The 59,703-nt window shown below is 38.5% G+C and overlaps 1 protein-coding gene across 1 annotated transcript; it reads left to right on the top strand.

The window, feature by feature from the left end:
• The first annotated feature begins 2,695 nt into the window (after nt 1-2,695).
• On the top strand, nt 2,696-56,449 carry Ccdc15 (coiled-coil domain containing 15). The gene is made up of 14 exons (XM_051196906.1): nt 2,696-2,805; nt 3,048-3,234; nt 7,129-7,278; nt 8,503-8,700; nt 17,847-17,960; nt 22,013-22,132; nt 22,565-23,284; nt 24,724-24,846; nt 26,329-26,451; nt 30,999-31,094; nt 32,873-32,976; nt 54,115-54,291; nt 54,769-54,917; nt 56,192-56,449. Exons 2-14 carry the CDS (start codon nt 3,055-3,057, stop codon nt 56,317-56,319), a joined length of 2,382 nt encoding a protein of 793 aa, XP_051052863.1. The 5' UTR covers nt 2,696-2,805; nt 3,048-3,054; the 3' UTR covers nt 56,320-56,449.
• The last annotated feature ends 3,254 nt before the right edge of the window (nt 56,450-59,703 follow it).

Below are 59,703 nucleotides of genomic sequence, written 5' to 3'. Positions count from 1 at the left end.
TCCTTGATTAGCCAATTAAAAATGAAAAGCAGAAAATGGCTGGATGGAAGTGGTATATGTCTTTAACCACAGCATTCAGGAGGGAGAGGCTCTGTGAGTTTGAGACCAGCCTGGTCCTGTTCCAGGACAGCCAAGGCTACACAGAGAAACCCTGTCTTGAAAAACCAAAACCCAACAAACAAATAGACAACAAACAAGTGAAAGAAAAGCAGAAAAAATGCTTTATTCAATGTGATCATATTGAAAAGAGACAAAGAGATCCAGCTATCAGGGGTCCAAACATGAGGATAAGGTTTTAAACAGAAGGCATAATTAAGCAATCCTGGTCAAGGTGTGGTTATTGACCCATCGTTATTTCAGGTCCTGTCTCCTGCAAGGTAGTCTGACAGGTTATTGGCACTCTGTGAAAGCTCTTCCTGAATTCTGGGAATCTAGTTCCCTGATGGCTGGCACCAGCCTTCAGCTTTTCTCTTCTCCAATCATGAGATTCTTGGGGGAAAGTCCAATTTCTTGGGGCTACTTTGTTTCAACAGTCCAGATAGCCATAGTTAGGGACACAAGTGTCTCTTTAGAATGTACTCACCCTGCCCAGGCATCTGTCTATAGGAATTGACTAGGGAGTCATTGATTGGAATCTACAGGCTAATAATTCTCATATTTACCGTTAGATCAGAACTTCCCTCCAGGCACATTTGTCCTATTATGTTCTTGGATGTTGATTACTTAAGTGGAACTCCTGATCTTCTCCCATCGCAACCCTACTCCTTCACTATCTTCACCACCTCAGTAAAAAGCAGTCCCATCCTGTACACTCAAGAGAAAACCCTAGTTTTCCTTGACTGCTCACTCTGTCACACCCACAACACAAAATTTATAGCTAAATATTCAACATGTCCTGAAAATCTTGCTTCCCAAATATGTTCAAAATCCCATTACTTTTCTGGACATTTCTACACTGTACCTGTGGGCAAAGACATCATAAATACCCAAGGAAGCTATTGCAATAGCCTCTTAATTAGCCTTTCCTCCCTCCCTCATTTTCACTCCTAATTCTCAAAACAGCATACAGAATGTGTTTTTTTAAATCAGGACAAATTGGCACTTAACAGCTCACAGTCCTGTAATGGTGTCCTATCTCAGCACATCAGGGTGCTTAACATGTTCTGTATGATTTGTCATGCACATCTCAGGTCTTCTCCTTTCAACCTGCTCTAGTCATACCAGCTGCCTTTGTTTTTCTCAACCAGTCAGTGCTCTCACATTAATGCTCACTCTCCACCTGAAATGTACACGTGTGAGCGAGTGTGTGTGTGTGCGCACGCGTGCGCACGTGCATGGGCCTAAGAAGGACAGAAAAGGACATTGGATCCTTGGAGCTGGAGTTATAGGAGATTGGGAGCACATCGGTGCCAGGATCTGAACTTTGGTCCTCTTGAAGAGCAGGAAGCACTCTCTTAACCACTGAGCCATCCATCTTGCTAGCTCCTACCTGGAATGTTCTTATACCTGGGTTCAATGATGTTGCATGCCTGTTATTCTAGCCCTTGGGATGCTGGGGCAAGAGGAGCCTCAAATTCCTAGGTGATCTCATTAAAATGTATTAAACAATCAATTAAATACCTAAAACTTTCCCTTGAAGATTATTATGGCTTGTTCTATAATCTTATATAGCCTTTGCTTGAAAGTGCTTAGTTTTTACAAATCTTCAGGGGCTATAGTTCTTGACTAGCTTGTATGGGGCTGTGGGTTTAATTTCCAGTACCAAGTAAAACAAAATAAAAGCAAAACACAAAGAATAACTCCAAGTGCTTTAGTGTTTCCTTTTCTGCTATGTCCTGTCTATGTCCCTTCACTGTTGAAGGACACATGTTGAGGTGGAGCCTGGTGACACACGCCTGTAAACATCAGCCACTGGGACAGCTAAGGCAAGATTGCAAGTTCGAGACCTGAGCTACACAGTGAGTTTGAGCCCAGCAATCCTTCTCCAGTAAACCTTATGAACTGCATAAAGGAGCAGTATGGTTTTTTGTTGGCTTAATCTATATTTTGAGAATGCCCTGGCAGGCTGTTCTAGCCCAGTGGTTTTCAACCTTCGTAATACTGCAATCTTTTAATAGTTTCTCATGTTCTGGGAACCCCAACCGTAAAGTTATTTCATTGCCACTTCATAACTGTAATTTTGCTACTGTTATGAATTGTACTGTTAGTATCTGATTTGTGACCCAATGGGGTCATGGGCCACAGGTTGAGAACCACTGTTGGCTTTTCAGGTGCTTTCTTCAACTGAGAACCCTTGCCCACCCATACATCATGCCAGTCACCCCTCTTGGAGGTTGGAGATGACAAAACCAGGCGATGATGGTGCACACCTTTAATCCCAGCACTCGGGAGGCTGAAGCAAGTGTTTCTCTGGGTTCAAGGCCAGCCTGATCTATATATAGAGTGCCAGGACAGCCAGGGCTACACAGGAAAACCTATCTCCAAAGTGTGTGTGTGTGGGGGGGGGGTTAAAAACTGAGATGATTACAGCGCCAGGGCCCACGGAGTGGAAAACCTAAACTGTGGGTCAGTTTCGCCAACCTACTCTAACCCTCCCATCCAAAGGGCAGGAAACGGAAGTGACGGAAGCCCAGCGCCTGGATCCCCGCCCCTCTCACCCTCCCAGCCAGAGGGAAGACACGAACCCGGAAGTGGCAGGGCGGGCGTCGGACGCGGAGAGGCGGTTTGCTGTCCCGGCTTTCCGTAGCAACCCGCGGAGTTTGAGTGTGAGGAGGTCCAGGTCGCGGCAGGCTCCAGGCTTCACAGGTTCCCTCTCCAACTGCCCGAGCCTCACAGCGTCCCCCACCCTCCTGCACCGGCTCTCGCCGCGGCTGGTCATCCTCTCAGACCCACCCTCCATCTGTGCTCACCTCTGGGCAGTTTTCCGTCTCTCAAAACAATCCTCGCTCATCCTCCCCGCCATCCCCCATTCCTTCCAGAACGTAATTTTCAAACCATTTCACGCCCGTCTTTATTTCTTGCCTCTCTCTTTCCTTTCTCCTAACCAGAACTCACATGCCAGGAGGTATGGCGCCCCTCAAGAAGCCTCGGAATCCCACAAAATTGCCCCTGGCTTTAAACCCCACGAAGAGCAAGGACGTTTTGGCAGTGCTGGCTGAGAGGAACCAGGCCATAGTACCAGTTGGGGCATGGGTGGAACCTGCCTCACGAAATTGCTCGGAAATCCCAGCACATGTGAGTGTCAGTTAGTCCAGATACAGTGATCCATGCCCGCCTTTTTAAAATTAGCTTTCTCAGTTTGTGGTGCTTAGAGATGAACAGCTGAAGGATGCTGTTTCTATTCTGTTACGGATTATATTCTTGCATAGGAATTATACAATCATGATGTATTTCCCAAAACTTGCCTCATCTTTTGTTGGCACAATCAAATATCACTTAATACTTATTACTCACTTACTATACAGGACATAATTCGTGGACCAAAAAATAGGCAAGTTCATTTCACGAACTTGATTGTTTGCTGTGTAAGACATAGGTGCTGTGTACATCTTCCAGACATTTTAGCATAATATGAATGGCAGTTGATCACACTTTAAATGTTTTAGTTACTCAAAGTTTTTAAGTTTTAAATGAGGATGAAGGCAAAATGAAATAAGAAAAGAGAAGGGAAAGATTTTAACCCTGACAGAAACGCTGAGAAAGTTGTAGATTGCACAAGGACAGGGAAAGTTCTTGTTCATCCCTCTTCTGGTGTAAAGTAGGCCTTTTGGGGATTATTTGTTGACTGAATGAGGAAAATGGTCCTTGTTGTCCCTGAAAGAACAGAAGCACAGTAACTGCAGACAGGAAGAAGCATTTAGATGAAGGGACACCCTTTCAAAAGTTTACACTTACAGATGTTTGCACGAGTCTCATGCTAACACATGAGGGCGGTTTTGCAAGGTTTTTGTTTAGTGTTTCAACAAACTGTTCCTTAGTCTTTGTTCAGCTTTTATTGTGCATAGGGAACAAATACTAAGCAAATATTGTCTAATATATACAGATACCCAGAAAGTATGGAATGCAGGAAGTCTGCAGTGTTTGTATAGAGAAGGTACTGAACATGGGGAAAAATATGTTCTTAGTGCTCTTGATTTTAGAGGAGCAACAAGACACATTTAAACATTATATAAGGGCTCTGGAGGATGCTTAGCAGGTAGAAGTACTTGTTCGAGCCTGATGAACTGAGGTTCTTGAATCCAGGTTCAAGCTGGTTGGGGTGGTGTACATTTGTAATCCCCACACTACTGTATTGAGGTGGGAGGCAGAGACAGGAGAATCTGCCAGAAGCTTGTGGGCCAGCTAGCCTGGAGGGAAGTAGCAGAGACAAGAGAAAAAAACCCTGCCTCAAAACCAGGTGGAGGGAGAGAGCCAACTTCTTGTAAGTTCTCTGATCTCCACACATAAGATCATATCATGGCATGCACATGTGTGTACATACAGAAACAACCACACAAAATACATTTTAAAAATTATAAATGTGGGGCTGGAGAGAGCTCAGCAGTTAAGAGCACTGCACTGGCTGCTCTTCCAGTCTTCCCAGCACCCACAAGGCAGCTAGCAATTGCTTTTAGCTCCAGTTGCAGAGAATCTAAACTTCTGCAAGCATGTGGTGCTCAGAAACACCCATACATATAAAAGATAAATATTAACGTTAAAAAATTATAAATGGCTAGGTGTGGTGGCACACACCTTTTATCCCAGCACTTGGGAGGCAGTGAATTTGAGGCCAGCTTGGGAGTTCCAGGTCAGGTATAGTAACGCACTGTCTCAAAAAAATAAAACAAACCCAAAACATATCCCTTGCCACACACGCCAGTTTTCAGGGTTAGGGAGAGATTAGATTTAGAGGAACAATCCAAACAAATTAAAACAATCTAGGCATGAAACATATCATCAAAATTTCTTTAGTAACAGAGAATGAAGGAGGGGAAAATCATGACAAAGGTGAGTGAAATGGGAATCAATAAATACAAATTAGTACTTTACAACACTTTAATTCCATGTATTTATTTGTGTGTGTATGTAGTGTAGAGCTCAGAAGACTTGTGGACATTGGTGTTCACTTCCAGCCATGTGGGTGTTGGTGATGGAAGTCTGCTTATCAGAGCCTTTACCTGCTGAGCTATCTCACTGGCTCAATACATTACTAAGATACCTTTATAATGTCAGTAGCAACAAACTGCTCAAAATTTGTTATCATAACACCTTTTCTGTTGTTTAAAATAGTTTAACTTCTCAAATTCAGAATATTAAAGACTTGAAACATGGACAGATCATCTTCTTCCCTCCTTTTAAATAATTCTGTAATCATTTCCGGTCAAAGGGGGTTTGATCAAGCATCTGGTAGAACTCTTTATTACATCAGCATATTTAATATGGGAACCCATCCTTATTAACAGGCACAGCACTGTTAATTCAAAGATATGGTGAGTGACTACTTGGCTAATCTAAAGACATACCTGTTATAAAGAAGAACTTAAAAGTCCAAGGGGTCTTCATGGCTCATAAAAGCCTCATAGCTTCAGAACTTCATTTCTCTTTGGTAACTAAAATATTGGAAAAGTTACTATGGTTTTATATATGATCTTTCTTGCATATCACCCCCTCCATTATGTCATTATATACAAACCATATCAGAACATAGTGGCATAAAACAGATATTGTGTCAGGATTTTACATAGAGTAAAGTGGCATGTCTTTTATCTGCTTCAGTATCCTGGGCCTCAGCTGAGTGACTTAAGTAACTAGATATATTTGGGACAGCTTATGAGTTCTTGGTTCTTTGTAGGCTGTCATTTCCACTAAGGCTTTTTTCATGTGTGGTGTTTGGGCTAGGATGACTAGAATTCCTGGGGGCTGACTGGATATCTTTCCATGCCATATGACTAGTTTGACTAGCTATGCTTCCCTCTAATAAAGAAGTGTCAGAGTAGTCAGAATTCTTTTTTGGTACTGGGTTTCCTCATGGTGAACATTCTAGAGCTTCAGTAGAAGTTGCTTAATAATGACCTTGTTGGGGGAAGTCATAGACCTTCTGTTGTTTACACATAGATAGTTAAATTTCAGTGTGGGAAAAGACTTATCAATTAGCATCAGTGTCACTCTTGACACTGACTTGATTTATTTCAGTTACAATATATCTTTTTTTTAGATTTAATTTATTATGTATGCAGAGTTCTGATTGCATGTATGCCTGAATGCCAGAAGAGGGCACTGTGAGCCACCATGTGGTTGCTGGCAGTTGAACTCAGGACCTCTGGAAGAACAGTCACTGCTCATAACCTCTGAGCCATTTCTCCAGCCCAAGATATATCATTTTTTGAAGACTAATTTCTGTTTAAGCATTATCCAAAGAAAGGAGTGTTAAAAATGTCCTGCACTCAGAAATTCATAACCTAGCAGGAGAGTTAGTAACTTATCCATATTAAAATGAAATGTGCATAAGAGCTCAGAGGAAATAGCATAAGAGTTCAGAGGAAAGTGTGGATGGTCTTGAAGACTAAGAAGGCCTTTATTAGATGGGTGAAAGAGAAGCTACACATGAAAAATGGAGGGAAAGGCACTTGCTGGACAGATGGGGTTGAGGTCATCATCAACTATGTAGTGGGCTGCACACTAGCTGGGGCTATAATAGTGACATACTTACCTCCACCCAAAGAAAGGGGTGGCTAATTCTGAGTATGAAGGTACTGTACATTGGGAACATGTGTGGTGAATGGTGAGCAATACAATATATCTACTGATTACTAATATTAGAAGCATAACACAAATGAGTCAAGATGAGTTCATTCAGAATTAATGGAGACATCTTTGGTTTTAGTTGAATAAAGCATTAAGATTTGATATGAGCATTCACAAATTCCATTTCTTTTTTTTAAGCTCCTGACTTGCTTTGAGTTCTTGGGACTAAGCTACACTTAGATTAGTGGTTTTGAATTATGATTTTCTCGCTCCTCTGGAGACTGGATTATAGAACCAAACTTTTGTCCTTCACAATTATATACTAACTTTTCTGCATTCATGACATCCCTCGTGGGCAAAGGCAATGACTTTTAAGTTCATTTTTTCTGTCTTTTCTCTTTAAAGACTTCAGCATACATGATTGAAGAGGAAATAAAGGAGCAGCAACGAAGAAAGCAAGAGTCTTTGAAACATTTTCAGAGACAAGTCAAGCACCGGGTAAATCAGCAAGTTAAGCTGAGGAAAAAGCAACAGCTTCAGAAGTCTTGCAAAGCAGTAAGTTCCTAAGTTGAGGTGGTTGGAATGGAAAGCTTGTGTGCTGTGAGATAAGCTATGAGGCGGTATCAAGATCATTTCTCTCTTGATTCCGTGTTGTTAGAATCCAGTTTTCTACTGAGCACAGTCAGTTTTCATGTTGAGAAACTTTTTATTCCTGTGTGGTTCTGACTTGCCTTTTTCCTTTCATTAAATAGCTGAAAAAGAATGTCAGGATTTTGGGTGCAGATTTAAATTTGAATTCCTTCTTTGTCACCTTCTAGCTATGTGACCTTGGGTTAATTACTTAACTTTTCTGATTGTGTAATAGTTTCTTTATCTATAAAATAAGACAGATGTTGAGTATTGTGGCTTATACCTAGTACTTGGGAGGCTGAGGCAGGAGGATTGCCATGAGTTCCAGACCTGAACTATATAATGAGACCCTGTCTCAAAAAATAAATCAATATATACATATATGTATGATTTATGTAAATCTATATGGTATGTGTTATGTAAATATGTGTGTATTAGGGCTCTATAAAGGAATGGAATATAAAGGAGACTTATTGAAGTAACTCACCGGCTATGGTCTGAGTAGTTCAACAGTGGCTCTCTCTGATGGAAAGCAGGAATCCTGTAGTCATTTTATCCATGAAACTGGATGTCTCAGCAGTCCCAATCTGGTGCTGGAATCCCAGAAGATTCTTAGAGAGCTGCTACTCTTTGGTCTATTTTGAACTCCCAAAGAAGTAGCTTCTAATACTAGTTAGGGAAGGAGTGCCTCAGCAACACGATGAACTTGCCAATGAGAATGAGAGGAAGCAGACAAAAAACCCAAAAGCTTCCTTCTTCCATGTCTTTTTACTTAGGCTGCTGCCAGAAGGTGACCTAGGTTTAGGATGGGTCTTTCTACCTCAAATCATCCAGTCAAGGAAGATCCTCACAGGTGTGCCCAGCTGCTTGGGTTTTCCTTGATTCCAAGGTAGTCAAGTTGACAGCCACAATTAACCATCACAATATGATATGATACCTACTCTTGCAGGATTGTAGAAGAGCTAGGTGGGATAGTCTAGTTAAATTATAAACACATGGTAGGTACCTGGTAAATGTTAGTTCCTCTGTCAGCTAAGGCCTCCTGCCCCCCACTCCATTGTTCTGGTTGAAAATCTTACGGCTGCTAGAAGGAATTATTTGTGCTAGATGGGAATACAGTCTCATTTTCCCTCCTTTTTCCTTGTGTAGGCAGAAAAGGAAGGCGCTATAGCCATGCAGTGTTCAAATTCAGCACATTTAACGCCTAAAAGGACAAGTGTTTCCCCCAGCAATTCGAACACTGCTATGGGAAGTTGTATGTTGCCCTCTTCGCAGGTGCTTGGGGTTGCAACAGAAGAAGACGGAGAAGAGAATCAGAATCGGTTGTTTGAACAACAAGCTCAAGCTGTAAGTACAGGTACATTTCATTTTATATTTGTAAAGTTTCCCTCAGGAGTTAACATACTTAATTTCACTTGTGTGTATGTGTGGTGTATATGTATGTATGGGTGTGTGTGTACATGCATGGACTTGAGGTTAGCATCAATTGTCTTTCCATCTTGTTTATTGAGGCGGGGTCTCTCACTGAGCCTGGTGCCCCATTCCCTATCTCTGCCTCTCATATGCTGGGATTTATACATAAACCACCAGCTTACCTGGCTGTTTAGTGGGTTCTGGGGATCTGAACTCCAGTCTTCGCAGTTGCACAGCAAGCTCTTTACCTGTGGAGCTATCTTCCCAGTCCCAACTTCACTTTTTTATTGCCATTCCCCCCCCCCCAGGGACTAGTATGATAGTGTTTACTTTCTTTTTCAAAAATTGTTTATTTATGAATTGGTTGGCTGATAATTAATGCCTTGCTGTGGAGCCCAGACTATCTTCCTTCTATCTCCCAAGTGCTGGGGTTATATACATGAACCACCATACCTTTCTTATTTATAAATATCTTCTTTACATTAATTTGTTTTTGATAAGACATTGTAGAACTATCTAAACAAAGCTATTAACGGTCTAGAATCCAAAATTTATTAGAAAGAGTCTTAAGTAAAAATACATAGAATTCCCAATTATATTAAATTATGTCCTTTTTATGCTATTGCCAGTTAGTAGCTATGGACAGAAATGATCTTAACCTTTGATGCTAAGGGATTCAAAGCAGCTAAAGAATATTTCATTTATTGTTTTAGTTTACCTTTTTCTTTTAAACTATCACAATAAAATTATCCACTATATGTCAGGCAATAATATAGTAAATTATTTACCTTATCAGAATACTTGGAAAAAAATTGTAGTGACTTTTTAAATGTATCTAATGCTTAAAATTGAAAGCATTGTGAGTAATAGCATATACCCCATCCAGTCAGTTTCTTTCTTGGTTATCCGAGCTTTTGTTGATGTGTCGTTTACCTCTACTTATTCTTTAGCCTATTTGAAAACACACATTTAGAGATAGTGAGAAGAAAAGAAAAAAAAATATATGTGGTAAATGATGACCACATGAAAATAAAAGGCATTTTACCCCGAGTTAATGTACTTTTCCGAGTCCTTACATAGCTTCAGGGATTGACATAACTGGGGCAGCAAGACAAATGCGTAGGGACTCATTTGTACAGAAGAGCTAGGATCAAATGGATTGGGTGCTCTGATGGAGAAGCTGCAGCATCCCGGAAGCTCAGCATATTTATTGTGAAGTTGAGCAGTGAGGCAGATTATAGCATACAGCTGAGTCAAGGAAGCAGGGCATATGGTATGGGGCTGGATCAAGGAGGCATATGTAGTCAATATCAGGAGCCATCTCTGTAAGGGAATAGTCTTTGGGCCAGGAGGAGAAAGCCATGTTGAACATTATCAACATTTGCATATGGAGCAGCGAGAGACTTGCCGTCCCCCTGAACCTCACCCAGGGAAGACTTTGCCACTTCCAAGGCATTGGGGTCCTTGACAAGGCTGTGTTCATATCAACAACACACATTCACTCAGGATTTTACTCACATATACAGTACTTGGTCATAATCAAATTGGGCTATATGTATAAGTAGAGAGAGCTTTACAAGGCACATTCTATCATCTTCAGACTTTGTTTTGAGATTTCTTTTGCCTCAAACTTTTTTCTTTATTTGGGGCATTGTGTGATTTGTAGTAATCATTTTTATAATTATTTAATTTTCTTTTTAAGGTTTATAAATAGGAGTCAGATAGAGTGATGCATACTTACAATGTTGGCCTTCAGGAGGCTGGGAAAATAGAAAGTTGGATGCTACATAGACTCTGTCTTAATAAAAAAGAAAAAATGAAGACTTTATTAAACTAGACACTGGTTACATTATAAGAGATAGAAGAGTGAAGGACAGATCCAGTCTTTGCCATCATGATTATAAGTATAGCTCTCATTGTAATAAGGATTTTTTTTCTGTAGAACACAGTGCATGGCTAGAACACATCAGTCAGCATGCAAGCAAACACATTATATTTGTTGTGTTGTGTGTCATGAGGGGGGTGTTTTAATCTGTGAAATAGGACCCTCTATGGGTTTACATTTCTAGGTAGATAATACTATATATTCACTTATACCCCAAATCTGCTAATAAACATAGACATATTTGATGCACTTGACCAAAAAGTTGTGCTGTGGGAATTCCAAATTTTAAAATTCTAAGGAAATAGTAGAGAGAGAATTCATGCAAGAGATGGAATTGAACTGATTCTTTGGAATTGATATGCTAATTGAATTGATAAATTCAAGAGACTTTTTGAGATAGGAACAGTGAAAGGTGCTTGGTTTGTTTTAGAATAAGTAAGAGAGGCTTTCTAGTTGATAGTTAATAAAGGAAAATAACAGAAATGAGGTGAGGCAAGAAATCAGGTTATAAATAGCCTTTGTATTATGAAAGATTAAAAGTTTGTATATCTTTTCATTCTTTTTCCTTGAAAAAAGCTGACTTAGTAAAGGACATTTGGTGACTTATTGATTTGGTCCCGTGAACTTTGCCCACACAGCCCTCTGATTTCAGTTGTCTTTATTCTTACTGTTTCTGTTGCACTTTCAATCCACTAGATGTCATTATGAAACTAGACAATGAAATTGTTGAAGCATTAACTTTACCTAGAACTGATTAGATACTGGCATCATAATTTGGTTTCTGAATGTTAGTGAACTTTTCAGTTTATTTAAACTGGACAAAAATAGAATGCTGGGGTTGGGATTTTCAGTTGTTTTTTCCTAACTTTTTATTTTATTATTTTATGTGATTGGGTATTTTGCCTGTATGCATGTCTGTGCACCATGTGTAATGTCTGCAGAGGCCAGAAGAGGGCATTGGAACCCCTGGAACTGGGGTTACAGAGGGTTGTGAGCTGGGTGCTCAGCCTTGAACTAGTGTCCTCTGGAAAGGCAGTCAGTGCTCTTAACTGCCTAGCTGTCTCACCAACCCCTGACACTGGTTGATTTTCATTTTGTTCTATTTTGTTTTTTTCTCCAGACAAGGCTTCTCTGTGAAACTGCCCTGGCTGTTACAGAGAGCCACTTGCCTCTGCCTCCCGAGTCCTGGGAGGCAGTCGTGGCTGGCAATGGGTTTTTTAAAATTCATTGATGTTGAGATATTTAAGATGAAATAATTTGACATCTGGAATATACTTAATCACTTTGCCCTGCCATGATAAAATACCTTGACAAAAGCAACTTAAGGGAGAAAGGGCTTATTTTAGCTTAGAGTTCCAGGGGCATGTAGTCCATTGTGGCTAGGAAGACATGGCAGCTGACAGGGGAGGTGGGGTGGAGGGAGTAGGAGGCTGGCTGGACATACTGTGTCCGCACTCAAGAAACAGAGTCTGGAGGAAGTGCAGCTGTGCTACAGAACCTCAAAGCTCACCCCAGTGACCTGCTTTCTCCATCGCAGCTCCATCTCCTAAAGTTTCCACAACTTTCTCAAACAGCATCTCCAGGTCAGGATCAGGTGTTCAAACATGTGAGCTGGTATGGGGCATTTGACATTCAAACCACAGGATGTAGAGAGTTACAGGTAAGACAAGTTTGGCCAGGAGTTAATGCTAAGTCTGGGTTATATGGTTGAATTTTAGGGTCTTAATTACACTTCCCTTAAAAAAAAATTAGGAGTAGGCTGGAGAGATGGTTCATGGATTAAGAGCACTGGTAAGGACCCACATTCAATTCCCAGAGTCCACATGACAGCTCACAACTGCCTGTGACTCCAGTTCCAGAAAGTTTGATGCCTTCTTCTGCCCTCTGAAGGGAACGCACTCACATTAAGATGAATAAATCTAAAACACAAAAACCCACAAACACATTAAATAAATAATTCTAAAAAAAATTTTTTTTTGTCAAGATGTAGTAAATTAACATTTTGAGGGCCAAGTGGTTCAGTGAGGGAAGACACTTGCTGCCAAGCCTAATGATCTGAGTTCGATCTCAAGGATCCACATAGGGAAATGAGGAAACCAACTGTGCAGATTGTCTTCTGCCTCTGTATTTCAGCTATGACTTGGGACACTGCTGTGTGTTTAAACACGTGAAGGTGCTTGCCACCAAGCCTAAAGACCTGAGCTTGATACTGGGACCCACATGATGGAAGGAGAGAACCAACTCCTACAAGCTGTCCCTAGTCCTCCATGCATTCACACACACACACACACACACACACACACACACACACACACACTCACACACACACACACAGAGAGAGAGAGAGAGAGAGAGAGAGAGAGAGAGAGAGAGAGAGAGAGAGAGAGAGAGAGAACACTAACTGTAGTTAGATAAAAATGATTGGGCTAGTTTTTCTCTTTGTGCTTCTACCCAGCCTCTTACCTAGTAACACTACCTGCTGAAAGGCCAGATACGATGACGAACCTAAACAAAGGAGCTAGAGCCACTGAGCAGGAAGAAGTTTTAGGCTGCCACAGCCCTTTTGTTAGTGCTGATACTCATTGGTAAAGACTTGTTTTCTGTGGTGCCTCTTGGTATTTCATTAGATTCCATGTTAAAAACATCTTAACGTATTTTCATTCTCACCGTATAACACATTTGTCTTTAGACCATGCAGTTTACCACTGTTTCTTGTACTAGCATGGTTTATTTTAGCTTTCTGTTTCTCACTGAATATTTCGCTATCTTAGTTTTAAAAAATAACTTTTTAGTTAGCATACAAAATAACTAATTTCGTTATGAGACTTTTATGTATATCATTATACCTTGCTCTTGATTGCCCTCTCCCACTACTGTCTCCTGTTTCTTACCCTTCCCCCTTTTGCTAGCCCCCCTTCCTCTTTTTTTCTCGCCCCATTTTTGCTCTTTAAAACCTAGATTCTTTTTGTTGTTGTTATGTTTTTGTTTTTCAAGGCAGGGTTTCTCTATGTAGCCCTGGCTGTTTCAGAGCTCACTGGAGTGGCCTTGAACTCACAGAGATATGCCTGCCTCTGCCTTCCAAGTGCTAGGATAAAGGTGTGCGCCACCACTGTCCTGCCCCTAGATTCTTTATAAGAGAAAGTATGGTGTTTTGTTCCTTTCCTCATTACTACTTGTTCTTCTCTCTCCTTTAGACCTTTTCTTTCTTATATACAGCACACACGTGCTATATATAAGATAAAACTGTATATAAGAGAAAACATGGTAATACTTTTATTTGAGTCTGGTTTATTTCATCTAACATGACCTCCAGTTCCAACTAATGAGCAAATGACATTATTTTATTTGTCTTTATGGATTAATACAATTCCATTTGTGTATATCTATCACATGTATTCTTCATTCATTGATAAGCATTTATGCAGGTCTCCTTTCTTGGCTATTGTAAATAGTGTGCAGCAATAAAATGAGTATGCAACTGTCTTTGTGATATGCTGACTTAGATTCTACAGCTGGGGGCCCTGGAGCACAGTGTACAGCCTGCAGGCAGCTCCATGGGCTGGAGTGTCCTTCCCTGGTATCTCACTTGGTCTAAACCTCCCCCAGGCAGCTGGTCTGGTCTGAGTCTGCTTTGCAAGTTTTCTCTTGAGAGTCTTCACTGAAGCTTAGCTTCTGTGCTCAGCCTCTTACTCTGGCGGGGAGGGGGCCTAGTGAATCTGCTCAGTTTCAGGGACTTCCTAAGGCTCTTTTGGGTTGTCTTCCTGTTTAAAGAGTTCCCTGGTGGGTAGGTGGGTAGTGGGTGGAGGGCGGAATGTCTCAATCTCCGAAGAAACTGTTACACAATATAAGCATGTGGCAGAGGTTCTTAACTGATGTTCCATTAGGGAAGGTGAGGATTTGGCTCACTTTTCTTTCTGTCTTGCCATTACACACATACTTTTCCATCCTTACCGTCTCTTTATATAATTACTATTGATTGAGACTCAGCATTGGTATTAATGAGTCATAAATATTAATCACAGCTGAGCCAGGTGGTTACTGCAATTTTTTATAAATCTGGAGTTACATTGATTCTTTTTCTAATTTGATGGGTTTTCTGTACAGTTGTGAAGTTTTCATCTCCACTATGGAATTGTTTTTTAAATTATTACTTTTATTTGTACTGATATTTGTGTTGCAGGATAGGGCTCATGGAAGCCAGAAGAGGGCATCAAATCCTTTGGAGCTAAAGTTAAGGCAGTTGTTAAGTCGTCCTACATGGGGACTGAACTCAGGTCCTTTGGAAGAACGATATATGGTCCTAGTTGCTAAGCTGTTTCATACATAGCCCATTTGTATGTTTTGAGGCAGTCTTACTCTTTAACTGAAGCTGTCCTGGAACTTACTACTTAGCTGAGTCTGGCCTTGAAATTGCAATAATCCTCCTGCCTGACACTCTCAATTGTTGGGATTGCAGGCATGAGCCACTACAACCAACTCCATCAAAAAAGCTTAAGTTGGCTAATCATTCAGTGCTAGTCTGTTAATAATAATAGCTGTAAAAGGTTGAATTGTGTGTCTGGTTTTGTTTAAGAAAGACACTATTAAATTTTGTATTCTGAGTATACTTCCAAACATACACATATAAGAACACATATACACAGTGGTCACCATTATCTTACATACAACTGCTTTTTATACTAGTTTCTTTTAATTATCAAATAATTTTATACCAGTAATAGCTATTTTCTGTGTTTTTGTGTTATGAATATTAACTTTGGTCCTTTTATGAGTTACATTTTTTTATGGCTGCTCTAACATATTACCTCAACTTTTTTTTTTTTTTGTTTTGTCTCACTCAGTAGCCCAGAACAGTTTTAAACTCACTGTGTAGGCTGGCCTTGTGCTCATGTTCCTGCCTCAGCATCCCAAGTTCTATGATTATAATAGGTATATGCCAGTACATCCAGATTACCCAACTTAAATGGCTAAAGTATTAAAGATGTATTTGCTGAGGGTTTTAGAGGCTAGACATCTAAACTGATTTTCATGGCACCTAACCAAGGTATGAGCAGGGCCACCTTCCTGTAGATTTTAGAAGAACATGTTCCTTGACCTTTCTAGCTTTTGATGTTTATCTGTTGTCATTCCTTTCCTTGTAGCTACATCCTGTGAACCTTGGTCCTGCATCTCCACATTATCTTCTCTTCTCTACTGAACATCCCTCTACTGTTCTCTTACAAGAACACTTGTGGGGGCAGTTAGTGCCCATTTGGATAATCTGAGATTGTTTCCATATATTAGTACTCATAAGCACATCAGCAAGGGTTCCTTTGGCTTATAAAGTGTTCATTTAGAGTTCCAGGGCTTAGGATCTAGTATTTTTGGTTGGCCAGTATTCAGACCGCTATAGTTCTTGTCATTGAAAAGGCTTTCACAGGGTTGAGGTTTGGCAAAGAGTTAGGGTAATGAAAGAGAAACAGAACACAGTGCTTTTTTTCTGGCTGCTGGACCAGTTGAAAACCTGCTTATGACTTGGATTCTAATAGAAATTAATAACTGATGGGAAATGAAGATTCTGACACCTGTTTTTAAATGCGTTACAGTAGACTACAACAGACCTTTGAATCTTTAGCCTTATGGTATAGGTAATTGAAACCTATTCTACTTGACAATGGGTACAGCAGCATATGGCTCGCTATACATTGTTTAACTCCAGCTGCAAAGAATGTCTTTTTGTAGTATGAGTAACCGTCTTGATTTCTGTAGCCACTCTGCAGCGGATCCAGAAGTCTTCCTTTTGGTAGAACAATGAGTAATGTTTCAAACTATTTTACCTTGGTAGAAGTATAGAGCTCTAGAAGCAAGGACTAAGGAGAGAACATTTGTGTGTGTGTGTGTGTGTGTGTGTGTGTGTGTGTGTGTTTTAAGTCATTACCTCATTAGTGAAAATTACATAATATCAATTATTATATTGCTAAGTCATACTTTTCTTCAAGGAAGATCTGACACTGTTAGCATTTTAATGGTGAGTTAGAAGTATTCCTAGCATTCCTATATTTTCTTTAATTAGTGTGGAGATGTTTGTCCTTTACTTGATGCTTATCCTATAATAAAAAGGTAAATAGGGTTTTTTTTTTCTTTTTTCTAAGTGGACATTCTTTGAAGATTTGAAAGATATAAAATGGGTTGTGCTACTGGAAAAGGAAAATCGTTATGTATTAAAATCATTAGGGTAAGGGGTGAATATAAAGTCATTTGATAGTCACATATCAGTTGTTTCTTAGAATAATTGAAAATTATTAGAAACTTAGAAAATTGCTTTTCTTATACAGTGTTTGCATTCTACATTAACTTATTGTCAGCTTGACATAATCCAGAGTCACCTGGGTAGAGAGTCTCAATGAAGTATTGTTTGCTTCAGGTTGGCCGGAGGTATGTGTGTGGAGGGTTGTTTCGATTAAGTTCATGATTGGGAAGGCCCAGCCCACTGTGGGCAGTACCATTCTCTAGTTATTGGGTCCTGAACTGTAACACGGATGGAGAAATCAGGCTACTACATGCAAGGAACCAAGAGAGCAAGTGTGCATTCACTTCTTTCTGTTGCTGACTGGGCCTTGACTTCCCTACAATGATAGACTGCAACCTGGAATAAATCACTTTGCCCCTAACCCCTGAACTGCCTTTTTCAGGGTGTTTTTATCACAGCAACAGAAATGAAACTAGGATACTTAGGAAGACTTTCTGGGGGAAAAGGAAAAAAGGCTAGTGTTAGTTTTCAAATAGGGTAGGTTAAGGTTCATGTAAATAAGAAAATAAAAGTTTTAGGGGAACTAGGTGTGGAATCAAATAGCAAGGAGTAATGAACACTTATGTGCAAGATGAGTAGAGGAAATGTATTTACTCAATAATTTGTAAGTATATTTAGGTTTTTATTTTCTAATATTTTATGTATAAAAGGTATATATCATTTTCAGTAGATTTGCTTAATAGAACTTAAATCAAGTCACGAAGTTACCCCGTTTTATCTCAGAACAATGACAGCAATAGTATAAAGCACTGCCAGTAGACCAAAGTCTCCCTTGCAAGTAATCCTCTTGTCCCGAGTCTGGCATATTTTAAAAATAGAGATCTGTCTTCCTGTTGGGACGCTCAGTGCCTTTGGTATTAAGACTTTAACCTGTTTTTGTTTTCTTTTCTCTACCTTTCCTGGCAGCTTAGTCAAACTATGAAACAGGCACGTCACCAGCTGGCATCCTTTAAAACTGTGAGTGGAAAAAAGACATCAGAGTTTCTGAATGGTAGAAGCAAAAGCTCTCCTACCCAAGAGGTAAAATAATTTCCAATATGTTGTTTTCAAAAGTATGTGAAAATATAGCTAAGAATTTATTTTTTATATTAACATAATTTAGAAATGCAAAATAATTGAAATAATCTTCACTATCCCTTTAATGAGTAAATTAAGATATATCTAAACACAGCCATTCCTTTAAAAAATCATATCTTCAAATAATATCTGAAGACCAGAGAAAACTTTTAACTGAAAAAAAGTAGGATATAAAATTACATATGGTATAATCTTAATTTTAAAAATATATGTATTTATTTAACATGCCTTTAATTCCAGCACCTGGGAGGCAGAGTCAGCTACATCTGAGTTCGAGGCCAGCGTGGTCTACAGAGTGAATTCCAGGACAGCCAGGGCTACACAGAGAAACCCTGTCTTGAAAAACAAAACAATAGTATTCACTGTTTTCTTATTAGAAAGTAAAACATATATTACAAAAATTTTAAGAAGAAGGAAAAGAAATTAAAGTTATCTATAATATTATACAAAACTGTGAGGCCCTGGATTTGATTCCCAGCAATACTGGAAAGGAAAACCAGTATTAACAGCCATCCAAATGTTTGTCTGTCTCATTTTTCTTTATCACATTTCTCATTTCAGAGCCTCACTATTTACTTGTTTATTATATACTTCCCTACTATCACAAAAGCTCCCTGAGGGATCTCTGTCATTATTTTTATCAAAATGTTAACATTTGGATTTTTTGTTTCTTTGGTTTTTGTGCAACAGCATTTCTCTGTACAGCCCTGGCTGTCCTGGAACTCGCTCTGTAGACCAGGCTGGTCTTGTACACACAGAGGTCTGCCTGCCCCTGCCTCCTAAAGTCTGGAATTAAAGGTGTTTGCCACCATTGCTTGACGTAAGTACTATGTTTAAGAAAGGAATTAATTTAATTCTAAACTTAAGTTTAGAAAAAAGAATTAGAAACTAAGTGTTGACCAAGGCTTAAAAGTGTTTAAGCCTATAAAATGACATTGTTTAGATGTCCTATTTCTCTCCCATTTTACTTGTTTGGATGCTGAATTCTTGTGTTTTCATGTGTTTGCTCAATTTTGGCATTAACTTCCGAGTTTTGGTGACAGTGTCTAGTAAAATAGACCTTTACCTAGGCTTTTTGGTGTGTTTCTTCCATTAACTATCTCTCAATTCTTTGCCCGTTTCAGTACCTGCTTGGCATATGGCGTGGAACATACACATTGTGTGTTGCTTAACTATAGCAGGACATTCAGGGAAGTGTGTTGTGTTGCTATTTGATCATAGTGCAGACTTATACAAAGGCTACAGCATCATTTATTAGGTGACAGTCTTATGGGACTGCCACCCATAGGTGGGTTGTTTTCCCTAAGTGTCTCAACACAGCCATCAAAGGCATCTGTCTCTGTGTTGGTATTGGCTGGATACTAAACTATGACTATCTCTCTCTTCAGTACTAATTAAAAATTTATAAATTAAGTTTAAAAAGCAAGTGAGCATCAGTCTTAGATATAATCATATGGTTGTCTTTTCCTAGTATCCTGTTGTGGCTTTTGAAATACCTATTCTCAAACCTGCCATGGATTTGGACTATTAGAGTCCCTGGCAGGAACTATTAGAAAAAGGACTGGATACTTAATAAGCCAGGAAAAAGTTAGTTCTTAGAGACTAATGTTTTACATTGTTTGGAATACACTCAGGCCTTTCAATTGTTGTTTTTCCAGAGAAAACATTGTTCACTGATCTAACTAAGATAATTAATCCTGTAGAAGAGAGAATTAATCCTGAGATAACATCCTTGTACAACCAGTTTTATACGTCAGAGGTGCCATATGAGTGTAATTTTATTATTATAACGATAATGAGTTCAAACTTGCTGCTTATTTCCAGAGAATGCCATGACCTTTTTCCAGAAAAAAGAATAGAAATAGATCCACTCCACATAACTGTGAATACTCTATGAAATTAGTGAAACTTTTTTTTCTTTATTTTTCTTTTCTTGCTTTTTTTTTTTTTTTTTTTTTTCCCTGTTTTTTTTGAGACAGGGTTTCTCTGTGTAGCTGGGTAGACAGACCAGGCTGGCCTTGAACTCACATAGATCCGCCTATCCCTGCCTCCCAAGTGTTGGGATTAAATGTGTGTGCCACCATCACCCAGCGTGAAACTTTTCTTACACTTTTACTTATATCTGATCTGTGTTCTACTTTTACTTATGTGTGAAACAGAAACTACCAATCAGAAGGAACTACATTGTAACTGGGTTAAATTCTGCCTTCATTTTCTTATTAGACTGTAGTGGTATTACACCCAATCTAATTGTTACTGTCATTCAAAATTTGAGATACAAATACATGTTCTTGTTTGACCCTTGTCAGGTTGCGAAGACTGAAATTATGTCTTCTGTAATCATTAGTAGCTAGAATAACTGCAAGTTGTCATTTCTAAAGTTTATAATTTTTCCTGTGTATTTTATTCCACATGTTGACATGTGACCTATTTGTATGGTCAAAGTAAAAATAATAATTGTTTTCCTTTATTCTAAGCTACTAAGATTGTTCTAGATGATTAATAAAGATTGAGTATCATGAGGATATCACTTTCCCTAGACTACTGATATATGGGTTGGCTTGTTTTACTTCCCCAGAAAGCACTTTTTAGGAAACCTGCATGCATCAATATAAATAAAGAAACAAGAGAAGAACCCTCCAGTAAGATCCATGAAGGCCCTTTAACTACAGAACATTACCAGAACTTTATGGAAAATCGGGTAGAGATATGTAGCTACAGATGTTTATTGCCCATTTGTATCTCTTGTGAAGAAAATGTCTATTGAAAATTTTTAATTAAATCATCTTTTTATTATAAGGGTTTAAGTGTTCCTTTTATGTTGAGAATATATTCCTCTTATTAGACGACAGACAAATGTGAACTTCTCTCATTCTGTAGACTATCATTTCACTTTATTAATAACATCATTTGTAGTCCCTAAATTTTAGTTTTGGAATGGTTTAATTTATTGTTGTCTTTTGTTGTTTGCACTTTTAGTGTTGTATCTATTAGCCGTTGATTACATGGGGTCATGAACTTTTATTCCTAGGTCTTCTAAGTATATTGTGATTTTAGCTCTTACTTGGAGGTCTATATGCATCTTTAGTTGATTGTCATGAGTGAATTGAAGAAGAGGTCCACTTCATTCTTGTTTCTGTTGATACCCAGTTATCTTAATATAATTTTTTTTTTTTTTTTTAAAGACAGGGTTTCTCTGGGTAGCTTTGGAGGCTGTCCTGGAACAAGCTCTGTAGATCAGGCTGGCCTTGAACTCACAGAGATCCACCTGCCTCTGCCTCCCAAGTGCTGGGATTAAAGGTATGCATGCACCACCACTGCCTGACCCTTAATATCATATATTAAAAAGTTATTCCTTGTCCTTGTCAGATGTCAGTTCATTATAAATGTGAGGGTTTGTTTCTTATCCTTCATCTTTCTAGCATTCTGTGTGTCTGTATAATTTGCTTGTTAATTCAGGTTTTTTGGGTTTTGGGAGGTTTTTTTTTTTTTTTTTGGTGTTGTTTGTTTGTGGTTCACTTTTAAACCAGCTGGCATTCAATCAAAATTCTTGAGTCTGTGGATCCACTTGTGAGCTACAGTGTTGAAAATGTGACCAGTATGTATTTTAAGTGTGTGTGTATGTATTCATAAGGTTTTAGCCCAGACTGGTCTCAACTAATGGACTTTTGTTTCTACCTTCAAAGCTCTGGAACTACAGATTGCCCACCAAATCCAGCAATTGTCAAAGAACAATATTGCTTCCCAATTTGAATATGGGATATCTTTTCATGTATTTAGATTTTTAATTTCTTTTAATAGTGTTTTATAGTTTTAAGTGGACAGCCTTGTACTGTATAAATATTCAATTACATTTTAATCTGCTAGACTTTTTTGTGGTATCTGAAGTTTTATTATTCTGAAGTTTTCTTGTAAACATATGGTTTCTACTTGTAATACCTACATTTAGTGGGCTTTTTGTTGTTGTTGTTTTTAATGTTTGCTTTTTTCTTTAGGACCTTGACTGTGGGGAAATTACATCTATTGTGACAGGTGAGAAGGAGAGGGATTTGTTGGTGGGTTACCAGCAAGATCTCCTTTCTGAAGGCAAAGAAAAGGCTCTCAGCAAAGTTCAGGTAAAGCCATAAAAGTAAAGTTATGGTCTGGGGTGATAGATCTGTAATCTTAGCATCTTGGATACAGCATGAGTTCAAGAGCAGTCTGAACAATTTTGTGAGAACTTATCCCAAAATAAAAAGAGAATTGAGTATGTACCCCAGTGGTAGAGTGTTTGTCTACATGCATGAAGCCTTGGTTTAGTTACCAGTAATGCAAAAAAAAAAAGTGTTTTTTTTTTTTTTTTTTTTTAAGTGACTTTAATTAGGGATTTATAGTGGATTTAGGATTGTTTACTTAGTTTATTTTAAAATTGAACAAATATTAAGGTTTCACTCTTCTAGTTTTGTTTAATTTTGATATCATTTAAGACTATCTTAGGATTCTTATGGAAAAATCTAGATTTTGTTACCACCTAACAGTCTGTGTTTGTTATTTATATTTCCTTTTAGAAAGTAAAATTCAAAAATCCATTATTTGTTGTGATAAAAGAAGATGAAGAAAAACAATTAAATCTTCATAGCCTTCAGGCTATTCTTCCAGAATCCCAGGATTATTTTGTAGAAGTTCAAGGCAACTGTCCAGAATCCCAGAGTGATGTAATCGATGGCCTTAATGTTGAACCCAAAGCTTTGAATATTGAACCTAAAGCTCTAGATGTTGAACCAATCACCCAGACCACTGGAACTGAGTTTGAGACCGCAGAACCAGAAGGCCAGGCTCTTAGGACAGAAATTCAGGACATTCTTAAAGCCCAGTCTGTTGAGCTAGATGGGAATATTGAGTTGGAAGCCCAGGATTTTCTACCCCCAAATCAGGCCTTTCTATCCAGAGACCAGGATTTTCTGCCCAAATGTCAAGAGCAGGACTCTCTACTCGAAGACTACCATGTTCTCAATAAATACTGGAATGTTCTACCGAAATGTCAGGAGCAGCATTTTCTGCCAGAAGAACAGGAATTTCCACCTGGAAACCAGCTTGCTTTACCCGAAGAACAGAGTCATCCACTCAAATGTCAGAACCAGGAGCTCTCACCTAAAGAACAGTATCTCCTGCCCAGACACCAGTATATTTTACCTATATATCAGGACCAAAAAGATCTGCATGTTCTTCCTAAAGACCAGAATAATCTACACAAATGTCAGGAGCAGGATCTACCACTCCAAAATCAGGTAAATAGTGCAGGAAGGGGGATATAACAAGACATAAGTGACTTTTTGTTTGCAATAGAAACTGCAAAGATTCTTCTTCTGTTGATTTGGGGATTCCTAGCTAGAAACAACAGTTTCCTGATTGATTTTCAAAACTCTTCCAGGTTCCTACAAAATGTTAAAGCAATGTCAGCAGTATATTTCCTGTATCTGGGAGATTTATGTATAAAAAATAATTCTTATTAGGATAAATATTTCTGGCAGCCCTCATCTGTTTTAGCAGTTGGAAGGTGGAAAGAGTCATGGTCCACAAGTACCCAACTGTATCTTTCAACATAGATTCCAGGCCAGTTCTCTGCTAGGGACCATTTAAAGCCAGAGGAAGAAGGGGCTGTGCAGAGAGAACAGTTTTAGGGTTATAGCTGGCCAAATTCTCGACCAAGCTGACAGTGTAAGCCAGCCAGTTATTCTTAACTAAGCAACCAATCCATTGTGCTTGTTCTTTTTAAAGCAAATGTGGTGAAGCCAGAATCAACTCTGAGGAGTAGACAGAGATAGAAGCACTTCCTCTGATGTCTGTCAAGATCTCTGTGGGCACTATCAGGTCTCCATCAGGAGCAAGGTTGAGCAGAGGAAGGACAGAGATTGGCAGAAATTGAACTGTTTGGGCTTTAGTTTGGGTCTTGCAAAGACTCAGCTGAACTTGAGAACTGAGAAAGCATGGCCTCCTGCCATTATATTTCATATTACTCTGAATTTAAAAATTACCCTGAGGTTCTCACCAAAGACTTAACTATTATTTCTATCATACCATTCCTGGTGAATAATTCTTTTCTTTTAGGAACTAAACTTCTAAGGATTCATTCTCTGATAAGACAGATGGGAAAGGAGAGAAATCCTTTCTCTGGCAAGTTATCAGTGGTACCAGATCACAAGTCCAAGATTTTATCAGAGACCAGGTAGGGCAGAGTGGTATTAGTGGGGCCTACTCTGAGTCCTATTAGCATGGCATGAACACAGAGTGTAAACCCTTAACAATTCAATTCTTCCTCTTTCCTTTTTTTGTTCTAATGGTACAAATGACCCTGTTTTAGTAAACTGTAAGTCATATAAATTCTCCCATTCAAAAGTAAGTCTGTTTTAATTGACCAGGATTATTCTCTAGTGCTGAATCTCACCATATTATCACCAACATGAAGAGTGTAAGAAATGGTAGTACATCTTAAGCCATTTTAAGGTTTGGTTAGTTTGTTAGACTCTTGTGTGCGATTTAGGATTAAGAGTTGAAGTCTGTAGAGTTGGATTAAAGGTGTAGCATTGTTACTGGCTCCAGAGCATCAAGATTTCCGTGGAGTTCTCCCTGAAGCCTGCAGGATTGACTAGCTTGTTAACCCTGGCTGCTTGACGATTATTATATGATTATATTATTGCCGTTATTACTGTTTTCTGTTGTCTTTTAGGACATGTTTCTCAAGCAGCCCTCACCTTTCATGAAAGGCAAGAGAGAGGATGAGGAGTTACCTCTGGAGTGTCATCAGCATGCTCCTTCTCAGGTCCAGGACCAGGTCTCCTGTAGAGAACAGGTAGAGGGTGCTTATAGATTGAGACCATTGCTTCAATCAGGATTTATTAAGCTAGCTTGTATATGAAATACATAAACTTATGACTAAGAGGAAAATGTCTAGGTGTTTTGAAATGTGCTAAAATAACCTGTGATTAACTTTAAAATATTCCTGTAAAAAATTGGAGAAGGTACTAGAAAGATGGCTGATTGGTTAAGAGCACTGGCTCTCTTCCAGAGGAATCAGGTTCAATTTCCAGCACCCACACTGTGGTTCACAACCTTCTTTAGCTCCAGTTCCAAGATATCTATTGTCCCCTTCTGACTTCTCCAGGCACCGGCACACATTCAAAACACTTACACTTAAAAAGTAAATTGTTTGAAAAGTTGGAGAAGATATAAGTGAAAAAAAGTGAAGGTTGCTAGTAAGGGGACCATAAGGGATTCATTATACTGTTTTATTCTTACTTCATTGTATGTTTGGAATTTTTTAATGAGATATACACACACACACACCCTCTGTTCTGTTATGACTCTAGAATTTTCTTCTGTATTATAATGAGCCCATCATTTCTGTTGACATGGTTTTATAGTTCCTTTTGATCAAGTGTATCAGAAGGATTTTATCTTGGGCGAAGTGGAGGATTGCAAGAGGGCTGTCCCACATGCTTAGCACAGTTTTGAGAGCTAGCCTGTCTAGAACAATAAGAAGAGATGAATGTAGTGAAGAATATACTGCAAAGAACAAATTGCTTAGATTTGGGCCTGAGACTTGACAGGCAGTACAGTAATGGCTTGAGGCATGTAGTGTTAAGGTCAATAACGGGCGAAGAACAGAAACAGACTGTTCTTTTGCTCTGTTTCCCATTCCAATTAAAAACTACTTCAGTTTTCATCGTAAGCCTTAATTGCTGCTGTAGATGTTATCCTCCTGCTTTGGCAATTTATATTAATATTTATGTTGTTTTTTTAGTACAGGAGCTGTGAACAGATATCATGTGATATGATAGATGAAAGATGGAGAAGGGAGTTATATCCAGAGTGCTACAGATGTGGTTTACACGAAATCCAGGATTCAGGCTCTGCCAGCAAGCAGGTAGAATGTAGTTTAGTAAGTTTAATAGGAGTTTAGTAAGTTAGGAGTTGGGCTGGGCCTTTTAGAGTTATATTACTAACAAAGACATTAATGTCATTATCTTTATTAATACTAACATTTTAAAATGATAGCTTCCTTTCATGAAGTATTAATAATAGACAAAATGGTTTTAGAAGCTTGTATGCATCGTACTGAATTCTCACAATAACCTGGGAGATAGATACTGACATGATCCTTGTTTTGTAAAATTTAAGGTTGTTTTGTAGATGGTATTAATTAAGATTGGTATTAACAAGAAATGTTTCTACAGAGAATACTCTGGTTTATTTAGATTACCTGGGGCTATTACTTAAGCCTGTAGTATTTTCACATTACATCACCATTTACATAAATTGATGTGTGTTTTAGAGCTTACATTTTAGGCAGCAGCCATCTGCTAATACAGCTAAAAGGTGGCAAGAGAATTTGTACCTTGGTGGTTGTGAACATATTCTACCCAGACAACAGAGTGGCACATGCAGCAGACGACAGGTATGTGTGCTATTACTGATACCTTTAACCTAAAAGCAGGGAGGCTGATTAAAAACTATGTTGCAGCCTGGAGGTAGTGGTGCACACCTTTAACCCCAGCACTTGGGAGGCAGAGGCAGGTGGATCTCTGTCAGTTCAAGGCCAGCCTGGTTTACATTCCAGGACAGCCAAGACTACACAGAGAAAACCTGTCTCAAAAATCCAACAAAACAAGAAATTTCTATGAAGATTATTTTATTTCAGAGCTTATGCTGGAACTTATTTGGGTAGTGTTGGCCAGAGTTTGGGGATATTGAATTAAGATCTCTAATGTTTCAAGAAACGTCACAAAGTTGTGGGGTATTAAGATTTCTTATGGCTCATCGGCTGTCTCATGTAGTCCCTCTAAAATTCTACTACTCTCAAATGGTTTCTGTTTGGGGTTTCATGTATTTTAGAATCAAAGGTTCTAGGTAACTAGTAGTGTTAGGGTGCTTGGAAGAAATCAAGACATTTCCTCGTGGCCTCATTAAGGGTGTCATAACAATCTGAAGGAGAAGGGCAGAAAGCAGGCCATGGCCAAGGCTTCAGGACTGAACTGCTGCTCTCGGGACTTTTAGTTTGGCCTGTAAGGTTGCCTTAAGGGAGTACTGTCATTCAGCATTGTCACTGATAGTCTGAAGCGGGAGACTCTTTTCTGAGTTGGGTCTTTTGCATTTGCTTTTTCCTTGGTCTGGATAGTCTCCCCTTCTCCTTCGTTGATTCTTTCTTTCTGTTAGGATTTAGGTGTAAAATGTCCCCAAAGGCTCATCTGAAGGCTGGGTCCCCATGGGAGTGTTGTTGAGAACTGATTGGATCGGGAAGATACTGACCTCATAAATGGGCTATTAGGAGGTAGGGTCTAGTGTAGAAGAGCATCACTGAGTGTGTCTTGGAAGGATGTGCCTTGCTCCCAGCCTCTGCCTGGCTTACTCTGGTTCTTCCTATTCACTGTGAAGTGTATCAGTTTGCTCTACTGCATGCTCCAGCCATGATGATCTGTTTTACAAATACATGGTCCCAGAAACAATGCAGCCACACGAACACAGGCTGACACTCCTGAGACTAAGCCAAAACCAGTCTGTGTTTCTTGTTATGAGTGATGCAAACCTTGTAAAATTTTTAAAACAAAATGTTGGGATATATAAATGTAATACATGGGTAAATTCTTGTAGACCCTTTAAACACTAGAAATTTGGTGTTAGTAGGATACTTGATTGATTAGTACATGTAAAAGCCCATGGTTTGACCTGTAGCTCTGACACTGGAAAAGTGTAGGCAAGGTCATCCTCTGCTGCAAACATAGCAAGTTTGAGGCCACTGTGAACACATGGAACTAACCCTCTCTCAGATCCCACAAAAACAAAACGTATACAGAAAAAACATGAAAGTCCCCTATTAAAGCCCTTCCTTGAAGTCCTAATTCTAAAATTCTAATTCTCTCTCCAGTGTTAATCATGTTAATATTTGCATTTTTGTGGTTGTCTTATAAGCATTTATGTACATCTGAATGTAGATACATTTAAAAACTTGTAAAGGGTTGGTGAGATGGCTCAGAAGTTAAGGGTATTTTGCTACCAAGCCTGTGATCTCCCTGAGTTGGATCTTGGGACCTGGGTGGTGGAAGGAAAGAACTAACTTCTGAATGTTGTCCTCTGACCTCCACACATGCTCTGTGGCATGATAGTCTGCCCCTTCCCCACAACTAATGTTTAAATGTTTTTAAGTTGTGATAAATATAAAATTTACCATTTAAAACATTTTATCTATAATATGAATATATTTTTGAAATTTTGAAACAGAGTCTCCATATATATCCTAGATTGGCCTTGGACATGAAATCTTGCCTCAGTCTCCAAGTATTAGGGTTATAGGTATAGGGCACCACCACTCACTCAGCTTACTTTGAACATTTTCAAACATACCCTCCAGTGGCCTAAGTCCTTTCACATTATTATGCAGCCTATTACCCATCTGTCATTTAACTTTTCCTAACCTGACAAATCTGAAACCATATCTGGAGCTTTATACCAATTAAATAAAAGCCCCTCACTCCCTCCTCCTCCACTGTGCTCCCAGTCTGCATCTGATTGCTTTTAAGTACCTCATAATGTGGTTTCCTATAGTGTTTGTCCTCTTGTGACTGTCCTGCTTTGCCTAACTGCATAGTACTTTAAAATCTTCAATAATATTTGTGTGTGTGTGTGTGTGTGTGTGTGTGTTGCATTTTGTTCGTTTATTCACCCATTGATGGACATTATAACAGAGGAGATTATAACAGTGAGATGTCTCCTGCTGCTGCTGAAGGCAATAGCTAGAGAGACAGTGATGGGAGAAAGCTTTATTGGTAACAAGCTAGCAAGTGGGAGATGGAAGCTTTCAGACCCAGGTTCTGTCTTGTCAGAGGTTACAGTCTAGAAAGTTGTGTTGGTTCTGGGAGTTTAACTATAGCTACTATAGTCAGGTGAGCACTGGCTTGATGATTAATGCTTTTGTGTGTTTGTGCTGGGAAACCAGGTCCTCATGCATGCTGGGCAAGTGTTCTACTGTGGGGCTCTACCCCTAGCCTGGCTATTAATTCTTGTTGTAATTGTATTGACATGGTTTTGATGCTTTCATGGGTCACCAGGAATACCAGGCATTCCTGGTTCCTGTAAACGTAATGCTAATAAATAGGAAGTCATCCTGCCAGCAACTTTCTTGGGCGTTTTCCCTTATTTCTCTTTTTAGGCAAAGCTGACTTCAATGTTAATTATTTGGAAAGTGACTTGTAAGGTAGAAAGGCAAAACAGAAACAGTGAGTTAACCCATTCAGTTTCAGTTAACAGATTCCCAGTGTGTGAGTGACACACCTGACCTGTCAGCTCTGTGCCTATAGTACTTCTGTTCTCTGGGATAATAACTTAAAGGGGGAAAGGGTTATTTTGGTTTATGATTTTGAAAGATTCATTCATGGTTGCTTGGTCCTAGAAGGGAAGAACATCACTGTGGCAAAAATAAGTGGAAGGGGTGTTCAAGTCATGGTAGACAGAAAGAGGAAGGAACTGGAGACCCAGTAAGCCTTGAAAATCACACTGCCAGTGGGCTACTTCCTCCAAGGAGGCCCTACCTCATAAACGTTTCAGAGCCTACCAAAATAGCACAACAGCTGGGGAATAGTATATGAACATATGGGAGGATATTTCATATTCTAGACACAACAGACTTGAAGATTTCTCCCATTTCCTGTGTTACCTTTTTACTCTGAGAGTGTTCATTTGAATGCAAGTATTAATATGGTCCAATTCATTTTTTAAATATTTCCTATACTTTTAGTGTCATATTCAAGAAATTGCCAGATCTAGTGTTAAATAGCTTTCCCCTCTTCTAGGCATTCTATAGTTTGCTTCCTTATGTTTATGTCTCTTGATCTGATTCATGTGGAGTTAGTTTTTGTAGATGTATATGCTGAGGGCTGACATTTTTTTTGCATATGAATAGCCATTTTCCCAGTACTATTTGTTGAAGAGACTATCTCTTTTCCCCACTGAGTGGTCTTGGTTTCCTCATTTAGAGCATTTGACCATATGTATCAGGGCTTATTAATAGTCGTTTAGTTAATATACATATTATATTTGTTTTAGATATTTTTGTGTAAGGTCCTGATTTAGTTTACATGGTCTGGGCTGGAGATATAACTCAGCAGTAGAGTGTTTGCTTTGCTTTACATGCACAGCTCTCAGGCTTCATCCCCAGCACCACAAAAAGAAAATATATGTGGTTGATCCCTTAACATGTATTTTCTCTATAAGGTATATTGCTACAATAACCCCAACCCCCACCCCCACATGCACGCATGTGGGCCTTGTGCTAGTAATTAAATCCACACCACAACTTTTCTATGCTTGGAAGTGGTAATATATATCATCTTAACCAGAGAAATCACCAACAAAAAGTACAAAACCACATCAAATTTGTTACTGAGTAGATTGCAGAAAGGATGTGTGTTTATGATATGGGAGAGAATCCCAGCTGGCATCATGCGTTTTTGTTACTCAGATCTTTCATGTCTCTGCATGTCTGCCAAGGACTCCATAAGCACTGTGAGTGCTGGGGTTACATACAGGTTTGAATGGGTAGGCAAGTTTGTACATATGACAGTAACTACAGATAATAAGGATTAGCCAAATGTACATTTCAGTTTTTTTGTGAATATTTACAGAGTTGGCAAACCTTACAGTCAATATAAGAACATTTTTATCACCTCCAAAAAAAATCCTGTTGCTGGGAGCAGTCTAGTTCTTAGTCCTGCCTCTAGTACTAAAGATAAATAACTTTTAAAATAAAGAATTTTAAACTTTTTTCTTTTTAAAAGTAAAAATTATTATTTGACATAAAAGAACATGACTTATCTAGAAGATACAGTAGGTGATGAGCCTCAGTTTCTTCTATGCTATACCCGTTACAGGAAGAGTCAGTAGACAGACATGTCAAAAGGATTCAAAAAAATTTTGGCCATTTTGTCACTTTCTGTAAATTGAACTTTATAGCGGGTGTCTGAGGAGTATCGGTCGGGACCGAGCACTGAATACCAAGCTCTGCTGGCATTCCAGTCTGGAGTGGATCAAGAAGAAGACAAGAAAGAGGTATGCAATGTTGTTGCTTCTGCATTCTGTGTGGAGTTAGAAGCAGTTAAGTAGTCTGCTTAGCAGTTAAGAGCACATGCTGCCCTTGGAGAGAACCTAAGTTTAGTTCCCAGCCCCTAAATGGAGGCTTATAACCATCTATATCTCCAGTCTCAGGAGATCTGATGCTTTCTGGCCTCTGCAGGCAGTGTGCAGATGGTACACAAGCATGCATTACAGGCAAAACACTTTGCTAACATGCACAAGACACATGAAAGATTTGAGTAACCCAAAAATGCATTCTGCCAGCTGCACTGTTTCAGCTCTTATATCACAAACAAGCAGCTTTTTTTCAGTCTACTTGGTGCCATATATAATGCATTTTTTGTGCTTTTTAAAAAGTTGGTGATTACTCTGGGTAAGATACCCCCTCAACTATACTGCTGATTTACTATTACTCCTAAGCATAGAAAGGTTATAGTGTGGATTCAATTCCTCGCACAAGGAGTAGAGGGAGGGGAAGGCTGTTACAGAGAAAATGCATGTGTTAAATAAAATGAAAATATTCAAAGAAAAATCGGGGAACTGGAGAGGTGGCTCAGTCATGAAGAGCATTGACTGCTCTTCTGAAGGACTTGGGTTCCATTCCCAGCACCCACATGGTGACTCAGACTATCTGTTATGTCCAGTTCTAGAGGGTCTGACCCACTCCTCTGTGGATACTGCATATACATGGTGCATTGTCATACAGGCAGGCAAAACATCCATACTTGTAAAAAATTAGTGTTGAAAAAAAAGAAGAAGAAGAAGGAAAACAAAACAAAACCCAGAATTTCAAAGATGTTAAGACATTATAATATACTTAACTTCTCTTGTAGGCTCCTAGAATTTAAGATGCACTTGTGTGAAGTCAAAAATTTGATTCAAGTGAATTTCTCTAGCTGTAGGCATTTGCCACTATAACTTAGAGGAATACTTTAAATGCATGACTTCCTTTCCTTCCCCTTCAATTAGAAAATACTCTGTTTTAAAGCTTGGCCATGTGTGGTGTCAGATGAGAAAAGAAACATTTTCTGATGCATATTCAATAATAAGAGTCATTCTCCATATGAAGATTCTTTTACCAAAGAAGTCATATTTTGACCTAGTGTATGTGTGGATATGTCATCCTCTGAGTAGTTTGTGTCCTTGAAAGGGAATATGTAAATCTGGAGGCATAAACATCATCCACCTTAGAGTAGCACTTGCTTTTATTACACTCATTCTGTTTATGAGCATCATACCCTGACATACTTCATCCCTTCTGCACTTGTCCTTATCATGTGTGGCTAGGCTTTGTGATGTGATTTTAGTCTTTAAGGTTAAATGGACTATTGTTCTATTATAAAATGCCTCCCTTTCTCTCTCTGAGCCCCTGCTTTTATGACACTGCTTGAGAACACAAAGTAAATAAAGTATGTACCTTATTGTGTCAAATATAACAATTTCCTAGGTACTGTTGACAAATGGACTATACTAAGGGCAAACTAATACACTGTTTTTTCTTCAGATGATGTTAACTATTTCAGCTTTTATTAAGGGTAAACTAAATTTCCACTTTCAATGGTTTGCCTATTAATAAAGTAGCTATGTACATAATTTTCATACTGTATGTACTGTTATTGATACAGAGGAAGGTAATGACTTTATCACATATGACCTTGTTATCTGACAGTTTTTCTTCTTTAGACTAAGAATATTATCCTTCTTTGAGAAGTTGTTTGTGAACAGACTAGATAATTTTAACTTCTTTCATTTAGCGTCAAAAGCAATACCTGAGACACAGGAGGCTTTTCATGGACATTGAGAGAGAACAAGTGAAAGAACAAAACAGACAAAGGGAACGAAAGAAGAGAATTGAAAAGTAAGTTCTTTGATTCTTGTTCTGAGGCTTCAGTGACAGTTAAGGTAATATAATGCTTGCTAAGCCTAAGGGCTAGAAGTCATCAGGTTTGGGCTTGGGGTATATCTCAGTGGTAAAACATCCTTAGTGTTTATGATGCTCTAGGTTCAGTCTCCAGCTACGACACTCACTACCCCAAAATTAAAAAAAAAAAAAAAAAAAAAAAGGAGAGAAAGTAAAAGAAAGAAGAGGAAGAGGAATAATCAGGCAGTAATTTTGTGGTTTTGCCTTCTGAGCTTAGAAATAATCACTTTTGATCTAGATAAAGTATTAAAGATGTAAGTATACACATACATTTTATTATGTATATATACATATGTATATGTATATGTATATATGATATCTTTCTTCTTTTCCTTTTCTTTTCTTTTTTGAGACAGAATCTCACTTTGTAGGAACTCATGTAGCCCAAGTTAATCTCAAATTTGTAGTCATTCCCCTGCATCTGACTCCTAAGTCAGATGTACTACCATGTCTTGCTTGGTTGATTTTTATATATATATATTTATTTAATATATATTTTTAATTTTATATATATAATTTTAATATATATATTTAATTTTTTAGAACAATTTTTAGTTGATAGCAAAATTGAGCAGTTGAGTTCCCATATACCTTCTGCCTCCAGACAGGCATGGCTCCACTAGTTCAGATAGCTATAGTTGATGAGCCTACATCACACAGTTACCCAGAGTTCATGACATACTTAAGATTCGTTCTTGGTGTTGTATATTCAAGTGTATAGTAATGAAATGTGTTCATGCACATATCGTACAGATTATTTCCATTGCCATGGAAACCTGTGCTGTGCCATTTCCTCCTTCTCATCCCTGGCAACAGCTTACCTCTTCTCTGGCTCTGTGGTTTCCCCTTCTTCAATGTGTACCTAAGTGTTTCAGGTTAGTTTGCTGCAGTTATTGATAAGAATTTCAGGTACTTTCATTGCCTTTTCACGGGTTGATAGCTGTTTCTTTAAAAATGTAGTGTGTCGGGGTGTGGGGGACCCATTCATGCATGTGGAGGTCAGAAGGCAACTTGTGAGAGTCAGTTTTCTTCCATCCTGAGGATCAAACTCAGATTGCCAAGCTTCATGGCAAACACCTTTACTGGCTGAGCCAACTTGTTGGCCAGATACCTGTTTAAAAAGTTAAATAATAATCTGCCCTCTTGATGTACCTGTTTTAAGTTATCCTTTGACCTGCTGAAGGACATCTTTGTTGCTCAAAAGATTTGGCAGCTTTGAATAAAGCTACTATAACAACTACTTTGTGGATTTTTCTGAGGACATTAATTACTGGCTCATTTAGGTAAACATGAAGGAGTGTAATCTCTGGATCATATGAAAAGTGTGTCTAATGTTCTTGTCAGCATTTGGTGTCAGTCTTTGGGGTGTGGCCATTCTAATAAGTATGTATTAGAACAGCGGTGTCTCCCTCTTTTGACTTTGAGTTTCCTGATGATCTATGGCATGCAGTATCTTATATGCTTACTTGCCATCTCTATACCTTGTTGGTGTAGCACCTTGTTGGTGCTAGGTTTATTCAGATGTTGCCTCTTTTTTTTTTTTAACTGGGTCATTTGTGTCTATTTTTTATTTTTATTAACTTTTTTTTCATACAGTATATTTTGATCATATCTTTTCTCTTCAACTCCCTGCAGATTCTTCCCACCTCCCTATCCACCCAACCTTATGCTCTTTCTCTCTCTCAAAACAGACCCAACCTAAAAAAATGAAAACAAACTAGTCTTTCCCTACTTCCCTCCCTTCTTGCCTGCCTCCCTCCCTCCGTTCTTCCCTCCCCCTCCCTTCCTCCTTTCCTTCCCCTCTCTCCCTCCTTCTCACACACAAAACAAAACAAAAAGTGTACAAAAAGTCTGTTTTGTGTTGGTCAACTACTCCTGAGCATGGGGCCTGCCCTTGAGTGTGGTTGATAATACCCAGTGAGACTCCATTTGAAAAACTTGCTTTTCCTTTCCTATCAGGTATCAGTTGCAAATAGCTTCTTCGTTGGGGTGGGACTTTGTGTCCCTGTGTGTCCCCATCTCTGTTATGGGATTTTCTGGTTTGAGCCAGTGCGGATCCTGTAAGCTCATATGTGTATTAGCCTTGTGTCTGGAAATTGCTTTTTTCCTTAGAGTCATCCCCCACCTCTGGCTAACTGTTACAATTTTTCTGTCTCCTTTTTCACATAGACCTTTAAGCCTTGAGGGGCAGGGTTTGGTAAAGACATCCTGTGTGTGGCTGACTGTTCCAAAGTCTCTCACTCTCTGCACTGTCTGGTTGTGGACCTCCATGTCAGTTTTCATCTGTTGCAGGAAGAATCTTCTCTGATGAGGGTTGAGTGATGTCTGCCCTACGGGTATAAGAATATATCATTAAGAATCATTGTATTGCTATGTTCCTTTAGCAGAATAATAGTACTAGATTTTCCTCTAGGCTCATGACCTATCTAGTCTCAGGCTCTTGGCCACTTTAGCAGTGTCTGCTATAGGTTCTCTTTTGTGGAGTGAGCCTTAAAACCAAGCCAAGGGTGCTTGGGTTACTCCAGTAACAGTTGTGTCGCTGTTACATCAGTGTATCTTGCAAGCAGGTCTCTGTTGTAGGCAACAAAGTTTGTAGTTGGGTGATATTGATGTTTACTTTCCTCCTCCAGCAGTGAGCCTCGAACCTTCCAGCACCATGTATGTAAGTCTGCAGAGGTGAAGCACCAGCTCCATCTCCCTGTTTCCAGTGACATTGTTTCCTTATTTTGACTTTCAGAGTGTGTGTATATATATGTTGAGTATGGGATCTATGTAAAATCTTTCTATATATACCTTCTTTCAGTCTCTGTCATGCCTTTTCATTCTTTTGACAATGCCTTTTTCCGAGCAGAAGATTTTAATGGTCTAGCTTATCATTTCTTTTTCATGGATTAATTCTACCATATCTAAATCATATAGCTTTGCCAGTTTCTGTTATGTTCTAGGAACTATATGGTTTTTATGTTTGGCTCTGTAATCCATTTTGAGGGGTTTTTGGTTTTGCTTTTTAAGACACGGCCCAGGCTGTCGTGGAACTCAGTGTATCTAAGAGTGATTCTGAAGTGCTGTTCCTCCTACCTGCACCTCTCAGTGCTGAGATTACAGTTCTTAATTCCACCATGCCCCATTTAGAAGTGGTTTTTTGTTGTTGTTGGCTTTGTGTTTTTTGAAAACAGGATCTTGCTATGTAGTCCAGATTGGTCTTGAACTCATAATCTTTCTGTTTTAGCCACTGAAGTTATGGGGTTATAGATAAGTGCTACCATGCTGGTGGCACATTATGTACTGTTTTTATTAGAAATGTAAGGTCTTTGTTTAATTTTTTTTTGCATGAAGATACACAGATTTTCCCAGCACCATTTATTGAAAAGACGGTCTTTTCTTCATTATGTTGCCTTTGCTCCTCTGTGAAAAGTCTGTTGATTGTATTTATGTACTTCTCTATCTGAAATCTCTGTCCTATCCTATTGGTCTATTTGTTCATTCCTTTTGCAAGTACTACACAATCTTGTTTTGGGTGTTTAGTAATGGAGGAGCTTCCGCCCTCCTTCATTTGTCTCCTCTTACATTGTATCTTTACAACAGGTACCTACAAGAGGTTTTTTTTTTTTTTTTTTTTAAAACCTCTTCACAATTCACAAACTTAGAATTAGTATATCGGTGTCCATAAGATCACTTGCTGTATTGTGCTGAATTCCATGCTCTGTAGACAAGGCTGGGAAACTTTCATATTTTTTAAAATTGATTTATTTATTTTGTGTGTGAGTGCTTTGTTTACATGTATGTCAGTGTACTACATGCCTGTATGCTTGTTGCCTACATAGGACAGAAGTGAGAATCAGATCCCCTGGAACTGGGGATAATTGTGAGCTTCCATGTGGGTGCTGGCAGTAAAAGCAGAGGGTCCTCTGGAAGAGTGGCTAGTGTCAAGTGTCCACCTCTCTCACTCTCTACCCTATTTTTGAGACTAAACCTGGAGTTTGAGGTCTTGGCTAGGATCTTCATATTTCCATCTCCCAGTGCATGGGTCCTAGAGCTTGCAGGTACTCTATCCACCAAGCCATCTCCCCAGCCCTCTGAAATGGGTATAATGCCCGTCTCTGGTGTGATGATTGAATGAAATGGGGAAATATATGTAAAGGACTTAATATTGTAGAAATTACAGTAACGAGCCTCTGTCACTGCCACAATGTTTAGTAAAGACAGACAGATGGAGAAAAGACGACGTAAAATGTTAATTATATTGCTGAGAGTAAATCAGAAATCATCAGGACGAGACTTCTTAAACTTTTTATTCTCACTACCCATTTTATGCAACTATGGGCACACAGTTTTATAAGTAGTATATATTTATTTTCTTTGGCATAAATTCTTGGCACATATTAAAGACAAGAGGAAGTTTTCATACTAATGAAATGGATGTGCTTATTTGTAAGTTTTACATAATTAAACATTGACTTGAATATTTGACCTAAAGGATATAGAAGCTTTTCAACATTTTCAGAGTTGATATTTTTATTTGATAATCAATAATTCTGAGAATGCATTTCAGGTAAATACATAGTACAAAATGGCTGAAGTGTGTTCAGAGCCTTATTAGATGTTGCTAGAAATTCTTTTCTAATGTAAACGCAAAATGTATTTAATCGTTTTGTTTGTTTGTTTGTTTGTTTTTGTTGTTTTTGCCTGCATGGGTGTCTTTGGGAGGCCTCAAGCTCTGGAGCTGCAGTTACAGGCAGGTGTGAGCTGCCATGTGGGTGCTGGGAATTGAGCCCAGGTCCTCTGGAAGAGCAGCCGGTGCTAGTAACTGCTGAGCCATCCCTCCAACCCTCATATTTAATAGTTTTAAAATGAAACTCAAGTTACAAAATCAGTTTTTAACAACGGTTTTTTAAATAACAGTTTTTAAAAATAAAACTTTCTAATACAAGCAATCTAAAGATTTACCAATTTGAAACTTACTAGCTGATACAGTGTTAAGATATAATAATTTGATCCTGAGAAATGATGTAGGAACACACAGAAAGTGTTTGCTTTAAGAACAGGAAGTTCTATGAAGAACATTGCAGTTTGCAACGTAACAATATTCTCAAATCTCCGCTGAGGCATTTCAGACAGTGCTAATGGTTTTGCATGGCTGTGCACAGTACAAAGTGTGCTTTAAATTCAGAATCAAGGCTGTGCGGAAGTCATGATGTAATTTTGAAATTTCATCATTAGATATTCAGAAACCTTTTACTGTTGCCAATTTTTTATGGGCCCTCTTTTAAGTTGTATAATCCTGCATGAAAGTTAGGCACACATTTTGAAAAATTGGGAACTGAAGGACCATGATGACAAAATTCCTATGCTAAAGAGGACTGTCATCTGTTCTGTTTCTGATGAATGGAGATATTTTGGGAACACAGGGAGCTGAACGTGGTAACAGTGAGTCTTGGCCAGGGACACCAAAGGCTTAAACAAACTGAGCAGTTCTGATGACGGTGCAGGCATACATGGTCAGAGTGTTCCACTGGGGTCACCTAGCCCTTGCCTTTTGAGATGGGATCTCACTCTGCACTCCAGACTGCTCTCAAATTCCACCTGCCTGAGTGCAGTAACTACAGATATGTGCTATCATGCCCAACTTTATTATTACTTTTGCTATACTGTGGGTCAGGTCCAGAGCCTAGCTTTGCACCAGCTAGTCAGGCACTGTTATTTCTTCTCCTCCTGCCTCTCCCTCCCCCCTCCCCCCTCCTTGCGATAGTTCTTTTTATTTGTTTGTTTGTTTGTTTTTGTTTTGTTTTTCGAGACAGGGGTTCTCTATAGCTTTGGAGCCTGTCTTACAACTCACTCTGTAGCCCAGGTTGGCTTCGAACTCACAGAGATCCACCTCCTCTGCCTCCCGAGTGCTGGGACTAAAGGCATGAGCCACCACCTCCTGGCTGTAATAGTTCTTTACTACCTTTTCTTCATTGGTTTTTGTTTTAGAGATTAAGTATATATATGTATGTGTGTCTGTGTGTGAGCCTGTCTGTCTGTCTGTCTGTACCTGAACCCTTGTGTCTGCTTGAGCCTATACACCTGAATGCAGGTACCCTCAGAGTCAGAACAGGTATTGGATTACATGGAGGTACAGGCAGTTGTGATATGGGTGGGTGCTGGGAACTTGACTCTGGTCTTCTACAAGAGTTATACCTGCTCTTAACACTGACCCATCTCTCCATCCTATTTTGTTTTTCAATGTATAGAATCTGCCCAGGGTATCCTCAAAAATCCCCGTGTATCTAAAGATGGCTTTGAGTTCCTGATCCTCATGTCTCCAGCTCCTTAGTGCTAGAATCACAGACTTGAACCATGATACTGTGATAGACCCTGTATTTCTTCTCTCCATAACCCCCCTGCCCCAGTTGACTTTAGGAACCGTTTCCTTCTGGCTGGATATCTTAGTTCTTTCAGGGTAGAGGGTATAAGGACTCAGAAGGTTTTTATATAATAGTCCACTGATGAGTCTAGATTTCCTTAAGTGTTTGCTAATTTGAGTATGTTTTTGTTCTTATATATATCCCACTCCCAAGGTATGTAATGATACTGATGATACTGTTGAGTCTGAGCCACTTGATAAAAATGTAATAAATGGGACAGGGATAGAGAGAGATTGTGTGTGTACATATGTGTTGGGCTTAGTTAGAGGGTCCTGGAAAATCCTTACAAAGTGTAGTTGTTGATAGAACTCTACTTTAATATTTCAAGGGTCTTTTGTATTTGTATTTCTGTTTCTTTTGAAGCAAGGTTTCATGTAGTCAAGGTTGATCATGTAGCTGGGGATGACCTTGAACTCCTGACCCTCCTGCCTCTACCTCTCAATTGCTGAGATTACAGTCATGCTTGGACTGAACAGGAAATTTTGTGTATGCTCGGCAAGAAACCAACTATCAGTACTGAATTCCCAGCCTAGATATTTTGTGTTCTTAATGCTCTTTAGAACTGTGATTATATAATCTTACTCAATAATAACACTAGAACCTTAGTAAGGATATTGGCTCAGAGGAAGTCCGTAATACCTATGCCAGATTTATCTTACTGTGTCTTATCGTTTAAGCCATAATTATGGTCTGACCAATATTAAAGATATCTTCAGTTCTTTGTGGGTCCATCAGGTTAAAATAGAGTAAAAATGTATTTAGCTCAGTTCATTTAACTAAAGCCAGTATGTCTTTCCTGCAGGTTTGATGTCTAACCTAAATCTTTGACACATGGCATAATCAATGGGGAATTTTTATTTAGCAAGACTACTGACCTTAAAAAAGAAAAAGAAAAAAACCCCTCTGCTTAAGGCTTTTATCACCATTTTGTACTGGATAATCTTATTCTCTTAGATTTATACTCTTGACCTCAGTAAATAATATGAAAGTTACTGATTGTTTTACAGGTGGTGTCAGAAGACTTAAAACCATGTTGTTGTTGACAAATAGTTTTAAATTTTTTTTCCTTTTTGGTTTGTTGAAGAAACTAAGTATGAGTTTTTTTTTTTTTTTTTTTTTTGATGGAGGCTGTGTGTTTTAACTTGAATGCAAAAAAAAAAAAAAAAGAAAGAAAGAAAGAAAGAAAAGAAAAAACCCACTTTCTAAAATACTCATGGATCTGTTTCATAAGCATGAATTGATAACTGCTCTCTTTGCCTACTTTTAAGAATTAAATTATATGGTTTCCATTAATTTAACAACTGCTTATTGTGCTACTACTTATTGTTAGATGTGTTAGGTTTAGGGGTATGAGAAGTGAAAAACACAATAGAGTCTTCAAGAAACCTGCAGGGTAGATTTGACTGGGAAATAGGAAAGAGATAAATAAGTGGATCGCCATCATTCTTTGTATTAGGAGTTAGAAGGCATCCAATCCCAGCTCTGCTTCCTACCTTCTTATAAAATGAGGATAATAGTATGTATCTTTGTAAAGGTGCTGTGTTTATTACAATAATATAGTATCTTATCTAAATGAATTTGACATAGAATCTGGGACATGGTGTGTTTTTTTCAGTAGGTGTTAGTGGCTGCTGTTATTATAAGAAACAAAAGAATATGTGGGAACACAGAAATTGTTTTTAAACCAACATCGAGGGCCTGGGTGGCAGAAAGGGAAGCCTTCCCAAGCCTAGGCATTGAAGAATTTTTTGAATGGCATGAGATAAAGATGGAATTTGAATGGGGAAGGAGGGGACAGGTATTGTAGGTTAAAGGACTAGCATTGCAAAAGCAGTGATTTGTAAGACAATATGACTTTTGATGTGATCAGAGCTAAATAAATAGCAAGATATGAGTCTCAAGACATAAAGACAAGATCATAAAGAGCTTAGTGTGTCAGGAGGAAGTTGGACTTTATACTGAGAACAGTTAGAAAGAAGTCCAATTAGAGGTATTGTGGGAATAGATAAGACTAACTGCTAGGATGTTATTGAAATGAGACAAGAAGAGAGTGAAATTAATGTTAAACATATGTATTAAACCCTTGTTGTGAGTCAGTTGCATTACACAAATTACTGTGATCAGTTGATTCAGCCATCCTTCAGGGTAGCAGTAACTCTCAGTCGTTGAATGTTTATACTGTTAGGTATGACATTGAATGCTTTAGAGGTATTAGCTCATTTGCTTATTTCAGTGACTTGATAAGATATATTTTAACCTTTTTATTTTAAAGATGTGAAAATGAGCCCTTGAAAGGTTTAGTTATCTGCCTAACATAAGATTAGATTTAACCAGTGGTAAAACCGGAGCTTTGTCCCAGATTTGTTGGCTCCATTGCCTAATTTTTAGAAATCTTTAACATGGCCTGCCACATATGACAAGGCCAACATAGTAAAGAGTAGAAGGCAGTTTTAAGAGGGGGATTTATGGATGATCCCCAAATCTGTGGCTCATGCTACCAAGTGAATGAAGCACTGTTAAACATGTCGCCCAGGGAGGAGGTATGTGTAGAGGATAAATTCAGACTGGGGCATGAGGTATGTGAAAAAATACCCAGTAGAGATTACAGTAGGAAATGTTAAATTCTTCTCTCTGTTATTATCATTATCATTAGAGATGGCATTTTATGTAGCTCATATTGGTCTGGAAGTCCCTGTGACCAAGGATGACCCTGGACTTGCTGCTTTTACCTCCTGAGTATTGGGATTCCAGCTGTGAACTGCCATACTGAGTATCCAGCCCAGGGTTTATGCCATTCAGGCATCCTATATATCCAGCCCTTGTTAAATTAAGTGCTAAGGAATAACACTTTCAGAACCAGAGAATGGGAATCATGGAAATTGTTGAGCAGGAAAGCAGTATGTACAGAGATTGTATATACTGCCTAGTTAGGCTTTAGGATTTAATCCTGTGGGGCAAAGAGGCAGACTTCCATCTCTTTGAGAAGTTATTTTCTAGCAGAGCACCTCTTTCACTTAGAAATAAGCCTGTTTCACCATCTTAGAAGAATTCCTTTTATTTGAGCATATTACTAGTGTTGACAAATTTCTGTAATTGCACAAGAAGAAGGTCTAGGGAGTCAAAAGATAACCCCTATTTTTAGTTCTTCTCTCTTTTATTTATTTTTACTTTGTAAAGAATTAGTGGTGTGTATGGCCTTACTATACAGAAGAGGACTGAGTTATAAGATGAGTTTTTGTAGAACATGATAGTTCACACTTTTAATCCCAGCACTAGGAAGGCAGAAACAGGTATGATTCAAGGCCAGTCTGGTCTATATAAGGAGTTTCAAGCTAGCCAAAGCTACCTAGTAAGACCTTGTCTTAAACAAAACAAAACAAAGCAGCAACAGCAAAACCACAAAGTTTTTTTAATTGTTTCCTAAATTTGATTATTTTTATCCTAAATTAGATTATTTTTATATTATTTTACATACAGTTTCATAATCATTTCAGTTTTTTAGAGTATACTTCAGAAGTATAAATATTAGTATTTACTTGTATAGTTGTGCAAGTGCCCAGTATATTGAATTTATACACTAACTTGCAGTCTCTTGGATTCATACCTCTTTTATTGAAAATTTGACATTGGTTTCATAATACCTTTCATTATTATCAGAGAAATATTGTAATAGTAGTCACACCATTGTTCTGACTTCCTCTAGTTTCTATTGTGTATCAGTAAAGGTATGTTTGCATGAGAAGCTTTGAAGAGATTAGAAAATAGAAACTTGTTTATAGAGTAGTTGTTTATTTATCAAACTTTGTAGCAGTATCATTTTGGATTTTAAGCCGTCTTCTGACCCTGGTGGGTACCACATACATATGGTGCACAGACAAGCTTGCAGACTAAAAGACCCATACACATAAAATAAATGTAAATAAATAAATCTGTTTTTAAGTGAAAAGAAAGAAAAAGCAAGCAAGGTGGCACACACCTTTAATCCCAGCACTCAGGAGGTAGAGGCAGGCAGATCTCTGTAAGTTCAAGGTCAGCCTGGTCTACAGAGCAGGTTCCAGAAGAGCCAGGGCTACACAGAAGAAAAAAAAAAAAAAAAAAGAAAGAAAAAAGAAAGAAAGAAAACAAAGTTCTTCATGTTTATAGATCCTACTCAAGTGCCTATGGTTTTGGACTTACCTTTCACGTTTTGCACTTTCAATCTATTGCTTTCATTCTCTAATGTACGCAGAGAGCAGCATAGGTTAAAGTCAGTGCCATCTCTGTATGTGCCCGTGCTGGGTTTTTCCACATCACCTATCTCTCATTCCCAAGTTCATGGCCTCACATGCCTTTAAATCTTGATCTTCCCTGGTATAAAGAGATTCCCTGTGCCCAGATTGCAATAATGCGATTTCTCACCTCTGCCCTATTACACCTTTATGTTGTGCTGCAGTTTCAGTCATACCATAAAAACTGCTTTTATGCGCTTTGAGAAATACTCAACTTATTTTATAGGGCTAGCTCAGAAAATACTAGCAAATACGGGAAGGTAGTTGTGAGAAAATCCTTGTTTAACATGGCCTTGTGTCTCTCTCCTGGAAGTAGCTAGTGGTTAGCTGTCAGAATATGGATGAATTGGCTGCACACTGACAACATCCATGCCTGTTTTTCTGGTGCCTGATCTTGTAGTTTTGTAGTATGATGTCTAGACCTTAAATTTAATCTAACACAATAGAGACTTTAATTCCCTGTAGAGTTGACAGTCTGCCACAAATCAGTAGAAGCCTAGACCTTTTAGCAGTCTTGCCTTATTCAAGAAATATGAGTCTGGGGGTTGAGGGATGATTCAGTGGTTAAGAGCTCTGGCTTCTCTTGCAGAGGATCTAGGTTGGGTCTCCAGCACCCATATGATGGCTCACAACCACTCTAGTTCCGGGGGATCTGACACCCATGCACATATGAACATGCAAACAAAACATTCAGACATAAAATAGAATAAATAAATCTCTGAAAAGTCATCCAAACTCAGACCCTCATGCTAGTATGGCAAACACTTTACTGACTGAGCCATCTCCCCAGCACCAAAAGTTGGTAAGTTTTGACATGTATAACACATGAAACCACCACCAGTGTCATGATAGTAAGCATACCTGTTATGCTGGCTAGGTTTATGTCAATTTGACACAAGCTAGAGGAGTTATTTGAAAGGAGGGAGCCACAATTGAGAAAATGCCTCCATAAGATCCAGCTGTAGGGCATTTTCTTAATTAGTGATTGATGGGGATGGCCCAACCCATTGTAGATGATGCCACCTCTGGGCTTGGTAGTCTTGGGTTCTATAAGAAAGCAGGTTGAGCAAGCCAGTAAGCAGCAACCTCTGTGGCCTCTGCATTAGCTCCTGCCTCTAGATTCCAGCCCTACTTGAGTTCCTGTCCTGACTTCCTTCAGTGATAGACTATGCTGTGGAAGTATAAGCCTAATAAACTCTTGTCTTCAACTTGCTTTTTAGTCAAGGTCGTAGCAATAGTAACCCTAACGAGGGCACATGTTATCCCCAAGACTTTTGTCACGTCCCTTAGTAACCTTCTGCATCCTCTACCTCTAACCTACAAAACACTGTTCTGCTTTCTGAGTGGACTGGTTTGCATATTTTAGAGTTATATTCAAGCATATGTTGGAGATACCATGGGTTTGGTTCCCAACCACTGCAATAAAGTAAATATCACAAAAGACAAGTCACTGGAATTGTATTCCCAGTGCATATAAAAGTTATCTTTAACCTATTACATAGCCTATTAAATGTGTAATACCATTGTATCTAAAAATATATATACACTTTCATTAAAAATACTTTATTAGATGGCTTGGTGACATACACCCTTAATCCCAACACGGGGGAGGCAGAGGCAGGACGATCTCTGTGATTGGAGGCCAGCCTGGTCTACAGAGTGAGTTCCAGGCCAACTAGAGTGACATAGTGAGGCCCTGCCTCCAGGAAATTTCTTATTAGTAAGAAATGTTGACAGTCATCTGAGCCTTTCACAAATTGTAATCTTTTTGTTAGTGAAATGTCTTGTGCTTAGTTAATGGGTGATTACTTACGTTACTTAATTAGGTTGGAGTGGCTTTGGCAGTTTTTCTTCTTTAAATCTATTTTAATTTTAGACAGAGTCTCATTCATTTTGTAGTCCAGGCTGGATTAGAACTTTCTGTGTTTCCTAGACAGGCCTTGATATTTCACAGATACCCAAATTAACATACTTGGCTATCCGTTTCTTACAATCAGATAACAGTACCATTAACTAACTCATCTTTTCATGCAAGATATGTTTTTGGCACACTACTTGATAGCATTTGCCCACAGTAATCCTTTCCAGAACACTTAGTTAGTTTTCCCAGATCCATTAAATCTGTCTATCCATAGGAAGTATGCAAATCATGTTGATCTCTTCATATATTCTCATGAGAGCTCTTTGGAGATCCAAATTCATTATCAACAAGAGTAATTTTTTGTTTTTCTGAAAGAGCTTTCTGTTGTTTTTTGTTTTCCCTAAAAAGCATCTCTCATCAGTAGGTTTAAACTACTCAGTGAGTAGGCTGGGGATGTAGCTCATTTGGTAGATGGCTTGGCTAGCAAACATACATCCTTGGGGCTGATGTGCAGCACCACAGAAACTGGGATGGTACACGCCTGTGATCCCAGCACTCAGGAAGAGACAAGAGGACCAGAAGTCATCCTGGATGTCCCATTTAGGCTTAGGCAGTCATTTTGACACACCCTGGGGTTCTTTGAAGATGTGCCTGGATCAGGTTGGTCTGGGGTTGTATTTATGAAGAATTGTCATGATTATTAATTGATGTAAGCAAGCCCCGTCCATCATGAGTGGCGCTGTTCCTCAGGTGTGTAGTCCTTAGCTGGATAAAAGTTAGCTAAGCATGAGCCAGGAAGTGAGCCAGAGAGCAACCCAGCAAGCCACATTCCTCCATGACTCCGACTAGGTTCCTAGTTGACTTCCTACCCTTGACTTCCCTTTATGATGGACTGTGGCCTGGAAATACAAGATGTAATAAAGTATGTCTTTCCTTAAGAAGGGGTCAGAATGTTTTTTTATCACACCAACAGAAAGGAAACTCTAATACTTGGCTACATGGGATCTGTCACAGCATTTCCTTCTAGTAAACATTTTAAACAGGTGCTTTGTATTTTAGGCTTTGTTCCATTTAGGACACAAACAAAGTAGACCTAGGAATTACAATTCCTAAGCCTCCAAGATTTTCAGATTGGGAGATGGAGATAAGCATTGGCTTTAACTTAAAAAATCCTTAGCCCCTAACCAGGTACTCATCTCATACTTTGAAGTGTTGTAGACAGGATTGACTTGTTTTTAAATAAAGTTCTTCTAGGGGGCATGGGAAGGACAGAGGGAGGGAGAGGGACCTGGGATCCATATGTAAAATAAGAAAAAATAATATATATACACATATATGTGTGTATATATACATACATACATAGTGAAATTTGTATGCAAGCATCAGTATGGGCATATATTATGTTTTCTCTTGGCTAAATACCTGCAGAATAAGATAGGTGTGTATTGCAATCTTAAAGGAAGCTGTCAAATTGCATTTCAAAGTGATCATACCAATATTACTAGAAGCAAACAATAGCCACAAATAAGAAGTAGATCCAATCCAGAAGAGGTGTCATTAATTTTAAATTAGTCTTGCACAAAGTCTCAGGACATGAACAAAATAGAGACAAACTATTTGAAAGAATGTAATATGAATTGCCTCTAGTTCAGTTCCCTATAGAGTTAGTGTTTCCATCTGAGACATGAACACAGTTTTTACTATCCACACCTCTATTAGCATTCCGAGCAAAGAGAATCAAACGACACATTAAGAGGGCAACATAATATTACCAAGTGGGTTTTACCAGGGACAAAGCTGATTTAACATTCAAAAGAAGGAATGGAGTTAGAGAGGGAGTAAGGCTACATGACCACAATGCAAAATCCAACACTCACTTAAAGTTCTTTAAAAAATGTTTTCGCCAGTTTGGAAAGAGAAGGGAATTTCTTTACTTTGATAAAGAACATCTGTTAAAAAAAAAAACCTTACCACTAATGTACTTCATATGAAAGACTAAATGTTTTCTTTCCAAGTCAGAGGCTGCCCTTCTTGTCATATTTAATCAGGTCATACTGAAAGTTCTAGTTGGTGCAGTCTGGTAAGAGAAAGAAATAAAACAGTTTTTAAAAAGAAGTAAGCTGCCTTTATTTGAAAATAACGTGATCACTTTGTAACATTCCATTGGAATTTGAAAGTGAATTTAGTAATGTGTGAATTCCTGTATGCTGTCAACAACCATAAATGGAAATTTCAATACAGTATCAAAATGGACCAAATATAGACAGAATAGGGATTGGGGATTTAGTTGAGTAGTGGAGTGCCCGCTGGTAAGCACAAGGCTCTGGGTTCAGAACTCCGCTCCAGAAAAGAAAATAAACAAAAACAACATTATATGTGTGTGAGAAGAGACATTAACTTGCACTTTTTTTTTTTTTTTTTTTTTTTTTTTTTGTGAGTTTTATTGGTTTTGGCTTAAGGGTAATGCTAGTGTTAGAGAATAGTTGGGAAGCAGTTTTTCTTCTTCAGTCTTGTTGGATGAGTGACAGCTGGCTTTATTTCTTCCTTGAGCTTTTGATAGAATTTGCTTGTAAACCCATGTAGTTCTGTACTTCTCATTGAGAAAAAGCTACAGTTTCATTGTTACTAATATAGGACTATAAGTAATATGTATCTTTCCATTTTAACTTCATCTAAGTTGTCAACTTTATTGGCATAAATTGGCCTGAGCCTTCTATATTACAGAAGAATCTGTAATGATAGCATTTTACTTTTATATTAATAATCTGTATCTTTTCCCTCAGACTGACTCAACAATTATCAGAGAGCTAACTTTTCATCCCAGTATTTTTTCTGTTATTTTTGTTTTTGCCAATTTGTTTCTGACCTATTATTTCCTTTTTTTTTTTTTTTTTTTTTTTTTTTTGTACTTATTTTGAGCTTGATTTTTCTTTTTTTTTGAATTCCTTAGAGACTAACGTTTTTGATCTGAGGCCCTTTTTATTTTATTTTTCTAATATAGGCATTTAGTGCTAGAAATTCCCTATTACATACTCTCTTTTTTTTAAAATTTATTTTATGTGTATGGATATTTTATTGAATGTATGTGTATGTGCCATGTGTGTTCTTGCTGTCTGCATGGAGTTGCAGACAGTTGTGAGCTGCCATGTGGTGCTAGAAATGCAAATGGGTCCTCTGGAAGAGCAACCAGTGCTCTTATCCCCTGAGCCGTCTCTCCAGCCTTACTAAATACTCTTTAGCTGTATCTAGTAAATCATTTCACTCAGTTACACGTTTCTTCTAATTTCCACTTTTTTTTTAATCATGTTATTTAGAAGTACATCCTACAGTTCCAAAATATATCTGATTTTCTAAGAATTTGTTATTAATTTCTAATTTATCTATATGGTCAGAGAAAATATGCTGTGCATTATTTCAATCTTTTTTAATTTATTGACATTGGTTTTATAGCCTAGGGCAGTGGCCCTCAACCTTCCTAATGCTACGACCTTTTAATACTGTTCCTCATGTGGTGGTGACTCCAACCATAAAATTATTTTCATTGCTTCTTCATAACTGTAATTTCGTTCCTGCTATGAATCGTTATGTAAATATCTATGTTTTCCAGTGGTCTTAGGTGACCACTACGAAAGGGTCATTAGATCTCCAAAGGGGTTGTGACCCACAAGTTGAGAACCACTGGTCTAGGGTATTGTCTGTCTTGGCAAAATTTTGAAGTTCAAGAGATTTGTGGTAGAAAAATATATGTTATTCTTTTGTTTTGTTTTGTTTTGTTTTTGTTTTTCGAGACAGGGTTTCTCTGTATTGCTTTGGAGCCTCTTGTGGAACTTGCTCTGTAGACCAGATTGGCTTTGAACTCACAGAGATCCATCTGCCTCTGCCTCCCAAGTGCTGGGATTAAAGGTTTTTCCCCTGGCTGGTCTCACCACCATGTCAGCCCCAAATAACACACTAAGCCCCTGTATTAGATATAATTCTGTTGGCCTGTTACTAGTTTCTTATTGGCTAGCTCTGTCTTAATTATTAGCCCATTTCTATTAATCTAAGTACTTCCACATGGTCTTATCTTACCAGAGAGAGTGGCTAGCATTCTACTCTCTCAGTACTCCGTTTTGATCGCCTCCCTACTACTTCCTTTTTCCTCCTTTTCTCCTAGTCCCACTTATCTTCTTTTCCTATTGGCCAACAGTGTTTTATTCATTAACCAATAAGAAAAACATATTTACAGAATGACATCTCCCATCAGCCCAGCATATGTGTTATTCTTAAAGTCTTATTCTTTAAATGTAATTAAGTTGGTTCTCATAATATATGTTATTCCTAAGTCTTATTCTGTAAATGTAATTAAGTTGGTTCACATAATATATGTGATTCTTAGTCTTATTCTTTAAATGTAATTAGATTAAGTTGGTTCATAGAGTCTACTGTATCATTTCCATTATTCTGCCTACTTACTGTGTCAGTGATTGAGGAAGGAACATTGAAATTTTTATGTGTATTTCAATATTTTAATATTTCCTTAGAGTTGTCAGTTACTACCTTATATATTTGTACATATCCATATGTATTTGTATATAAAAATATTTTTATATATGTATATGCACATGTATATATAAGTATATACAAATATATAATTTTAGAAATATTTTATATGTATAGTATTTTGCCTGCATTTTGGTGCCTGAGGGGCCAGAAGACTAGACCTGGAGTTAAAGATGTTTGTGAACCACGGTGTGAGTGCTGGAATTAAATTCAAGTTCCCTCGAGAGGAGAGAGTGCTCTTAACTGCTGAACCATCTCTCCAGACCCCAAATATACTTTTTGTGTATGGTGCTTTGGACTTACCCTAAGGTCTCATGCATGCCAAGCAAACCCTCTACCATTGAACTATAGCCTAAGTCCTACATACATTTCAGTGTCTACTTTGGGGTTTAAAAATGTTTGGCATGTAATATCAGTAGCTTTAATTCTAGCTCTTGGGAGGCAAAGGCAGGTGGAACATATAAATTCAAGGCCAATTTGGTTTATATTTTGAGTTCCAGGCCAGCCAGACCTTTATAATAAAACGCTGTCTCAAATATAAAAAAAGAAAGAAAAAAAAAAGTGGTTCTGGCTCTCTCTTTTCCTTGCTCTGAAGTATACACTGGCTGATATAATATACACATGTATAAGATCTATACCTGATATATAGATATATACACACATATATTCATGCATACACATCCTTTTAACCAATAAAAATAATTTTTATTTATTCATTTAATGCATATGGATGTTTTGTCTGCATGTATGTATGTACACCATATGCATACTATGCCCAAGGAGGCCAGAAGAGAATGTCAGATTCTCCAGAACTGGATTAACAAATGGTTGTTAGCCACCATGTGGATGCTAGGAACAGATCATGGGTCGTCTGGAAGAAAAGCAAGTGTTTTTATACCTGAGGCATCTTTCCAACCCTTGTTTTTACTTTTTCAAAAGACTTCAGATTGTTTTCCATAGTGGCATGCCATTTTGAATTCCATTAACAATCACACAAGGATTTTAATTTCTCATGTTCTTTTATTTTCTTATTCTTTGTTTTCAGACAAAGTTTTTCTATTTTTTCAAGTTGGGCTTGAACTTGTGATTGTGTGTGATCCTCATTTCTTGGCTTCTCAAGTAGCTGGGATTTTAGATATGCATTTTCTTCTTTCTTTTTCTTCTTTTTTTTTTTTTTTTTTTTTTTTTTTTTTTTTTTTTTGAGCTAATCTTCGTGTAGCTTGAGCTAGTTTTGAACTCCTGAAACCTTCACTTCACTTCTGTCCCCTAGATGTTAGGATCACTGGGCTGTACCACATCCAGCTGTATGTGATACTTGGGTAGAACCAGCTTCCTGCATGTTAAGCAGACATTCTCTCTACCAACTGAGGTACAAACTCAGCTCTTTTTTTTTTTTTTTTTTTTTTTTTTTTTTTAATGTAGCAATCCTGATGGATATTAGATGATTTTTTTTTTTTCCTGTTTGTTTTGAGACAGGGTCTCTTAGCCCTGGCTGTCTTGGAACTCACAATGTAGATCAGGCTGCCCTCGAACTTACAGAGATCCACTTGCTTGTGCCTGCCAAGTTTGAGGATTAAATGTATGTGTCACCATGCCTGGCTAGATGATTTTTTTTATTGTGATTTTGGCTTGTGTCACCATGCCTGGCTAGATGATTTTTTTATTGTGATTTTGGCTTGAGAGTGAGTGAAGTTATTGTTTCACATATATCTTGGCCCATTTGTATATCATCTTTGGAGAAACGGTTACTGAATTTCTTTACCTGATTCTTTAATCTGTGGTGTGCTCTTTTCTTTGCATCCCCTTTGCTGTGATTCATCTTGGACTTTCTATCTTTATGGTTACAGATGCATATCTATGGCAGAATCATAGTTAGCATATTTTTGTCTCAGAATTGCAGCTTTCAACCCTGGAAGTTTTATTTCGGTCTTTTTTCATGTTACTTCTTGTTGTTCAACACGGGTCTCACTATGTAGTGTAGGCTGACCTGGAACTCACACTGGGAATGATCTTCCTGTTTCAGCCTCTTGAATGCTGAGGTGTATATGTGCCACCTTGCCCAGCAGATCTTTATTTTTGTACATACAGGATATGGCTGTAATTACTATGTGACTGCCCTTTTTTGTAATTCTAACACAACAGTCCAGTTGTAGTTGATCTTGATTAATTACTCTGTTCATTATGAGTAGCTTCCCTGCTTCTTCACATACTTGGTGTCTTAGTCATTGTTCTGTTGCTATGCAGAGACACCATGACCATGTGTGTCTTATAAAAGAAGGTGTGTCACTGGGGCTTTTACAGTTCCAGGGTTTTAGTTCATTATCATCATGGGGAACATGGCAGCATGAAGGCGGGCACTGGAGCAGTAGCTGAGAGTTCTACATCCTGGCCTGTAGGCTCTGTGTGTGAGTTGGGGGAGGGTGGGTACTGACTAACTGCCTCTGTCTGGCCTTGGCATGGGCTTGAAAGCACATTCATTTTGTCTTTTTTTTAAAGACAGGGCTTCTGCTTCCCATGTACTAGGATTGAAAGTGTGCACCACCATGCCAGATTTGGGGTTTTTGAAAACTCAGAACCCACCTTCAGTGACATACTTTGTCCAACAGGACCACACCTCCTAAATCTTTTGAAATAGTGCAACTCCCTAGTGACCAAGCATTCAAATCTATGACCCCATGAGGGCCATTGCATATCTGTAATGGTTAGGTTTTGTTTTGGTTTGGTTTGTCTGTTTGTTTGTTTGGTGTAACACAGACCTAGACATATCTCTGGAAAGGGTATCTTAATTAAGAAAATGCCTCTGTAATATTGGCCTGTAGGCAAGTCTTTGACATATTTTCTTGATTAATGATGGAATCGGGAGGGCACAGCTCACTGAGGATGGTACCAACTTTGGACAGGTGGGCCTGAATTATATAAGAAGGCAGTATGAGCAAGCCAGGAGATGAAAGCCAATAAGTAGCCATCCTCCATGGCTTCTGCTTCTACTCCTACCTCTAGGCTCCTGCCTTGAGTTACTGCTCATACTTCCCTCATTGGTGGACTGTGATTTTCTACCCCAAGTTGCTTTTGGTTATGGTGTTTTCCACAATAGAAACCCTAAGACAATAGTTAACATTGTGATTTATTTTTTTACCTTTTGGTTGATAAATGTATTGCTATTATGTGTTTTCCTCGAATCTACCAGGTTCCATTTGAATTTTCCTTTGTGCTATTATATAGGAACTTTGGAGGTTGCCAATAATAGGGATTGCTTTTTTGTTTGTCATCTTTTAGGGACTACTGTGTTTTGCTGGTTGATGTCAGTGTCTTGAAAGCTGTTATTTCTTATATTTTATCTTTTTTTTTTTAAGTTTCTTTGGTGTGAGAAAAAATCTGGTCCCTGTTAATACTGCTTACCAGTAGTTTTAACCTGAACCTGTTCTTATGCTAGGATTCTTACAGAAAATGTCTTACTAGCTATTTCTTATTTCCCTTTGAGAGGTGATTTATACAGATTTGAAGATAAATTCAGGGACTGGAGAGATGCCTCAGTGGCTAAGAGCACTGGATACTCTGGCCACTCCTCTAAACGACCCAGGTTCAATTCCCGGTACCCACATGGCAGTTCACAACTGTCTGTAACTCCAGTTCCAGGGGATGTGGCTTCCTCACTCAGACATATGTGAGGCAAAAACCCAATCCACATTTAAGAAAAAGAAGATAAACTTAGTTCAGCTAGCACAAACACTTTTTAAAATGCTCTTGGTTTTGGAGGCTGGCTGCTGGCCACACTTTTAATCCCCTCACTAGGGAGGCAGAGGCAGGTAGATCTCTTTGAGTTCCAGGACAGCCAGAGCTACACAAAGAAACTCTGTCTTGAAAAACAAACAAACAAAAAAAGCCCTTGGATTACTAAACTGATTTTGTGATTCCTTTTTTGAGGGAATTTCTTGAGTTCTTTGGATCAGGATGCTAATTTTACAAAATTCTGAAGTATGTTTTGTTTCATTTTCAGAATTAAGAAAAGAACAGAAGAGCAGCGCTATGCTGAAGAGCAAAGGCTCCTAAGGATGCAATGTCATGAAGAACCTTATTCAGAAGAGAAGATAAATGATGTTTTAGCCCAGCTACAGCTTGAAGAAATAAAAGGATCCAGAGAAAAACAGCACCAGAGAGAAAAAGAATATGTAAGGTGATTGATTTTAAATATTCTGCATGAAGTTCTGACTCTAGAAGAGATAGAAAGTAGGCTTACTCATATTCCTTAGGAGACTTGGTTTAGCTGGGCAGTGGTGGCACACACCTTTAATCCCAGCACTCGGGAGGCAGAGGCAGGAGATCTCTGATTTGAGGCCAGCCTGGTCTACAAAGTGAGTTCTAAGACAGCCAGGGCTACATAGAGAAACCCTGTCTCAAAAAACCAAAGAGAAAATGAGGCGGGGTGGGGGGTGGGGGGGTAGGGATGGGGGAGGCTTGGTTTGTCTTCTCATACTTTTCCTCATTTAGGGTACATACTCCCCACTCTTGGATTAGTACTGCATTTTCCTACTGCTATTTCCCACTCCATAGGAAGACTCAAGGTACAGAGCAATGAAAGCTGGGTATAAAATCAGGATTCATGCTTATTCTCCTAGTAGTTGATTTACCTGACTGCACTGTATTTTTATAGATATGTAGAAGCTTTACGAGCCCAGGTCCAGGAGAAAATGAAGCTTTATAATATCACTTTACCTCCATTATGCTGTTGTGGTCCTGATTTTTGGGATGCTCATCCTGATACCTGTGCCAACAATTGTATTTTCTATAAAAACTACAGAGGTAAGTTTCTTAAGGAATAGTGGAATCCTAATAGCAGTTTAAAAAACTGTGTGTGTGTGTGTGTGCATGTGCGTGTGTGTGTGTTGATTGTGGTTATTTAGAATTTGAGAACTTACTGTATGTATGTAAGAATTATATATATATCTTTATACAACAGCTGTGTGAGGCAATGGGAATTGTTATAGTTTCATTTCTAATTAGTCCTGTTTATGGTGGAGAAGCGTTTCCAGCTCATTACATTGTATATAAGAGGACTTGAGTTCCAGAACACTATTAAGAGTTTGTCCTTTATGGCTAAATTAGGAGTCTGTTATCCTCATACTTTAACAGTGCCTAATACAGACCTACAAGCATAAATCCATATTAGACTGTCCATTCTGCTGTTGACTCGAAAAAAGATGAGGAGCTCTACCAAGAGTCTCAAGTAGCCAGGCAGTGGTGGCACTCGCCTTTAACCCCAGCACTTGGGAGGCAGAGGCAGGCAGATCTCTGTAAGTTTGAAGCTAGCCTGGTCTATAAAGCTAGTTCCAGGACTGTTACACAGACAAACCCTGTCAATAAAAAAAAACAAAAGAGTCCCAAGCAGAAAGAATATAATCCTTCCTGTGGTTGCTAATGTGTGGTATCCATCACTAAATATTGACTTAGAGAACATAGGAACTGTTTATGTCAGCCTCATATAAACACTAAAAATGTTGCCAGTATTTACATTTTGATGTGTTTCATCTCTGTGGTATGAATTTGTTGGTCCTATGAAGTACAAATCTTACCATTCCCTTACTTTAAAAGTTTTCCTCATAACAGGATGAAATGCATGATGTTTTATATACTTCTCACTGGTCTCAGGCCACACTACTGCCTCACCAAACTTGCTCTTACAGTTTTGGGTCTCATTCACTTGGTTCTCTACCTATAACACCTTCCCCCCCCCCACCTCCTGTCAATGCCCAAAGCCCACTTTAAATGGTACAGCGACTCCAATCCTTCCAGTTCCCTAGGTGTCCCTTCATGTCCATCCTCCTGTTATGATGACATTTTGTATGTGCCTGTGGTGTGGAAGTACTTCACTGCAACTTTAGTTTTGCTACCACTCTCTGTGTTCTCTTTTCTTTCCTTGCACAGTGCTTGCTCTATTATAAGGACCTGATAAATGTTTATTCAGTGGCTAGACTTAATCCCTGTGGCATTTTGGGTAAAGACTGATAGGGGGAAAGAAGTGGGAGAGTTGTATAGAACCTGACTTTATTCATTGTTGTGCAAACCTTCATTTGCAGCATATAATCGTGCATTACATTCAGTCATCAATTCTTCTGATATCTCCGAGGGGACCGCCACTCTTCGAAATGCCATTCGTAACTTTGCTTCTGTACATAGACGGACTTCAAAAAAGAGTCTCCAATAAGAGTCTGAAAGCAGTGCCAATGACTGGTAATATTTCCACCTTCCTTCAAAATCAACCAAACAAAGAAATTATGTAGAATAGCTCTTAAAGTGTATAAGGTGTATTATCTGGAAGGAAAACAGTCCCACATAATAACTATCTAATAGGATATCTAACCTTGGCCCAACAGGGAAAGTTGAATGCCAAACTTGTCTTTTGCTTAGTTTGAACCATGTGGGAGCTGTTATTTTAAAAGTGATTAGAAAAATAAGGTTTCTCCGATTTTTGCTGGCTTTTAAACAATGTCCTCTTAGCTTTCTCTTTCTTCATCTAGTTGGAGCGACTCATGAGAAATCTTTGAGGTTATCTTACTGTCCTCCTTCTGAAATTCTGCTTTGAATCCTGACAGTATTGGAGGTGTCTGAGTGTGGCAGCAAAGGAATGGGCTTCTGAGCGCTGACAGCCATCTCTGTTGCCATTGGCTTTTCTCGTTTTGTATAACAATGAGAGATGAGAAGAATTTGAATTTGATGCACTTTAAAAATTTTATTTCCCTCTGTTTCTTTTACTTTTTAAATTATTGCCTCTTTTTTCCACCAGTGACATTGGAGATAGAATTTTTTAATTTTGTTTTTGCACACTGTTTGTAGCAACGGTACTCAGAACAGCCCGTGTCCGTGGATGAATGTAGAAGGGTTTGTAGGCTTCCTCTTCTCACATGTTGCAGCAGCATGCTTATGAAATGAGCAGTCACCAAAAGACAGGTATTACAATGCTACTCTTGTGCGCTCCACAAAGTAGTCAGATTCCCAGAAATAGTAAAATAGTACCTTCTGGGAGCTGGTTAAGAGGACATGAGGCATTGTCATTTAATGGTACAGAGTTTTAGTTTTGCTGGATGAAAATGTCCTAGAAGTCTGTGTAACAAAGTGTGAATATTCTTAACTGTTGAACTGTGCACTTAAAGTGTTTATGATTTTTTAAAAAACATTTTAAACCATTTTAATTTTTTTAAATTTTAATTATTATTTGTCAGGGGGTAGATTAGAGGGTATCAGATCACCACAGGACTGGAGTTATAGGAAGTTGTAAGCTTTCTGATGTGGGTTCTGGGAATTGAACTCAGGTCCTCTGTAAGAACAATATATTCTCTTAACCACTGAACCATCTCTCCAGCCTCTAGTTGATATGATTTTTTAAATATGTAATTGGTTTAGCTTCAAAAACATTGTGCTTAGGTGCAGAGGGCTCTTGAAGTTTCTGTGCTGACAATGAAGAATTCTGCAGTTTGTCTAAAAACTAATGTGTATCTACTGCACATAACTTAAAACCCAACTACTTCTCATGTTAGCTTCTCTGTTTCACAGCCAAAGAATGTCAGCAGAATGCTGTGTCATAGAAAACCACAAGACAACCTCAACCTATTAGAAGTCATCAGTGTCCACAGATCTAGCCTCACAGTGTACACCCTTAATTAACTACAGCTCTTCCAAAAGGCGTCTTCCCCATGCCGCACAAGGAGCATCAAGTTTGTCTACTTTACAAACTACAAATATGTACAGTTTTCAACTCAGTTTTCAGCCAATAACCATGCTAATATCACCTCACTAAATGAAAACAAAATGCCAGAAATATCTTTAAATGCCCTGTCATACCAAAAGCAAATTTCAGAGTAACAAGAGCACAAGAGTACCTTTCCTTTCTAGAGTGTTTGGAAACATGGACAACTTTGATACGATTTCAGGAGATCCACACATGTGTCCACTTTAAGTAAACCAGAGGCTTTGAGGAGCTGCAGGGTGACCGTGGTCAGAGTCTAAATAAAACACAACTAGGAGAGTGGACAGCTCAATAAGATGTGTGGATCATGATTCTCCCCCCCCCCCCCCGTGGTATTTGCAGAGAGACAGATAAACAAATTTTTAGCTGAGCATGATAGTATCTGCCTATAATCCCAGTACTATGGAGAGGCTGATGCAGGGGGATCAGGAGTTTGAGGCCAGCTGGGTTACATGAAACTGTCTCAAAAAAATAAAATAAAATAAAATAAAAATAAAAAATTAAACCAAATAAAATAGTTGTTTTCCTCCTGCTGCTCCTCATCTTCCATCTTTTTGTGGACAAAGTCCATAAGATGTTTTTACCCTGGGACCCTCCCTTTGGCTTGTACTTAGGACATCCTTCTCATATTTCTCCCTCTGCTTCTCCACCTGACTGATGCATGGCTGCTTTTCTCTGCTACTCAAGCTGTTCAGCATCTCACTCAACTGTTGTTTTTTAACCACTTCTACAATAGAGATTCCAGGATTTGTAGCTTTGATCTTGGGTCAGAATTCTGAACAAAACAAGTGCAGAAAGTTTCCCATGAACCAGCAGTAATGCCTTTTTCCTTCAGGTCACCTGTGAGCTGGTCCACAGTCCTTCGTTCCCCAAATGTAGCATGTTTTGTCCAACTTTGCCATTTCATCAGTTTTAAGTTTCCCTGCCCGGGCATTGTCTCCATTTCTCAGAGCACTTAGGAAATCCTGCAATATTGAGAGCATCTGGCTTTTCTTCTTGTGGTCTTCTCACACAAAGAGAGCATAAGGACATAAGCATTGGGGTCACCTTTAGCCATCCTGATGCATTGCCTTCTAGGAAACACAGACCACAATGTAAGGCTTCCTGGCCTCACACTAGCCACATCTATGACAGCCAACTCTTACATGATTGTTTCTGATTAAAATGTTAACAATAAAAACACAAGGGATCCATAATGACAGTCATTCTTGAGTCTTCCCACTCCAAAAATCTCTTTTCAACCCTAGGTAACCATTAATTTATTTAATGTGTAAATTAGCTTATTTGTCATTTCTCTTATAAATAGAATATACAATATGAGCTTTTTCATGACTGAACTTTTTCAGCTAACCTGATGTCAAGACGCATCTGTGTTGTTAGATTCACTAATGCTTTACTATTTTTTGAATTATTATTCAACAATGATAGTAATAATAAAACCATATTATTTTTTCAGCAACTGGTAAACATTTTGGTTTTTTTCTGTTGCAAGCAATTGCTCAGGATTCTGTAGGTACATGTTTTTGTTTCTTTTGGCATATATCTAGAAGTAAAATTCCTGAGTCATATGGTAGCTTTGTGCTTAACCTTTTGAGAAACTACAAACTGTTTTCCAAAGAAGCTCTATTATTTTTCACCCCCAAGACTTGTCTCTTCGACAGGTGGCTATGATATGCTATTTCATTGTGGTTTTAATTTCCTCATAGCAGTTGATAGTGATCTTTTTTTTTTTTTCATGTGCCTGTTGGCCATTTAGGTCTGTCTTATGAAGATATTTGTCAGATACTTTGCCAGCTTCATAACTGAGTTGTTTTTTTTTTTTTATTACAAAATTAGAAGAGTTCC

This window comes from Phodopus roborovskii, unplaced genomic scaffold, assembly GCF_943737965.1.
Source record: "Phodopus roborovskii unplaced genomic scaffold, PHOROB, whole genome shotgun sequence".
Taxonomy (NCBI): Eukaryota; Metazoa; Chordata; class Mammalia; order Rodentia; family Cricetidae; genus Phodopus; species Phodopus roborovskii.
Note: the sequence above shows the minus strand (reverse complement) of the source record. Positions and strands in the feature narration are given on the sequence as shown.

What these genes read in the sequence shown, in the direction of transcription:
- Ccdc15 (XM_051196906.1), top strand. Translation starts at nt 3,055, where the DNA reads ATGCCAGGAGGTATGGCGCCCCTCAAGAAGCCTCGGAATCCCACAAAA. An exon ending in GCTCGGAAATCCCAGCACAT is followed by an intron (nt 3,235 to 7,128) that starts GTGAGTGTCAGT and finishes TTCTCTTTAAAG; the next exon opens with ACTTCAGCATACATGATTGA. An exon ending in CGAAAGAAGAGAATTGAAAA is followed by an intron (nt 32,977 to 54,114) that starts GTAAGTTCTTTG and finishes TTTCATTTTCAG; the next exon opens with AATTAAGAAAAGAACAGAAG.